A 67,861-nucleotide genomic window follows, 5' to 3' on the forward strand; every position below is an offset into this window, starting at 1 on the left:
TAGAATTAATCATTAGCTTGTTCTCAACAATATTATAACATTAATATACTTGTACTTGACAGTGTTGATGAAATAATAACGATCATTTGCTGTGACCATTACTAGTTTAGACTGCACCGCACTTGGTTGTATGTGTTCCATATTTGGTGTTGTGAGGTTAAATATCTCAGAGTAAATCATCGGTAACTTTTCAACCATATTTGATAGAGACATTGGGTTTAGACTATTGTTTTCTGACATAATGTTCTATTGATTGGGCATATTTGTAAACCTTGAATGAATTAATAATTTTATGTTTTTGGCTACTTTGCCACCAGATGCTTTCCTATATCGTTGGTATAATATAAAATACAAATACCAAATATTGTGTTTTATAAAGTCACTAGCTAGATTGGAAGAATGAGACAAACAAGGTGATTTTTTATTGTGTTGTTTAACTCCTGAAAGTATAGTCTTTGCCACAGTGGGCTATAAAGTCTTTTGGAGGACATTTTGACCAAATTCAGACAAGGGGGCCACAGCCCACGGGAAAAAAGCACTGAAGGCTCTACACTACCGGTCAAAAGTTTTAGAACACCTACTCATTCAAGGGTTTTTCTTTATTTTTACTATTTTCTACATTGAAGAAAAATAGTGAAGACATCAAAACAATGAAATAACACATATGGAATCATGTAGTAACCAAAAAAGTGTTAAACAAAACCAAATATATTTGAGACTCTTCAAAGTAGCCATCCTTTGCCTTGATGACAGCTCTGCACACTCTTGGCATTCTCTCAACCAGCTTCATGAGAAAGTCACCTGGAATGCATTTCAATTAACAGGTGTGCCTTCTTAAAAGTGGAATTTCTTTCCTTTTTAATGCGTTTGACACAATCAATTGTGTTTTGACAAGGTGGGGGGGTATACAGAAGATAGCCCTATTTGATAAAATACCAAGTCCATATTATGGCATGAACAGCTCAAATAAGCAAAGAGAAACAACAGTCCATCATTACTTTATGACATGAAGGTCAGTCAATATGGAATATTTCAAGTGTAGTTGCAAAAACAATCAAGCTCTATGATGAAACTGGCTCTCATGAGGACCACCCCAGCAATGGAAGACCCAGAGTTACCTCTGCTGCAGAGGATAAGTTCATTAGAGTTACCAGCCTCAGATATTGCTGCCCAAATAAATGCTTCACAGAGTTCAAGTAACTGACACATCTCAACATCAACTGTTCAAAGGAGACTGTGTGAATCAGGCCTTTATTGTTGAATTGCTGCAAAGAAACCACTATTAAAGGACACCAATAAGAAGAAGAGACTTTCTTGGGCCATGAAACACAATCAATTTGTCCTTTGGTCTGGAGCCCAAATTTGAGATTTTTGGTTCCAACTGCCATGTCTTTGTGAGATGCGGGGTGGGTGAACAGATGATCTCTGCATGTGTATTTCCTACCATAAAGCATGGAGGAGGAGGAGGTGTTATGGTGTGGGGATGCTTTGCTGTTGACACTGTCTGTGATTTATTTTGAATTCACCCTTAACCAGCATGGCTACAACAGCATTCTGCAGCTATACGTCATCCCATCTGGTTTGGGCTTAGTGGGACTATCATTTGTTTTAATAAATTATTATTAAAAAATAAAAACAATTGTTTGTTACTTTTACACCTTTTTCGTGGTATCCAATTGGTAGTTACAGTCTTGTCTCATCGCTGCAACTCCCGTATGGACTCGGGAGAGGCGAAGGTCGAGAGCCGTGCGTCCTCCAAAACACAACCCAGCCAAGCCGCACTGCTTCTTGACACAATGCCTGCTTAACCCGGAAGCCAGGCGCACCAATGGGTCGGAGGAAGCACCATACACCTGGCAACCCTGTCAGTGTGCATTGCGCCCGGCTCGCCACAGGAGTCGCTAGAGCTCGATGGCACAAGAACATCCCTGCCGGCCAAACCCTCCCCTAACCCGGACGACGCTGGGCCAATTGTGTGCCGCCCCATGGGTCTCCCGGTCGCGGCCGGCTGCGACAGAGCCTGGACTCCAACCAGGATCTCTAACTGCACAGCTTGCCTAATTGCACCACTCAGGAGAATGTATTTGTTTTTCAACAGGACAATGACCCAACACACCTCCAGGCGGTGTAAGGGCTATTTTACCAAGAAGGAGAGTGACGGAGTGCTGCATTAGATAACCTGGCCTCCTCAATCCCCCGACCTCAACCAAATTGAGATGTTTTGAGATGAGTAGGACCGCAGAGTAAAGGAAAAACAGCCAACAAGTGCTCAGCATATGTGTGAACTCCTTCAAGACTGTTGGAAAAGCATTCCAGGTGAAGTTGGTTAAGAGAATGCCAAGAGTGTGCAAAGCTGTCATCAAGGCAAAGGGTGGCTATTTGAAGAATCTGAAATATATGATATGTTTCACACTTTTTTGGTTACTACATGATTCCATTTCAGTTATTTCATAGTTTTGATGTCTTCACTATTATTCAACAATGTAGAAAATAGCATTTTCTTCTTTGACGCACCTTATGTCTAAACTTCTTTACAGTGAAATTATTTTGATTGGTGATCTCAACTGGTGTTGGTTAAAGCCGGTGTCTGATGATTTAAAAATGTTTTGTAATTCTATGAATTTTACCCAGTTGATTAACTCACCCATTCGCCCAAATCTTAAATGCCCAGATAAATCTACCCTGATTGATTTGATATTGTAACGGCAGCCTTCCTCCTCTTCGTCTGAAGAGGAGGTGTAGCAGGGATTGGACCAAGACGCAGCTGTCACGTTCCTGACCTGTTTTCCTTGTTTTTGTATGTGTTTCGTTGGTCAGGGCGTGAGTTGGGGTGGGCATTCTATGTTATGTGTTTCTATGTTGGGTTAAATGTGTTGCCTGATATGGTTCTCAATTAGAGGCAGGTGTTTGACGTTTCCTCTGATTGAGAACCATATTAAGGTATGCTGTTCTCACTGTTTGTTTGTGGGTGATTGTTCCGGTGTCTGTGTCTGTTGCACCACACGGGACTGTTTCGTTTGTTCATTCGTTTGGCTAGTCTTTCCTGTTTGTGCGTTCTTCGTGTCTATATGTAAGTTCTCAAGTTCAGGTCTGTCTACGTCGTTTGTTGTTTTGTATTTTCCAAGTGTTTTTTCGTGTTCGTCTTGTCGTTAATAAATATCCATTATGTCTGCATACAACGCTGCGTTTTGGTCCGACCCTTACTCCTCCTCCTCATCCGAGGAGGAGGCATTAGACAGCCGTTACAGCAGCGTAGCTCGTGTTCAACATGTTTTTAATAAACAAGACGAAACTGTGAACACTTACAAATAACAAAATAACAAACGTGGCAAACCGAAACAGCCCTATCTGGTGCAGAGAAAACACAGAGACAGGAAACAACCACCCACAAACCCCAACACAAAACAAGCCACCTAGCCAGGAGCTGCCAGCCAGGAGCTGCCAGAGCCGCCAGCCAGCCAGGATCTGCCAAAGCCGTCAGCCAGCCAGGATCTGCCAGAGCCGTCAGTCAGCCAGGATCTGCCAGAGCCATCAGTCAGCCAGGAGCTGACAGAGCCGTCAGTCAGCCAGGATCTGCCAGAGTCGTCAGTCAGCCAGGAGCTGCCAGAGCTACCTGTCACGCCGGCGATGCCGGAATTCCCCCTCAGTCTGGAGCTGCCCCTCAGTCCGGAGCTGCCCCTCAGTCCGGAGCTGCCCCTCAGTACGGAGCTGCCCCTCAGTACGGAGCTGCCCCTCAGTCCAGTGGGGTTAATATGGAGGGTCGCCATTAAGAGGAGGCCACGGAAGCGGGGATTAACTATGGTGGGGTGGGGGCCACGTCCAGAGCCAGAGCCGCCACCGTGGACAGATGCCCACCCAGACCCTCCCCTATAGGTTCAGGCTTTGCGGCCGGAGTCCGCACCTTGGGGGGGGGGTACTGTCACGTTCCTGACCTTATTTCCTTTGTTCAGTCTTGTTTAGTTGGTCAGGACGTGAGCTGGGTGGGCATTCTATGTTATGTGTTTCTATGTTGGGTTTATTGTTTGGCCTAATATGGTTCTCAATCAGGGGCAGGTGTTTGTCATTGTCTCTGATTGGGAACCATATTAAGGTTGACTGTTTTCACTGTTTGTGGGTGATTGTTCCTGTTCGTTGCGTTCATTGTCTCTATGTTCCCATGTTCAGGTCTGTAGCGTCGTTAGTTTCATTTTCTGTTTATTGTTTTGTTCGTGTTGTTAAGTATTCCAATAAATATGGAAACGTACCACGCTGCAATTTGGTCCTCCTCTCTTCCACCTAACGACGAGCGTTACAGATATTAAAACAAATGTTCCACATAAATATTCTGCGGTTGGTGTTTTTTGTAATGATTTAAGTGACCATTGTGCTGTTGTTACTGTTAGAAATACTAAGGTTCCTAAGACAAACCCATGTTTTATTCGTAAGAGAAATTTGAAGTGTTTTAATGAGCAGGCTTTCTTTCACGATTTGTTTCATTTTGACTGGAGCAAGATTGAGCTTATCCCTGATGTGGAAACTGCCTGGATATTCTTTCATTATGTTTTTTTCCCAAATAGTAAACAAACATGCCCCATTCCGCAGGTTCAGGGTTAAAGGGCGGGATAATCCATGGTTTTCTTCTGAGCTGTCTTGTATTATTCACGACCGTAATCTAGCCTGGGCTAAAGCAAGGAAATCATGTTCTGATGCTGATTGGCTTAATTTTAGGCAATTACGAAACAAGTGTTCTTTTCTTCTCAAGAAGGTCAAGTCTGAATATTTTATGTCTGTTTCCACTGATAACCTGAATGACCCTAGAACGTTTTGGAAGGCTATTAAGTCTATGTCTGGTAACAGTAATGTTACTGAATTACCGTCATGTGTTTTGAAGGACTCTCTTGCTGTATATGACAAAACTGAAATGCTGAATTGTTTCAATGAGCACTTTGTATCATCTGGTAGGCTGTTTGATTCAGTGTCCTCTGTCTCTGTACAACCCTGTGTGGATGAACCAGTGAGAGCTGGTCAAACTTTTAGCTTTTTGCCATTCTCAGTGCAGGTGGTACATAAAGCCCTGAAATCCTTAGATCAGAGAAAGCCTGCAGGTCCTGATCTTTTGGATCCCTGCTTTTTAAATCTGGCAGCTGATTTCATAGCTGAACCACTTACATATCGGTTCAATCTAACCCTGGAATGTAATGATATTCCGAAAATCTGGAAATCAGCATTTGTCCTACCACTTTTAAAAGTGGGAGATCCAACTCTTTTAAATAATTATAGGCCAATCTCAAAGCTGTCACCCCTGGTGAAAATACTTGAAACCCTTGTGAGTGAACAGCTAAAAGAGTTTTTAATTACTAACTCTATTTTATCAATGTACCAATCGGGCTTCAGGAAGAAGTATAGCACAATTACTGCAGCCATGAAGGTTTTAAATTATATCACTGAAGCCCTTGACAAAAAACAACACTGTGTCTCACTTTTTATTGATCTTTCTAAGGCTTTTGATACAGTTTATCATGCTATAATAAGGCAGAGATTGTCGAGTGTAGGTCTTTCAGAGCATGCAGTTGCATGGTTTGCTAACTATCTGTCTGATATAACTCAGTGCACTCAATTTGATGGGCTTATGTCTGTTAAATTGTCTGTCTTTAATGGTGTGCCCCAAGGCTCTGTACTTGGTCCTCGCTTATTCACTATTTATTTAAATGATTTAGACAAAAATGTCCAAAATGCGCAACTTCATTTTTATGCTGATGATACTGTTATTTACTGTTGTGCCTCGTCTCTTACAAAAGCTTTCCAGAACTTGCAAACGGCTTTTTATACTGTTCAACATACCTTGTGTCAATTGAAGCTTATCCTCAATACTGACAAAACTAAACTAATGGTGTTTTCTAAAGCAAGAAATAGACCTCTGAACCTTTCACCTATTACTACCTGTCAGGGCAAGGAGATTGAGGTTGTAACCTCATATAAATATCTTGGAATTTTAATTGCATATTCAACAACTTACAAAAAAATTGAAGCTGAAATTGGGATTTTATTTTAGGAATAAGGCCTGTTTTTCTTTTGAAGCCAGGAGGCTAGTATCAGCTACATTTATGCCTTTACTAGACTATGGGGATATTTTATATATGAATGCTTCCGCTCAGTGTTTGAGATCAATTGATACCCTTTACCATGGCACTTTGAGATTTATTTTAAACTGCAAAACCCTTACGCACCACTGCACTTTGTATACCAGGGTTGGCTGGCCTTCTCTAGTCACTCGTAGGCTCAGTCACTGGTATACTTTGATTTATTAAGCCATTTTGGGTTTACTACCTTTTTATTTGGGCATTTTTATTGTTCAGAAATGTGGTGGGTACTCTCTTCGTTCGCTGGACTTTATCCTGCTAACTGTTCCAAATGTCCGAACTGAATTTGGTAAAAGGGCTTTTATGTACTCTGCGCCATCGTCTTGGAACGCCTTACAAAATACTTTTAAACTGGAAGAACTTGTCCCGATTGGTATTTTTAAATCACTGATGAATGATCTTGAGACTGATTCCCTGACCTGTCAATGTTTTTAATTTGCTGTTTTTGATTTTTGTTATACTCTTGTGAATTCAATGGTTTCTACTAGATTACTTGTAGTTTTTCATGTTGTTTGTCTGTATTTTTGTAATGACTTGGTGCTGCCTATCTTGGCCAGGACGCTCTTGAAAAGGAGATTTTAAATCTCAATGAGCCCTTCCTGGTTAAATAAAGGTTAAATAAATAGTAAAAATAAAGAAAAACCCTTGAATGAGTAGGTGTTCTAATAGCAATAAGGCACCACTGAGGTTTGTGGTATATAGCCAATATACCACCCCTCCTTGGGCCTTACTGCTTAAATAACCCATATCTCTTTTATAACAAGATATTATCATTGACTATATGAAAGTGCATGTATGAATGAGTCTGATTTACCGTTTTCAATGGCAGGTTCACCTTCTGAAGCCGGATGAGGTTCCCAAAGCGTGCTGCACAACCACCAAGCTCAGTCCCATCTCTGTACTCTTCTACGCTGACAACAACAACGTGATCCTAAAGAAGCATCGCAACATGGTGGTCAAGACCTGTGATGCCTGTGACACCAGTGGTAGCCCATCTATCTATTCTTAATTTTAATCAACTTAATTGCCATTGTTCCAAAAGAAACAAACAGGGTAAAATAACTTGCAACCAGCAGTTGATAGCAATAAACTGTCAATATGCTGATAAATAGTTAAATATCATAAGTATATCAATGCTAAAATTCTGCCCTTTTGATGACTATAATATCTTGTTGAACCATGAATTTGTCATTGTCTCTTTTAGAAGTACTAAACATGGTTTGCAAAAAAATACACGTTTTTCTTCTTCTTTAATCATACTTTTAACCAGTACAAGTTAGTAACAATGGAAAATGGCAACAAACCAAAAAATGTTTGGCCATTTTTGTATGTACAGTGTAACAAATACACAGTGATGTATGTCCTTGTCAACAGATATCTGGAGGACTGTATACTGCTATATTTGTAATAAACTATACTGAACAAAAAAACGCAACATGTAAAAGGTTGGTCCCATGTTTCATGAGCTGAAATTAAAGGTCCCGGGAAATGTTCTGTACGCCAAAAAAAAAAAAGTGAGCATTTCTCCATTACCAAGATAATCTATCCACATTGAAAGGTGCACCATATCAAGAAACTGATTAACTAGCATGATCATTACACAGGTGCACCTTTTGCTGGGGACAAAAGGCCACTAAAATGTGCATATTTGTCACAACACAATGCCACAGACGTCTGAAGTTCTGAGGGATTGTGCAATTGGTATGCGGACTGCAGGAATGTCCACCAGAGCTGCTGCCAGAGAATTGAATGTTCATTTCTCTGCCATAAGTCGCTTCCAACTTCATTTTAGAGAATTTGCCAGTACATCCAACCGACAATTTTCCTGCCTGCTAGCCATTCAAAATGTAACGATTCCTTTTGGGTGTCAGGGAAAATGTATGGAGTAAAAAGTACATTATTTTCCTTAGAAATGTAGTAAAGTAAAAGTTGTCAAAACTATAAATAGTAAAGTACAGATACCCCCCAAAACTACTTAAGTAGTACTTTAAAGTATTTTTACACCACTGTATGTGCTTCAATAGAGTCTGACGTTCAGGGTGGTTGGACATATAAGATGGGGTGCTGGTGAGCTTCTGCCCCCATTTTAGGTCGTCACACAAATATTCCCCCACCCATGTCCATTGAATCATAGTAATTACACCTTGCTTTAAGGAAGCATAGCAAGAATGAAAGGAATCAATTTATCATTGAATGATTTATAAACCTCGCTTATTAAACCATCATTTCCAGGGGACCTATTGTCCTTAAGGCTTTTAATACAGTCTTATCTCAATTTCAGATAACTCATCACAAAAATCCCTGAAATCATTATCTTCTTAGCTACTTCTTTGCTACATTGTCTAAGAAAAGATCCATATTGAAAGTTGGCTGGGCTGATGTATACAGATTCTGATAAAACTGGGAAACATGCTGAGAGATTTCTTTTGGATTTTTATTGGGAGTATTATTAATCATTAATTGACATATGGAAGGAAGTCTTTTCGCCTGCCCTTTTTTCTAAATTAAAGAAATATCTTTAATCGTCTTGCTCTTACAAACGCTCCCCGGGCCTTTTCCTCGTAGAAACAATCTAACTGCATTTGCAATGATGATAGCTCCAGTAATTCCTGATTAGTTAGTTCCCTTTTTTTAGTTTAATCCATTATTCCCTTTATGATGTCATATTCTTTCTCTCTCTTGGCACGAGCAATTTCTTTTCCCATTGAAATAGCCAAAAGCCTTAATCAAATTTCCTTAGCTCCCAGTAACTGTTCCGGAGTTCCAAATTAAGCAGCAGCAGCTGAAAAGATGAGCTCCTACAAATATTGAAATTTAAATGTTTTTTTTTTTAGAGTAAAGTACATCGAAAAAAAATCAAAAGAAAACTGCAAACTGAATAGGAGACCAAACAAGCAGCAAACAAAGAAGAAAGGCTTTTGAAAAAGTAACAATTTTTCATAAAATTATACCGTTTTCTTAGCTAGCTAAGTTGTTTACCTGTTGCTAGGCAGTTGCTAGGGACATTCCTGGAAGAAGCTAGCTAGCTAACAAGGAGTGTCTAGTTGGCAGAAGAGAAGAAGGGACAAAGAAGGGACAAAGTGGGACAAAATAAGGACAGAAGAAAAGGGAAAGGGGACATTAAGGTGAAGCAGTCCTCTAAAGACACAAAAGACAATAATACAAGAAACAACACTTCTATTGCCTCTCCCTCTACAATACGCACTTCCGGGTTGGAGCGAGTAGTTGCATTCCGCTTTGCTCCACAGGTAGTATTACATTTCATTTCATTACAGTACAACAGTTTGATTTGTTTGATCTTAGCTGGCTACATAGCCGTCTTTGTATCCAAGATAATTGTGTAGTCTAGAGTAATTGTCGAGGTTACCTAGCCAGTTAGAGGTTACCTAGCCAGCTACACTTTCAAACAAAGTCAACAACGCAGCCACTGCTAGCTAGCCTATTTCACCAGCCAGCAGTACTATATCATTTTAGTCAATAAGATTTTTTGCAACGTAAGCTTAACTTTCTGAACATTCGAGACGTGTAGTCCACTTGTCATTCCAATCTCCTTTGCATTAGCGTAGCCTCTTCTGTAGCCTGTCAACTATGTGTCTGTCTATCCCTGTTCTCTCCTCTCTGCACAGACCATACAAACGCTTCACACCGCGTGGCCGCTGCTACTCTAACCTGGTGGTCCCAGCGCGCACGACCCACGTGGAGTTCCAGGTCTCAGGCAGCCTCTGGAACTGCCGATCTGCGGCCAACAAGGCAGAGTTCATCTCAGCCTATGCTTCCCTCCAGTCCCTCGACTTCTTGGCACTGACGGAAACATGGATTACCACTGATAACACTGCTACTCCTACTGCTCTCTCCTCGTCTGCCCACGTGTTCTCGCACACCCCGAGAGCTTCTGGTCAGCGGGGTGGTGGCACTGGGATCCTCATCTCTCCCAAGTGGACATTCTCTCTTTCTCCCCTGACCCATCTGTCTATCGCCTCCTTTGAATTCCATGCTGTCACAGTTACCAGCCCTTTCAAGCTTAACATCCTTATCATTTATCGCCCTCCAGGTTCCCTTGGAGAGTTCATCAATGAGCTTGACGCCCTGATAAGTTCCTTTCCTGAGGATGGCTCACCTCTCACAGTTCTGGGTGACTTTAACCTCCCCACGTCTACCTTTGACTCATTCCTCTCTGCCTCCTTCTTTCCACTCCTCTCCTCTTTTGACCTCACCCTCTCACCTTCCCCCCCTACTCACAAGGCAGGCAATACGCTTGACCTCATCTTTACTAGATGCTGTTCTTCCACTAATCTCATTGCAACTCCCCTCCAAGTCTCCGACCACTACCTTGTATCCTTTTCCCTCTCGCTCTCATCCAACACTTCCCACACTGCCCCTACTCGGATGGTATCGCGCCGTCCCAACCTTCGCTCTCTCTCCCCCGCTACTCTCTCCTCTTCCATCCTATCATCTCTTCCCTCTGCTCAAACCTTCTCCAACCTATCTCCTGATTCTGCCTCCTCAACCCTCCTCTCCTCCCTTTCTGCATCCTTTGACTCTCTATGTCCCCTATCCTCCAGGCCGGCTCGGTCCTCCCCTCCTGCTCCGTGGCTCGACGACTCATTGCGAGCTCACAGAACAGGGCTCCGGGCAGCCGAGCGGAAATGGAGGAAAACTCGCCTCCCTGCGGACCTGGCATCCTTTCACTCCCTCCTCTCTACATTCTCCTCTTCTGTCTCTGCTGCTAAAGCCAATTTCTACCACTCTAAATTCCAAGCATCTGCCTCTAACCCTAGGAAGCTCTTTGCCACCTTCTCCTCCCTCCTGAATCCTCCTCCCCCTCCTCCCCCCTCCTCCCTCTCTGCTGATGACTTCGTCAACCATTTTGAAAAGAAGGTCGACGACATCCGATCCTCGTTTGCTAAGTCAAACGACACCGCTGGTTCTGCTCACACTGCCCTACCCTGTGCTTTGACCTCTTTCTCCCCTCTCTCTCCAGATGAAATCTCGCGTCTTGTGACGGCCGGCCGCCCAACAACCTGCCCGCTTGACCCTATCCCCTCCTCTCTTGTCCAGACCATTTCCGGAGACCTTCTCCCTTACCTCACCTCGCTCATCAACTCATCCTTGACCGCTGGCTACGTCCCTTCCATCTTCAAGAGAGCGAGAGTTGCACCCCTTCTGAAAAAACCTACACTCGATCCCTCCGATGTCAACAACTACAGACCAGTATCCCTTCTTTCTTTTCTCTCCAAAACTCTTGAACGTGCCGTCCTTGGCCAGCTCTCCTGCTATCTCTCTCAGAATGACCTTCTTGATCCAAATCAGTCAGGTTTCAAGACTAGTCATTCAACTGAGACTGCTCTTCTCTGTGTCACGGAGGCGCTCCGCACTGCTAAAGCTAACTCTCTCTCCTCTGCTCTCATCCTTCTAGACCTATCGGCTGCCTTTGATACTGTGAACCATCAGATCCTCCTCTCCACCCTCTCCGAGCTGGGCATCTCCGGCGCGGCCCACGCTTGGATTGCGTCCTACCTGACAGGTCGCTCCTACCAGGTGGCGTGGCGAGAATCTGTCTCCGCACCACGTGCTCTCACCACTGGTGTCCCCCAGGGCTCTGTTCTAGGCCCTCTCCTATTCTCGCTATACACCAAGTCACTTGGCTCTGTCATATCCTCACATGGTCTCTCCTATCATTGCTATGCAGACGACACACAATTAATCTTCTCCTTTCCCCCCTCTGATAACCAGGTGGTGAATCGCATCTCTGCATGTCTGGCAGACATATCAGTGTGGATGACGGATCACCACCTCAAGCTGAACCTCGGCAAGACGGAGCTGCTCTTCCTCCCGGGGAAGGACTGCCCGTTCCATGATCTCGCCATCACGGTTGACAACTCCATTGTGTCCTCCTCCCAGAGTGCTAAGAACCTTGGCGTGATCCTGGACAACACCCTGTCGTTCTCAACTAACATCAAGGCGGTGACCCGTTCCTGTAGGTTCATGCTCTACAACATTCGCAGAGTACGACCCTGCCTCACGCAGGAAGCGGCGCAGGTCCTAATCCAGGCACTTGTCATCTCCCGTCTGGATTACTGCAACTCGCTGTTGGCTGGGCTCCCTGCCTGTGCCATTAAACCCCTACAACTCATCCAGAACGCCGCAGCCCGTCTGGTGTTCAACTTTCCCAAGTTCTCTCACGTCACCCCGCTCCTCCGCTCTCTCCACTGGCTTCCAGTTGAAGCTCGCATCCGCTACAAGACCATGGTGCTTGCCTACGGAGCTGTGAGGGGAACGGCACCTCCGTACCTTCAGGCTCTGATCAGGCCCTACACCCAAACAAGGGCACTGCGTTCATCCACCTCTGGCCTGCTCGCCTCCCTACCTCTGAGGAAGTACAGTTCCCGCTCAGCCCAGTCAAAACTGTTCGCTGCTCTGGCACCCCAATGGTGGAACAAACTCCCTCACGACGCCAGGTCAGCGGAGTCAATCACCACCTTCCGGAGACACCTGAAACCCCACCTCTTTAAGGAATACCTAGGATAGGATAAAGTAATCCTTCTAACCCCCCCCCCCCCCCCCTTAAAAGAGTTAGATGCACTATTGTAAAGTGGTTGTTCCACTGGATATCATAAGGTGAATGCACCAATTTGTAAGTCGCTCTGGATAAGAGCGTCTGCTAAATGACTTAAATGTAAATGTAACTTCCAAACATATTCATAACACAGGCACAATTCCTGTATGTATCATTAATTCCTGCTACTTCCTTCTTAAATACTTCATTCTCTAGTAAAGTCTTGTTCATTTTCCAGTAACCTTTAACTTTTTTTGGTTGACAAACCATGCATATTTATCTTTATTGAGATCCCGTTGTGGTCTGTTAAAATCAATGGTTCAATCGAGACTGTATCAACCTTGTCAGCAATATCTTCAGATATCAGCCAGAAATCAATACGGGATTGTATAGATAAATCTTTGGTACTCCATGTAAACATAATCTTATCTGGGTTCTTATGTCTCCAAATATCTAGAACACCTAACCTTAGACATATATTCCTTATCTCACAAACAGAATTGCTATCCATAGGAGGCCATCTATCTAGATTATCATGTAATACTGTATTAAAATCTCCACCCCATATTACTTTGGCCAATTGAAATTTAGACATCATTTTACTTATTTTCCTCTCAATGTCTCTAAATAAAATACAGTTACTTGACTTGTTATTGGAAGCTTAAGTATTTACAACAATGAATTGAACATGGTTAACATCTACCAATAGTATAATCCATCTCCCTGTATTATCTGCTTCATGACTCAATATATGAGCCTTAAAGTTGCCTTTTAAAATAGGGACACCTGCTGACCGATTAGTACCAAATGAAAACCAAATGTCATTCATATCATCACCATTGACACTTCCAAAACGCAGTATCTGTGCAACAGGCATGAGTTTCTTGAATGAAATAAGTCGGCACTCTTACCCTTACAATACAAAAATAAAGATCTCCTTTTCAAAAAATGACAGATTCCCCTGGCATTAATAGAAAAAAACAGAAATGGACATTTACTATCAAAGTGACTATATGAAGAATATTAAACTTGTATACGTTCACATGAATCGGGTTCTCATAAAAAGAAAAGGTCTTACTAGTTGCAAATAAAAACATACCTTTGCACCACGTAAGTGGTTGATCTAAATTATATATATTTATACAATTGTAAATAACATTGTACCATAGATTGGTAAAAACGAATAGCCATCAAGCTAACATTAAGTGTCAGTGCGAATTTCCCTGCCATAAAAATATATATATATATATAAACAAAGTTTGGCTCACACAAACAATGCTCTTTCCTCAATAAATATCTAGTTTTATCAAATTAGCAAATAAAACTCAGTCCTGCACAACTCACTTGACAAGTCCAGCAGTCAACAAACTAGGCGTCAGCGTGAATTACCCTTCCATTAACAAAAGCCTTAGCTCCCGCAAAGTATGCCCTTTTCCCTTCCTTCCTTGCTCTCTCAATTATCGGCCACAGACGATTCAGAGCTTCTTTGTCAAATGGAAGCTGCTTCTTGGTTGGGGTATTCGGGTATGAATCGCATTCACCCCCCTTTTTTACACCGCAAGCATATGAGTGAGTTTCAACAATTTCTCTTTTCTCCTTGGAAGTTTCAACATCCATTATCAGCAACAGTTTGGTCATGTCCTGATTACATGCTACTAGCTATGAAGACGTTAGCAGGCTAATTTAACTACACACGCTGACACTTTTCGATAGCTAGCTTGTTCGTTGGAAATAGTCAAAAATATATGTCAAAGGTTTGATTAATTACAAAATTATTCATTGTATGGTTAGATATCATTTTTTGTGAAAAAAAAACAAATTGCAACTGCAATCTAAAACTATAAACTTTGTGAGAAAACCCCAAAATTGTTCCTCAGCTAGAAATGTTACACCCTCTCATGTCGCAATCTTTATCATATCACTGATTTCATGGAGCTCTCCTGCTCATCATTTACTTCACAAAATCCCGCAAACGTGAAAGCGTCAGAAATAAACATTGCGAGATTGTACATATGTGTGAGTCAGAGATTTGAAAGCAGACGAATTCATCCAAAACGATGTACAGTAATCCGTACATACATTTTACGTTTGGTTGGCCCAGGGAAATTAGAGTTTTTCGAGCTTTTCGAAGCAATTTTTGTATATCTTTCTTTGTAGTACTGTATGTATTCAATCATTTCGAATTGATCACTTCCCACTGGGTACATACATCAATTCAATGTTTATTCCACGTTGGTTCAACGTAATTTAATTGGAATTACATTGATATTGTGTCACAGTGAATTTTATAATCTGCAGTCAATTTAATTATGTTTTCATGTGCCATGATTCTGACATTTTACATATGATCCTCATAGGATTAGGCTACATAATTACAGTGGTGCAGTAAATGTAATCTCAATTCAATACGATGTGCATATACTGTACATATAGCCAATATAGCTATTAAACCCATGTTCAGTGACTAATCTGTGACGCAAGTGGCCTAATATGTTTGTGACGTTCCATGGAAACCACGGTATTGTTTAAAACTCGATTCTGATTGGCTTGCAGGTCATTCTACAGTGTAAATTATAAATGAAAACGTGCTTTTATAGCAGTGTTACAGATTCACAATACCGAGCGTGTCTCAACCCGTACCGCACTTTTATCTACCTAAAGGTATCTTCACGCACGACTGGATAGGCCTTTTGGATACGCTTGTCCAAGGTAAGGATATGCATCAAGCTATAGCTACTTAATGTTTTAGTTCCGAACTTAAATTACTCCAGTCAAGTGATTCATCGTAAAAGTTTGTTGTTTTGACTGAGCAGTCCAATGGCCAATAACATACATAGATTATGCATTAGGCATTGCACAAATCAGTGTTTAGGTCAGAATATAAAGTTGCTACTTCCGTCAACTCAAGTTACTCAATTCAAGTGATTAATCGTAAAATTGAGTTGTTTTGACTGTCAAAACAAATAACTTTCATGGAATATTCAAAATTATAATGGCAATTATGAATCACAAATTGACAACATTACTTGCATTTCAATGATTCATCCAGGCCCAAGACATAAAGTTGCCTGAAAGCTGTGTAACAATCATTCCATTGCTGACCCATAGGATGGTAATCACGTACATGATTGGCTTAATCTAGAATCATGGATACCTTTCATGTGAGTACACACACCATATTTTTTTTTTTTACATATCTCAGAAGGAAGATACCTCAATATCTGGAAGCACTGTCTCATGTACAATTGTTAATGCTATCTCTGAAATGTCTAACAAAATGTTGACTTGATCGTTTCATCAAGACCCTCTCATCACAAGTTGGAACTAGTGGTCAACATTGGGACAATGCAGCCATAAATAACATGGACCAATATTTTAATGGAGGTAAGCACTACACTTCTGATGGGTTTAAAGATTGTATTACATTATCTAAAAGTGAGAAAGTAAACCCCAGCTGTTATTCTTTTCACAGGGAAGGACAATCCCCATTATGCCATGAATGTTTCATTGCTGAACAACCATAGATATGTTTCCTCTAATTTGGCTCCCGTTCCTCCAACAGTGAGCAAGACCTGCCAGCAGAGCTCACTGGAGCAGGGAGACATCCCGTCATCCTTTTGGCGCCTGACAAAGTACACTTTTTTTCTTCTAAATAACACTATAGTAACATCTTCTGCACAAAGTTACATTCCTAATAAGATTGGTGTTAAGTGAGAAAGAATCCTAAAGATGGTCCAATGGGCATGGTCTGAAGCCTCTCGTCATCTCAGTATGTTGAACCACCTGATTTCTTGCAGGCTTGAGATTCAGATCCTGCTGAACGATGTTAAGCATTCGATTAACCACATGCAGGGGACGCTGAACACCATGCAGGGGCAGTGTATTGAGTTGCAGACTGCCATATCTAAGGTAGTGTCAGATGAGTCTCAGATACAGAAGAATAAGTCTATGATGGTATGATGATAATGATTGAGATGGTGATTATAATAATGATGACTAGTGGTACCCCACCCTACGGGCAGTAAATCATTGGATCTGATTAATTCAATTCAATGCAATTCAATCTTTGAGGACTGCAACCATAGAAATACAATTTATTTACACTAATAATAAGCTATTGTCAACTTCCCGTCTATGCTTATCTTGCTCATTGCTCACTGTCAATTGCTCACTGTTACCCTATGTGTGCAACTATTATTGATTTCTCACAGAAAAATCATTTGGTTTCAAATGTACCTGGGGGCATGTAAATAATTGTTAGGCTACTCATTTTGAATCCACTTGTGTGACCATAAAAGTCTGTGTGCGATTGGGCACAGTAAAATTATTTGGTTACTGACCGGCCCTACATTATAGAAGGCCCTTCAAGTCGGAACTAGGAAATTCTGACATTTCTGACTCGCTAACTCGTTATGGAATGATGATTTCAAGTTTCCCACTTGTGAAGTATCAGAATCAACCAGTAGGAAGATCTACACTGATAACTTACATTCATTTTAACTCTGAGGTTCCAAGTTTCCGATGGCATGTGAATGCGTCAATAATTGCCATGGTAATTTTGAATGTTCAGTCAGTGAGCATTATGGGTAATTATCCTACATACTTACATCAAATACTTTATGATAGCATCATCTCCTGTAGTAACAGTGCCATTCCAAACACAATAAATGTGAAAATTAACAAAGATACAAAATATTGCTAAAGTGAAGAAAATCAGCTCAAAAATGTAGGAGGAAATGCCCCTGCAGCAGGGAGGCTTACGGTATTATAATATATTGTAGATAACATTAATATAATTTGTGTATTTACAGTATCGTACACATACAAATGAAAGTATATGCTAGGGATTGATCTACACTGAGTGAACAAAACATTAAGAACACCTTCCTATTGAGTTGCCCTCCCCCTTGGTGGTGGACCATTGTTGATACTCAGGGAAAACTGTTGAGGGGGAAAAACCCAACAGCATGGCAGTTCTTGACACAAACCGGTGCGCCTGGCACCTACTACCATACTCTGTTCAAAGGGACTTAAATCTTTGGTCTTGCTTATTCACCCTCTGAATGACACACATACACAATCCATGTCTCAATTGTCTAAAAATCAATCTTTAACCTGCCTCCTCCCCTTCATCTACACTGAGAAGAAGATTTAACAATTAACATCAATAAGGGATTATAGCTTTCACCTGATTAGTCTATGTCACGGAAAGAGAAGGTGTTCTTAATGTTTAATACACTCAGTGTATGTGTCAATGATGTTATAGATTCCAAGTGGTTGATTTTTTAGGGAATGGCTATATTCTCTATATTATACCTGCAGATCATCACAGCAGCCGAAGTTGCTGTGCAGAGGGAGGAGGTCCCCCGAGCATCAGGCCTCATCCCTGCACAGACGGAGGGTATCCTCCAAACAGCCAGTGTCCCTGCACAGAGGGAGGGGATCCTCCAAACAGCCAGTGTCCCTGTACAGAGGGAGGGGATTCTCTCAGCAGCTAGCATCACTGCACAGAGGGAGGAGATCCTCCGAGCATCAGGTCTCATCCCGTCACAGAGGGAGGGTATCCTCCAAACAGCCAGTGTCCCTGCACAGAGGGAGGGGATCCTCCAAACAGCCAGTGTCCCTGTACAGAGGGAGGGTATCCTCCAAACAGCCAGTGTCCCTGTACAGAGGGAGGGGGTTCTCCCAGCAGCTAGCATCACTGCGCAGAGGGAGGAGATCCACCGAGCATCAGGCCTCATCCCTGCACAGAGGGAGGGGATCCTCCAAACAGCCAGTGTCCCTGTACAGAGGGAGGGGATTCTCTCAGCACCTAGGATCACTGCGCAGAGGGAGGAGATCTTCCGAGCATCAGGCCTCATCCCGTCACAGAGGGAGGGGATTCTTCCAGCATCTTCTATCACTGCGCAGAAGAAGAAGATCCTCAGAGCATCAGGCCTCATCCCTGCACAAAAGGAGTTGATCCTCCTGATGGCCAGTGTCACTGCGCAGAGGAAGGGAATCGTCCCAATGGCCAGCGTCCCTGCGCACAGGGAGGGGATTGTCCCAAAGGCAAGTGTCTCTGCTGAGAGGGAGGGGATCCTCCAAACAGCCAGTGTCCCTGCACAGAGGGAGGGGGTTCTCTCAGCACCTAGCATCACTGCGCAGAGGGAGGAGATCTTCCGAGCATCAGGCCTCATCCTGTCACAGAGGGAAGGGATTCTTCCAGCATCTTCTATCACTGCGCAGAAGAAGAAGATCCTCAGAGCATCAGGCCTCATCCTTGCACAAAAGGAGTTGATCCTCCTGATGGCCAGTGTCACTGCGCAGAGGAAGGGAATCGTCCCAATGGCCAGCGTCCCTGCGCACAGGGAGGGGATTGTCCCAAAGGCAAGTGTCTCTGCTGAGAGGGAGGGGATCCTCCAAACAGCCAGTGTACCTGCACAGAGGGAGGGGGTTCTCTCAGCAGCTAGCATCACTGCGCAGAGGGAGGAGATCCTCCGAGCATCAGGCCTCATCCCTGCACAGAGGGAGAGGATCCTCCAAACATCAAGTGTCCCTGCACAGAGGGAGGGGATTCTCTCAGCACCTAGCATCACTGCGCAGAGGGAGGAGATCCTCCGAGCATCAGGCCTCATCCCTGAAGAGAGGGAGGACATTCTCCTCACAGACAGTGTCCCTGCACAGAGGGAGGGGATTCTTCCAACAGCTACTGTCACTGTGCGAAAGGAGAAGATCCTCAGAGCATCAGGCCTCATCCCTGCACAGAGGGAGTTGATCCTCCTGAAGGCCAGCGTCCCTGCGCACAGGGAGTGGATCGTCCCAAAGGCTAGTGTCCCTGCAGAGAGGGAGGATATCTTCCTCACAACCAGTGTCCCTGTGAAGAATGGACACAATCATCCACAACCACCTCCCATCATCCCCATGGTGGCACCACTGTGGAAATGGGATGGTGGAGCGTGTACTCCACCTGTGGATTTCTATTCCAAGAGAAGAGGTCACTTAAACTTACCTAATTAGTAAAGAAATTACCATTGTGATAGTGTGAGAATTAGCTGTGATAGGTTAAATGTATGGCTCATGTGAGTATATATCTGTAATACTTTCATGCATTTTCTACATAAAACAGGTTTAGCTCCATTTTACTTTGACATTTTAGTCATTTAGCAGACGCTCTTATCCAGAGCGACTTACAGTAGTGAGTGTATACATTTTCATACTCCAGTGAATCTCTCCAGGATTTCGCATGGATTTTTTTGATATTTGCGGATAAATATGCTAGATTTTGCAGCAACAATTATGACATTTTGCATTGCAATATGCAATTGTTTTGTCCAATTTGTTGCAAAAACGCGCTGACAAGGGAAAAAACTGTGTTGACGTGTGGCTTGATTGAACCATATTATGCAGTAAATGTGCGGTGATTGGTTGAAATTGCGAGCCCTCTTTTTGTACTGTGGTAATGGGTCAGTTCTATGCGATAATATTGTGATGATGTGACTATTTTATGCAGAAATAGTTTGGCGATTGGTCAAATTTGTAAGCCCTCGCATAATATGCAGGGAATTGTTGATTTTGCAACCAAAACAATGCGATCGCAGAGTCCTGGAGTAACCTCCCTGCGTGTAGGTTAAGATTGGGTTGTAACAGAGTATCAGAGCCAGACGTTTCTACCTGTCAGCTAGTAATTGTTCTGTATGGTGACATGAGCAGAGTGGCCTGACTTCTCCCACTTATTACAGATGTCCGACTTAGATATGTTGAGCATCCTGCTATGATGTCCATCACCAAGCCGGAACACTCCGAGGCCAACCCTCAGTGCCAGACTGTCAGCCGGCCGGTGGCTGAGGCCGAGAACCCTGCTGTTCACAATTACAGTGGAGGCTGGCTCAGCTGGGTCTTTGGGAGTGGAAGAGTTAATAAGAAGGAGGTTCATCTACCTGAGGACAAAGACAGATCTGTAAGGAACTGGTTCTTAACACTATATTCTATGTAGAGACAATTGAGTGGATAATTTTTTTTATTGTGGCTTGCTTCACATTGCTAACATCTTCTTCCTCAGATTGTCTGGGATCCAACTCTGCACAGATGGGTTAACAAAACTGAGCCCAAGGCTGAGGTACACACTTAAATTCAATGAAATTAAAAACAGTGAACAACCATTGTATTTCAACTGTGATAATATTACTAACAATTTGGAAAATGTGTTGATGTGTTTTACAGAACAAGTGTGTACCACCACCTCCACCGATGGGGACATATGGATATCAGGGGAACACTGGCCCCACAGGAGTGAATCCTTACTCTATGAAAGCAGGTGAATATTGCTTTAGAATTCATGTGGTTTAACCAAGACTGTGTCAGCCGATCATAGATGTCCCTGGTGGTCTCCTGCTAACAGCTTTCCCACTACCAGCAGGTCTATGGGGCAGCAAATACCCTACAATACATTACAATGATGGGACCAACTCAAAGCCTCCAAGCCATGGGCCTGGACTGCTTCCTAGACAGCTCTCTGGCTTGCTCCCTCCTTCACACGTTGACCTCATGGCACCAATGGTTGTGCCACCTGACACTCTACCCTACTGAGGTATGACTCTGGAAAATCCTTCCAAATTGTATCCATTCATCATTAACTGAGATTTTTCTTTAACATAGCAAGTGGCTAAAATAGCAAGGATGTTAACTATTTTTTTATTTTTGTTCAACAGGCCATTTGCCCAGAGTGGATTTGCCATACATAGAATTTTTCAGCATTAAAAATCTTCAGCATAAAAAAGTATTAAAAGATGATCTTTTAATTAAATCTCTCCTTTGTGTCCTCATGTTCACATTAATTTGATGTGTTCTATCATCCTTTACAATGCTTATTGCTTCTGCATTATTTTACAGACAAGTATATATTATACACATAGACATTACAAAAACATATTTTTGTGCATTTTGGATTTCCTACATTTACTTACTGTACAGACAAGTATATTTTATACATATATATTTTTTTTAACTACATTTTTTTATGTATTCCATAGACAGAAAGAAATATATTTAGATGCATTTTGAATTCCTAAATGTCAATATTTTATTTTCTGTGTCACGTGTTTATGCCCATTTATGTACATCCTGTGTATGTTACCCTTCCAATGAGCTTATCATATAAACTACAACGCAAAAAGTATGGTTTACTTCACTTTTAATCATGTTAGCACAGGTAACAGCCGTTTACAGTCTTTCTTTAGTTTTTCATTCTTACTCTTCCCAATTCAATTAAACTATATTTCTTTATTTCCCATGGGCTTCACCAGAGTACCCCCTAGTGGCTGGAATACAACTGTATTAAGCCCCTTACAACACCCCCCTGCAAAAACGAAATGTTGTCCCAGTTGCAGCCTAGTATCTGTCTTGTTTTGCACGCTTTGTACAAAATAATAAAATGCAGTACTACAGGATATTTCTTAACGTAGCTCTTTATTAGCTAGCTATAACTGGCATGTTCACGTATCGCCAACCAGCATCAAACTGACCATGACCTAACCATTTGGGTGGTCTTAACCAATCATAGCACAGTATAATATGGCGGTAAAATGCATCCAATTATAATTCAGTATGTTTACACATATGGATATTACAGTATCCAAACTGATATGCCATTTTTAGTTGTTTTTTTTAAACAGCGGGACACCACCCTCACCTTCGACCAGCTGGTGGACCTGTCCATTCGGCTGGATAACCTGCTGGCTACCCAAAGACGTCCAGACCTCTGCGACCATCTGTGGCCGCAGAGGTCACACTGCCGGTCAGTGCCAGGTTTGTTCCTCTGGGGGTCGAGGCAGCAGGCAGGGCACTCTGGCGTCACCCCAGGTGAGCCGGCACCATTCTCACCCAGAGCCCTCTGTTACACACATGTTTTTGTATGTTACTTTTCCTGAGTTTTCCCCGCATTCCCAGCATAAAGCGCTCGTCGATTCAGGCGCGGCTGGGAATTTTATGGACAGATAATTTGCCCATAGTTTAGGGATCCCCATTGTTCCAGTGGCTATGCCCTTCCCAGTTCACGCCTTAGTCGACCATTATGGTCAGGGTTGATTAGGGAGGCCACCGTTTCCGCTCAGTCTCTTCCTCATTGACTCTCTTGCGTTTCCCGTGGTACTAGATCTACCCTGGTTAGCCTGTCATGACCCCACTGTTTCATGGCAACGGAGGGCTCTCACGGGGTGGTCGCGAGAGTACTCGGGGAGGTGTCTAGGGGTTTCCGTTGGTGCTACTACAGTGGAAACTCCAGACCAGGTCTCCACCGTGCGCATTCCCCCCGAATATTCCGATTTGGCTCAATGACTCAATTACCACCCCATCGTCGTAGGGATTGTGCGATAAATCTCCTGGTAGACGCTGCACTTCCCAGGAGTCACGTGTATCCCCTGTCACAGGCGGAGATGGCGGCTATGGAAACATTTGTCTCCGAATATCTGCATCAGGGGTACATTCGGTCCTCCACTTGACCCGCCTCCTCAAGTTTTTTTTTTTGTGAAGAAGAAGGCGGGAGGTCTGCGCCCGTGTATTGCCTATCGAGCCCTAAACCAGATCACTGTGAAGTACAGTTACCCGCTACCTCTCATAGCCACAGCGATTGAGTCAATGCACGGGGCGCGCTTCTTCACCAAACTAGATCTCAGGAGCGCTTACAACCTGGTGCGTTTCCGGGAGGGAGACGAGTGGAAGACGGCGTTCAGTACTACCTCAGGGCATTATGAGTACCTCGTCATGCCGTACGGGTTGATGAATGCTCCATCAGTCTTCCAAGCCTTTGTAGACAATATTTTCAGGGACCTGCACGGGCAGGTATAGTGGTGTATATTGATGACATTCTGATATACTCCGCTGCACGCGCGGAGCATGTGTCCCTGGTGCGCAGGCTGCTTGGTCGACTGTTGGAGCATGACCTGTACGTCAAGGCTGAGAAATGCCTGTTCTTCCAACAGTCTGTATCCTTCCTAGGGTACCGCATTTCCACCTCAGGGGTGGAGATGGAGAGTGACCACATTTCAGCCGTGCGTAATTGGCAGACTCCGACCACGGTAAAGGAGGTGCAGCGGTTCTTAGGGTTTGCCAATTACTACCGGAGGTTTATCCGGGGTTTTGGTCAGGTGGCGGCTCCCATTACCTCACTGCTGAAGGGGGGGCCGGTGCGTTTGCAGTGGTCGGCAGAGGCGGACAGAGCTTTCCTCCGTTTGAAGGCGCTGTTCACCGATGCTCCGGTGTTGGCACATCTTTGACCCTCTTTGGCGTTCATAGTGGAGGTGGACGCATCCGAGGCTGGGGTTGGAGCCGTGCTCTCACAGCGCTCGGGTACGCCACCGAAGCTCCGCCCCTGTGCTTTTTTTTCGAAGAAGCTCGGGCCGGCGGAGTAAAACTATGATGTGGGGGACAGGGAGCTGTTGGCTGTGGTTAAAGCCCTGAAGGTGTGGAGACACTGGCTCGAGGGGGCTAAGCACCCTTTCCTCATCTGGACTGACCACCGTAACCTGGAGTATATCCGAGCAGCTAGGAGACTGAATCCTCGTCAGGCAAGGTGGGCCATGTTTTTCACCAGATTCAGATTCACGATCTCGTATAGACCAGGTTCCCTTAACACAAAGGCTGACACGCTGTCCCGTCTCTACGACACTGAGGATCGGTCCATCAATCCTATTCCCATCATTCCGGCTGCTAGGCTGGTGGCACCGGTAGTATGGGAGGTGGACGCGGACAACGAGCGGGCACTAAGGGGGGAACTGCGCCTCCACATTGCCCGGAGGGTCGTAGGTACGTGCCGCTTGCTGTCCGTGATCAATTGATTCGGTGGGCTCATAGTCTACCCTCGTCGGGTCACCCGGGGATTCTGAGGACAGTGCGGGGTCTTAAGGGGAAGTACTGGTGGCCCACCTTAGTTAAGGACGTGCGAGTCTGTTTCCTCCTGTTCGGTGTGTGCCCAGAGCAAGGCTCCTAGGCACTTGCCTAGAGGGAAGTTACTACCCCTCCCCGTTCCACAACGGCCGTGGTCTCATCTATCGGTGGATTTCCCCACTGATCTTCCCCCGTCTCAGGGAAACACGGCGATCCTGGTCGTTGTGGATCGGTTCCCTAAGTCCTGCCGTCTTATCTCGTTGCCCGGTCTCCCTACGGCCCTACCGACTGCGGAAGCTCTGTTCACCCACGTCTTCCGGCACTACGGGGTGCCCGAGGACATCGTTTATGATCTTTGTTGTCACTAGCAATAGATTGTATAGCTGTGTCACAGTCCCCTTTAAAACTAAATCCATTTTACAATGGCTGTACTTGAACTCAACATGATTGAGTTGCATAGAAAAGTAGCAGATTCAACATCCTTTTGACTATCTGGAGATATGCCAATACAATCAGTGATTGTTTACAGTTTGGTGATTTACAAAAACAAAAGTGTTTGGGGTTTCTTGTGCTGTGTGACACATTCTTCACCATATTTACCTTTCACTGCATTTCTCCTCCCCCCTCTGTGTTTGGTGTTTTTGTATCAGTTAGTTTAGTCTGACTGTTGCACCGACATACATTTGTGCTGTCATCCTCATCTCCTATTTCATTACATATGGGTGACGGCCCAACGGATTGGTCAACTCAACCTATTCCTCAATCTGATTAACAAAACTGAGGCTAAACTGAGGCTGAGGCTGATTAACAAAACCTCCATTCTTGTCCCACATATTCCTAAGATTTTTGACACTATGTTTAGTGACAATTGGTTTTCCAATTGGCCATTGCAAGGTTTTGTCAACTTCCTCACAAAATTGGAAATCACATTTTTCATTATGCTGCATAATGGAATGTATTGCCCTTGAAATATGATGACAATCCCAAAATGCATTTTTGTCGTCCCCCCCCCACACAACATTTGAGTCTTAACTTTCTGATCGTTCACAACATCCATGCCACCCCCATACAATTAATGCTTCAGATTTGGTGGTTCAAGAGCCTTATTTTAATTTATCATCTGTTGTGTCAAATTATTCTTATCTATGCATTTATCAGTACGGTCAACTCCACAGTTAACGCTTATCACCCCAGACAACAGTGTCACTATCAGTACAGTCAACTCCTACTTTAGCACTAGGTCCACCCTTTACCAGTTCTTCCACCAACACCAGATCTCTGCAACAAATCCCTTCCCTAATTTATTATATTTTATTCCAGTATATTGTTGTTAAATCATTATTATATAGGTTAGATCTATGGATAGTATAGCCTATAATTGTCTGTGAAACAGGTAGGCCTACCTCTTATTTCTTAAATAGGCTCGAACACAAAGCCCTCTTGTTATAAAGTCAAATTAAAATGAATACCCTAGTGAGTAATCCCAACCCCACTTTATTTTAGCATCTAGAATAGTTGTTTCTATTTAAGCCAATATGTAATTTATAGGCCTATAGTGCAGGGCTAGGCAACCATGGGCCTGGAGTGCCGCAGACCCTTCATGTTTTTGATTTACCAACCTGGAACAGCGGGTGTGTTGAATTTAGGCAATCACTGAACTGATCAATTAGCTCAGTTGGTCAGGTGTGGTGCCTAGTTGGAACAAAATCCTGTAGTACCTGCTGCGCTCCAGGAACAGAGTTGCCTATCCCAGCTATAGAGCCCCAAAGTGGCGGTGTCATAATACCCGAACAAGGAAATGGTTCTAATCGTTTTTCCACCATTTATTTTTCCCCTTAAGGAATTTTAGAAACACTTAAGGGCTGTGTTTTGTATAGGCTTACCCTGGCATTACGTTTTGATAACCATTTAAATCACTCTTGGACAAGGTGACTTTCAAAAATATATTCGGGTCTATTTACTCTCAGATTCTAAAATGCTAATTAGCATCAAAGTAGACACGCAAGACTACAAATCCCTGCAAGCTCCTGCACGTCATCTCTAGCTGACCTTTGCAAACAGGTATATTGTGTCAATTTAAAACTTGCACAAAACAGTTCACAGAATTGTCAATTTAAAGAAATGTATTCATTACTACATTTTGCTAACATTAGATATAGTTAATCAAGAGATTCTTTCCTTTGTCTCGATTCGGCAGTCTCATCCAGATCATTCATGGCATTTTTAGGTCTTTATGATAGCCACATTAGCAGCTAATTAGCATTTAATTTTTAGAGGTAAATACAAGCGAATATATTGATAAGTCAGCTTGTCCTGGACCTAGAGAGATTTACACGGTTAGCAAAACGTCACTCAAAAGTAAGCTTACACGAAACACAGACCTTATTTTAAGTGTTTCTATAATCCAGTAAGGGAAAAACGATTGGAACAATTTATTTTATGGGTATGACTCATATTGTGGTACTCTATAGTGTATTGTACTGGGGGCTATGGACTGGGTGGAGTAGAAAGTGTTGCCATAGACCTCAGTCCCCCATAAAATAACACCATATATAGATTCTACAGACCCTAGTGAGTAATCCCAACACCACTTTTACTTTGGCACCTAGAATAGTTTTCTCCCTATAAACCAATATGTATTTCATATACAGTGTATTGCATTGGAGGCATTTATTTGACCTTGGAACATGTGTTGACCCCCAAACTGAATGCAAATATTACTTAAATATGAAGAACTGTGAGTCATGGATGATCTGGAGTCAGAACTGAGGGTGCCTGGAGAAGAACAGGGTGAAAATGAGTCTTCAGATGACGATGAATCAATCAACAGAAAACGAATCAAGAAGCCAAACCTTCCCCTGGCGCCTCCTTTATTTAAAGGTCATTTATAAAATGGAGTGTGTAGAAGAATATGTGAACCCTTGAGTAAGCTAAACCAGCTAGTTAGCTAGTTCAAGCTGCTGTTTACTGACAAGTACTACATACACTATATATACACAAAAGTATGTTGACACCCCTTCAAATTAGTAGATTCGGCTATTTCAGCCACACCTGTTGATGACAAGTGTATAAAATCGAGTACACAGCCATGCAATCTCCATAGACAACCATTGGCAGTAGAATGGCCTTACTGAAGAGCTCAGTGACTTTCAACGTGGCACCACCATAGGATGCCACCTTTCCAACAAGTCAGTTTGTCAAGTTTCTGCCCTGCTAGAGCTGCCAACTGTAAGTGCTGTTATTGTGAAGTGGAAACATTGGAGCAACAACGGCTCAGCTGCGAAGTGGTAGCCCACAAGCTCCCAGACAACTGCCGAGTGCTGAAGCGCATAGCTCGTAGAAAGCATCCTCAGTTGCAACCCTCACTACCGAGTTCCAAACAGCACAAGAACTGTTCGTCGGAAGCTTCATGAAATGGGTTTCCATGGCTGAGCAGCCACACACAAGCCTAAGATCCCCGAGCGCGGTTCCAAGCGTCGGCTGGAGTAGTGTAAAGCTCGCTGTCATTGAACTCTGGAGCAGTGGAAACGCATTCTCGGGAGTGATGAATCACGCTTTAACCATTTAGCAGTCCGACGAACGAATCTGGGTTTGGCGAATGCCAGGAGAACACTACCTGCCCGAATGCATAGTGTCAACTGTAAAGTGGAGGCGGAATAATGGTCTGGGGCTGTTTTTCATGGTTTGGGGTAGGCCCCTTAGTTCCAGTGAAGAGATCTTAGCCTTACAGCATACAATGACGTTCTAGACGATTCTGTGCTTGCAACTTTGTGGCAACAGTTTTGGGGGAAGGCTCTTTCCTGTTTCAGCATGTCAATGCCCCTGTGCACAAAGTCCATACAGAAATGGTTTGTTGAGATCGATGTGGACGAACTTGACTGGCTAGCACAGAGCCCTGACCTCAACCCCATCGGGATGAATTGGACCGCCGACTGCCAGCCAGGCCTAATTGCCCAACATCAGTGCCCGACCTCACGAATGCTCTTGTGGCTGAATGGAAGCAAGTCCCCGCAGCAATGTTTCAACATCAAGTGGAAAGCCTTCCCAGAAAAATGGAGGCTGTTATGTCAGCAAAGGGGGGTACAACTCCTTATTAATGCCCATGATTTTGATGAGATGTTTGACCAGCAGGTGTCCACATACCTTTGGCCATGTAGTGTGTGTTAATGCCCGATTTATTGTTTTCATCTATACATGGGATGCTCTTATTTACCAGTAGCAATGTCTGTTGTTTCATTAGAGACACCCCGTGAGACTGGCTTTCACAAGACCACAAGGAACTGGACTCCTGATCCATCCCTGTAGTACAATTGATAACTATTGCTATAAATGCTAAAAATCCAATCTTACTGAAACTTATATCACTTTTTGGCCTATCCCTCTGTACTGGTATGTCTCTACTACTTTCACCACTCCTCCCCTTAACCCATCTTCCTCTCCTTTCTTCACTGCCTCAACATATGACAACATCTGCACTACCCTGGAAACCTCAACCTACCTCTCCTGCATGGGACAATTCTGATCCCCAGCTCCATGGGCACCCGCACAATTAACACATTCCACTACTTTCCCCAATACTCCACATTCCTTCGTCTCATGCCCTTCTGCACGTCCCACTCAGGTAACATACACATAACACACACATTTATAATATTGTATATGGACATCTCTCAACTTTTTTTTCTCCCTAGCTCTCTCTCGCTCTTCCTCTGTGTCTGTAAATATCTCCCTCTCTGTGTCTGTCTGGTTGGTCTCTGGGGAGGAGGCTTTCAAGTTTGTACGTCTGGACGGCTCTATAAGAAAGAAGAGAAAGGTACCCCAGAATGACCCACCCGTCAGCCTGTTGAACAAGCAGCTTTCATCTGGAGGAAAGCTTGGACTTACGCAACTTTGTGGCAACTTATGCACTACCCTCTGGAGTGCCTTGCGGTCTGAGGACGAGCTGTTGCCTTACAAGGCAGTGATGCAACCAGTCAGGATGCTCTCGATGGTGCAGCTGTCAAAACTTTTCAGGATCTGAGGACCCATGCCAAATCTTTTCAGTCTCCTGAGGGGGGGTAGGTTTTGTCGTGCCCTCTTCGCGACTATCTTGGTGTGCTTGGACCATGTTAGTTTGTTGGTGATGTGGACACCAAGGAGCTTGAAGCTCTCAACCTGCACCACTACAGCCCCGTCGATGAGAATGGGGGTGTGTTCGGTCCTCCTTTTCCTGTAGTCCACATTCATCTCCTTTGTCTTGAGTATTCATCTAATTAAATGTGTATGTGAACATGTTCCGGCTCGCCAGCCAATTATCATATTGATGAAAATCCAGTGTCTGTGTTATGACTAACGTATGATGTTACACTCATTCTGTTTTTTTATGATTTCTAATTCTTAATCTTCTATGATATGCATTTAACTCTGTAACACAACCGTGTCAGTGAATCACAGGAAGATTTTGTCAGAGTTGTCAGATGTTCCAAGGCTGTGACAATTGGCTCAAATCTATTCATGTCTTCAGCAAATTCTTGAACATTTCAATATTTTCCATCTTCTTTTGATCCTTTAGTGCACACAATCTCAGGAGGAGTTCAAGTTGGAAGATCTGAAGAAACTGGAAATCAGTATGTATACTAGGAAGAATATGATATCGTCAACATCTGAATGCTTTATTCATCATTAGTTGAATGTTTTGGCAATGTAATGTGTTAATTGTGCTTTTCTCTCAACAGTTATCAACAGTATTTTGACGTATAACAGAGATTTTGCTTTTGATGTGCAGCCAGTGCCCTTGAGGTAAATGAAGATCGATGAACCATCACAATGCAGGCCACTTATTGTCGTACCCAATGTAAATACAGAGTTTTTTGTTTAAGTACACAATAATCAGAACAAATCAGAGCAAATGATGGAGTAAAGCAAACGGTATTACTAAAAATTCAACAATGGCTTCCCCATCTGAATGACCTAATCTCCTAACATCATGCTGAGCCTGTAAATATTCAACAAGTAATCTAATGAATGAAATCTTACATTCAGGAGAATCCTTGCCCCAGGGGAGGAGGAGAACTTGGAGGTGGAAGAAGAGGAGGATGCTGCTACAGGAGCAGGCTCCCCAGAGTCCTTTCCCAACAGAGTACCAGGTAAGAACTCAACAAATACTGTGTTTTATTTGTAATCTATGGTGTATATAGAGCATTCATAATCATTGGTCTTTATTCTGAATCTGTTGACTGTGTAATTTTGCCATTGTTATTTTTTTGGCTTTGTGGCCCTGTTTTGAGTGCCTTTGTGATTGCTGTCTCCTCTGTTCCCTGTCTCTCTGCATGGCTTCGTCACTCTGTCCTCACTGCCTGCTCCATTCACAGTTTTGCAAGGTATGGTTTGGTTGAGAAGTAAGGGGCTGGCATGGGTTTGAATGGGTCTGTCTTTTTATAGTTTTGTCGTAGCATGAATATGATTGCCTACTAATGGACAGTTTGTTATTATCAAAAACCCTATCCTACTACTACTAGATAGCTTTAGTTGTTGAATCTACTTTACAATGTATTTTTTTTATAAGCATTCACCAAAACGTGTATGTCATCTTAGCCTTATCTGTTAGTCAGTCTACAACTTCTTCTGCTGCCTATTATTATATAAGTAAAATACTGCTGACAGTAATGACTTGAACAAGGATCTGTAAGTATAGACACTGGTTACGTCCCAAATGACACCCGATTCCCTATGCAGTGCAATATGGGCCCTGGTCAAAAGTAGTGCACTATAGTAGTGAACTTGTCCCCCTTGCCCATTTTAAACTTTTATTTTTATTTTTGTTTTGCTTGTAACTGCTTCGGGTAATGCAAGTTCTTGTGCTGTTAGGGGAATAACCTATGTTTAAATGTAACAATCTGCTGCTGTATTTTTTTGTTTTGTGTAGTTTCTTAATCATTGTACATAAACTGTATGTGTAAACATGTATACGCAGGGCCCAGCTGTAAAAGAGACCTTGGTCTCAGTCTGTGTTCCTTGTTGAAATCAAGGTATAAGAATATAGGGAGTAGGGTTCCATTTGGGACGGTACCATTATCTTGATTTCAGCTGCATTAGTTCTGGGAACGTGGGAATGTTTTCTGCAATTATTGTATCTTTAGAAAGTTACAGCTTTCATGTCTCCAACAGGTACATTGTTGCCACGGTTACCCTCAGAGCCCAGGATGTCGCTGCTCACAATAAAGATTGACAAGATTGGGCTGAAAGATGCTGGGCAATGCATTGATCCCTACATGAGGTTAGTGTGAAAGGTACTAAATGTAGGCTACATTGTTTACATTGCTGAGATGAGTTGCTTACCTTCACATCTGAAATGGTAAGGTCTGAAACAGTGATAATCTAGAAAAATGTTTAAATAATTATCTCTGTTGAGTTGACACTTGACAGTACATTTTTATAAATATAATTTATTCCTGCAGAACAGCCCAAGTGAATCTGAACGTTTTGTTTCCCAACAGATTTGAGTGGCATTGATTTGAACCCAGTGCAAGACACACCTGTGGCAACCCGAAAGGAGGACACATACATTCACTTCAGCGTAGACATTGAGATCCAGAGACATATCGAGAGACTACCAAAAGGTAGTCAAACGTTCTATTTCTACTGAATTAGTAGTGGGGCCTCTATTTAGCCAGTATCATGTAATATTAAGCTAATACAGGGTCAGTTTATGTTCAAATCCTTGCAGAGGGATTGGGCAGACAATCGTTAATCCTGAATTTTGTTCATGTTCCGGGGCAGCTATTTTCTTTGAGTTCAAGCACTATAAACCCAAGAAGGGGTTTACCAGCACAAAATGTTTTGCCTTCATGGAAATGGATGAGATCAAACCTGGTCCCATTGTGATCGAGTTGTGAGTGACACATTTTGTGTTTTCCAGATTAACTTTCTTTAAATGTACTCACTATTTTATTTTAAGATGAAAATAAATTAAATTTGATAACTATTTATTTTGAGAATCTCAGATTTTAGCTATTTTTGGGGGGTGGGGGGGGGGTTCTGGTTCAGTCTGCCGTTTGAATATACCGTTTGAATTAATCACTTATTTATGCTATCGGATGTCAGGTACAAGAAGCCTACTGACTTCAAGAGGAAGACGCTCCAGCTCCTGACCAAGAAGCCACTCTATCTCCACCTCCACCAGACGTTGCACAAAGATTAATAACCGAGGTCACAGAGTAGAGCACATCAAGAAAGCAGAAGCGCCACAGAATTCCACTGTAGTCATCAGACATCCAGCAAAGTTTGGTGTACCGCCTCCCTATCCGCCTCCACTCACATCAACAATACTAAACCCAGCAGGCCCAAATGCCACAACCTCAACTCTGTGATAGGACGGCCCTGGATGACACATATTAACTACAGCGGTGACAACACACTACTGTATAATGCTGCTTCGTAACCAAGTGGGAGGTGGGAATTTACCAGTTGTGAAGTTGTAAATACCAGTTGGATGCATTCACATGATTTGAACTTGTTGAGAAAAGATCATTTGGCTAATGGCCAACAAGCTGCCTAAACCATAAACTTAAAGCTACAAAATGCAGTATTTGACCCCTCTGGTGCCAATTAGCGATCACTTTTTTTCTCCTCTCTGCATGACGCTCAATGGAAAAGAAGAGTTGAGTTAGCAATTGGTACTGTATGTCAAACAACCAGCCTCGTCTTTAGTCTTCCTCTGCCTTTCCCTTTGGGGATGAAAGAGGATCAACATGGTCATAGGTGCTCAAGCGGTCTATTGATGATGTCATATCCTGGTGCTGACACTGCCACAGTGAAAATATATAACTGCCCTGTTCATTTACTTACATCCTTATCACTGATCTGGCGTTATTTAATAGGTAAAAGTAATATATTGGGATATTTGCTTTAATCTATCACATTAGATGTGTGATTACTTCAAGGATGGGAGGAAGGATGCATTTTTTTAGCATTCAGAAAGGATTCTGAGATGCTATGATGTCATCCTGTTATAAAGGGAGTTGAAAAGGATGCTGCATGTAACTGAAGTTGTCTTTTACCTTTGTTTTGAATGCTGTTCCCATCAAGGACACACTGGCTAACCACTATTAAAACATTGTCTCCATTTTATTAATATTTTTTTTTGTAATGGCACTAACTGAATACACTTATGGTGCTTTCAAGAGAACCGGGAACTCTGAAAAAAAATTGGGTCAAATCATGACGTCACTGATCATCGGGTTGGAATGTCAGAGCTCTAGAAAGGTGCCAGAGTTCCCGACGTGGAATTCCGAGTTGGATGACTCAAAAGATTTCTCCCAGTCGGAGCTTGTTTTTTTCAGAGGTCCCAGTTGTCTTGAACACACTGAAGTCGGCGATTTCTGAGTTCCCAGATGTTTTGCTCACGGCATTAAGAGACACTAATCAGTGCATATTATTGTGTGTGTTGTACGACAGGGTTGACGATTGTCAATACAGTGTTGTGCTTTTGGTAACAGGTTGTGATAAAATGAACATTTATCATTGGACTGACAATTTACACTGCTTTCATTTTTAATAAACAAAATGCTGTTTGAATAGTGGTCCTTCCTTCTTTACACTTACTAAAGGAGCGAAACCTAACATGTCAAATTTTCACTGGGCTTGTTTGACATTGCAGGTGACTGCTGACTAATATACAAATGACCTTGCATCATAAAATAAACGACTCATTATTTGTAGATCAGTTAGTCATAATGAATCACATATTTGATTCTCACTAACATAGCCACTGCCGCGTAACACTAGTGAAGGCTTTGCAGGAGTGTCCATAGTAATTACCAGAATTACCCACTTAAATCAGGAATAAACAGATGGGTATTACTGTAGCAGTTATTGTTAGCATGTACAAAGAGAGCAAATTCAAGTGTTGGGTGTCGACAGAAAATCCACTTAGTCGTCATGATTAACCTTCAGTAACTCCATTTATGGCGTCACATACTGTAGAAATGTACAATGTCAATTCAGACCTGGAACAATGTGAAAAACGTGATGACAAACCCTGTTCCTTCTACCTGCACTGTTACTGTAGACTAGAGCAGGGTTTCGCAAACTCGGTCGTCCCCCCCCCCCCTCCTGGTGCACATTTTGGTTTTTGCCCTAGCACAACACAGCTGATTCAAATAATCTAAACTTGATGAGTTGATTAATAGAATCAACTGTAGTGCTAGGGCAAAAGGCCTGAGTTTGGGAAATCCTGGACTATAGCATAAGACTCATCAATCCCTTGTATGCCCTTACTTTTCCCTGTGTCATTCACTCAGCACCACTTTCAGTGTACAGTATGTTGGTGACAGGCAGAGCAGAGCCCCACTACACAGTCATTTGACAGCCTCGATAACAGTGTACATCATAACATTACAGATATGCCAATAATCACTCAAGTGTTTTGGTAGCGCTAAATATTGTCGGTGGCTACAAAGAAACGTTCTGGGACCTACAGAGTAAAACATTTCTAACCAAAGCATGCAATGAAATACATTTAATGCAAATAGTCTTTAGTCAAGTGCAACATTTTTTTGTTATTTTCTTTTTATTGAAAATAAATAGATAAATGTGATGCATCCCTGATGTAACATAAGAACAAAAAAAGAAACAAATGTGAAGGTCATATGACAGGTGTTCAGTTAGTGGGTGATTACTGGCTTTTCACATGTAATACAGCTACCCATACAAAACAAAATGCAGTCAGACATTTCCTTTCAAACTAAAATGGATCACAAAAGTTGTCATATGCTTCATATGAACAATAGACAACTGCAGTACCTTTTACCAGTTTTATTAATAAAATATCCTAAGAACAGCAAATACATCTTTGACTTTCAACTTACACAACTTTCCTTTTCAGTTCATTCTGAAGAGAGTTTGGGGAAGAGTTAAGATAATATGGTACTTCTGAAATGATCGATCAAGCAACCCAAAAGCTTGGGGTCCATTTATTTTGAATAATTTCCACAGGAAACCATGATAACATTGTGAAATTAATACAAAATCAACATAATACCCTTTGAAAAACTTAAATCCTCAGTCATACAATAGAAATGTTATTGCACAATAGGACTTGCAGAGTAACAAGCCTCAGTTCTACTCCTCTTCAAGTCATTATTACATTTCAGACACGAAACATAAGACATTGATTTTCTGATGCTTTAATAGGAACACTAACTTTTTAGATACTTCTGTTGTTTGCAAGTATATCATATGATATTTATTTTCAGCCTATTAAAAACAAAAAGGAAAAAATAAAGAGATGAATCGTGGTTGATTAAATGTAGCCAGGTCGTTAACGGTTGGTAGGTGTCTAAGGCTCTGCCATGGCAGAGCTGACTGAGTCCTGGGGGGCAGCTGTTGCCTGCTGGGAGCTGTAGTCTTGCCCCTGGCCCTGGGGGCCAGCGTCGGGCTGGGGGCCCACTGAAGAGTCATGGCCATGTGGGACCTGTGGCTGCACAGGGAAGTCTTTGGGGCCGACATGAAGAGGGAATGGGGCCACCCCAGGGGGCAGGTGTCGGAGTGGGATGAAGTGATCAAGTGGTCCATAGTGCACGTAGGTATGTGGGGGTCCTATGGGTCGGGCCATAGGAGGGTAGAAGGAAAAATGAACATACAAATATAACACTGTAGTACCAACATAACAATAGCATTGCTAACCACAACTGAAATACTAATAGCAAAGACTCAACTTGAGATAAAAGTTGGCGGCCAGAATTCACCACCTACCGAATGGAGGAGGCACCGGTCCATAGTGAGGAGGTGGAGGAAGGTACCGGTTGTGTGGGGAAGAGGGACCGTAAGCACCAGGAGGTGGAGGCCGATGTCCGGGTGGTATCATTGGACCAGGCGGGTGTCCGTTAGGCGGTGGGGGTCCAGGAGGCATCATGCCTGAGTGTCCGTTGTCTGGTCGGTACACGGGAGGCATGAAGGGTGGGGGAGGAGGGATGTGGTGTGGTCCGGGAAGGGGACGGTGGCAGTGTCCGGAGGGATGGCTGATGACTGGTCTGAGGCTTGAGTCGAGGGGGGAGCTGATGGGAGAGACCAGCAGGGAGCCAGGACCCTGAGGTCGAGAGTTCTGGAGGAACACAAAAAAATATTAAAACAAAGAATAGCAATAGGTCCATTGTGCTTGTAGCCCTGCTGCTGGCACCAACAATGAGAGACCCTTTCATCTGATTCAAACAGTTTCGTTAGGTTAGAACAAAACAAACAATTATGCACTGGTGAGAAAGACAACAATATCCCACAATAATAAGTCAAGTTACACAGTCCCACAAGAATCACACGACCAAGTTCCACACACTGATTCAGAATCAGGACCGTTTCCACAAAGCATTAACCTCAAACACACACAGCTTTAAATGACAACACATTTGAGATATCCATCATGTAGTTGTGCTGAAGTTATGGCTTTGTAGAACAGTGTCACCAATTCATTCAGTGGGGGTCAGAGGGAGGGTGTTGTAATATAGGGAAAATATAAAAGGAGCTTACAGACGGACCACGGGAAGCGGCAAAGGTCTTCAGACTTCAATGGGAGTAGGGTGGCAAAACGCAAGCAGTTTCGCAAGTGGCGCCATTCGTGGTACTCACTCCAGTGAGCGGCGGCGCTGGCTCTACGCTCAAGGCTTCAAAATATGCATGGTTGACCAATGAGCAGAGTTCTTCTCGCCAACCAACCAACCAACCAATGTTTTAATCACAACCGCCGAGCTGACAACAACCGGGACCGCTGGCATCTACACACGGTAGGCAGAAATGTTCAGTTTACCGCAGCCCGTCTGTAAGCGCCTTAAAACAAGCAACCACGCATGTCAGAATCCAGCCAGCAATGTTAAGTCTGACAACCCTGTGACGCCACTACCCAGCTGACTGCCACTCCAGCCACTGATCCACGGCTGGGGTAAGCATGCTCACACACACATCCGCATCCCTGCCACCGCTGCCTCGAACATAATACTCACTGCCTCTGGGTTCTCTGTGGAGGCCTGGGCCTCAGCCTGTGACTCTAGTGGAGCGGTCTGTTTAGTGCAAACACACCCACATGATGGAGGAACGGGGGGGAGAGATGCACATTGTCTCAAATTGACTGCAACTTACCGAGATGCCCAGATTGCTTGGTGAGGATGTACGTGGGGCCATGGTGTCTGTGGAGGAACAAAGGGAAGAATGATTAGAGGAGATATAGGATAAGGGCTCGATTAGGGAATAATACCACATCAACCCTCATTGACAAAAAATACAATCCCTACCAGGTCTAGCAGCCACTGGGTGTTTGTGGTACGGAGAGTAACGGCGGCCGTGAGGGTCAGAGTGAGGTCGTGGTCCTGCTGGACAATAAATACACGGTGATACATCAACGTAAAACACTGCAATATTCTCGGATCTTCTAGAATGCTAACCTTGGCTCTCCTGGTTGTCATTAGGCACCTGACTCTAGACCACGTTACTGGTTCATGCTACCATCTATTTATAGCAAAGTCTGGTCTATTTGCAGTCCGAGGAAAATGTTTGGTCATGTCATGGTAGGATATTATTCTTCCAGAACTAGAAGTACCAGTATCAGAATATTTGAGATTCTTCAAAGAAGCCACCCTTTGCCTTGATGACAGCTTTGCACACTTTTGGCATTCTCTCAACCAGCTTCATGAGGTAGTCACCTGGAATGCTTTTCAATTAACAGGTGTGCCTTGTTAAAAGTTAAATTTGTGGAATTTCTTTGCTTCTTAATGCGTTTGAGCCAATCAGTTGTGTTGTGACAAGGTAGGGGTGGTATAAAGAAGATGGTATTTTACCAAATAGGGCTAAGTCCATATTATGGCAAGAACAGCTCAAAGAAGCAAAAAGAAACGACAGTCCATTACTTTAAGACATAAAGATCAGTCAATCTGGAAAATTTCAAGAACTTTTAAAGTTTCTTTAAGTGCAGTCGCAAAAACCATCAAGCTCTATGATAAAACTGGCTCTCATGAGAAACGCCACAGGAAAGACAAAGAGTTACCTCTGCTGCAGAGGACAAGTTCATTAGAGTTACCAGACTAAAATAAATGCTTCAGAGTTCAAGTAACAGACACATCTCAACATCAACTGTTCAGAGGAGACCACGTGAATCAGGCCTTCATGGTTGAATTGCTGCAAAGAAACCACTACTAAAAGGACCCCCATAAGAAGAGACTTGCTTGGGCCAATAAACAAGAGCAATGGAGATGAGACTGACGGAAATCTGTCCTTTGGTCTGATGAGTACAAATTTGAGAGTTTTGGTTCCAACCTTCGTGTCTTTCTGAGACGCAGAGTAGGTGAATGAATGATCTCCATATGTGTGGTTCCCACCGTGGAGCATGGAGGTGGTGTGGTGTGATGGTGCTTTGCTGGTGACACTGTCTGTGATTTATTTAGAATTCAAGGGACACTTAACCAGCATGGCTACCACAGCATTTTGCAGTGATACGCCATCCCATCTGGTTTAGTGGGACTATCATTTGTTTTTCAACAGGACAATGACCCAACACACATCCAGGCTGTGTGAGGGCTATTTGACCAAGGAGAGTGATGAGTGCTGCATCAGATGGCCTGGCCTCCACAATCACCCGACCTCAACCCAATTGAGATGGTTTGGGATGCGTTGGACCCCAGAGTGTAGGAAAAGCAGCAAACAAGAGCACAGCATGTGGGAACTCCTTCAAGACTGTTGGAAAAGTATTTCAGGTGAAGCTGGTTGAGAGAATGCCAAGAGTGTGCAAAACTGTCATCAAGTCAAAGGGAGGCTACTTTAAAGAATCTCAAATATATTTTGATTTGTTTAACACTTTTGGTTATTACATGATTCAATATGTGTTGTTTCATAGTTTTGATGTCTTCACTATGATTCTACAATGTAGAAAATAGTAAAAATAAAGAAAAACCCTAGAATGAGTAGGTGTGTCCAAACTTCTGACTGGTACTGTGTGTATGTGTATATACAGTTGAAGTTGGAAGTTTACATACAGTTAGGTTGGAGTCATTAAAACTCGTTTTTCAACCACTCCACAAATTTATTGTTTACAAACTATAGTTTTGGCAAGTCGGTTAGGATTACGTTCATCTCTAGGAGACAGAACGCGTCTCCTTTCTGAGCAGTATAACGGCTGCGTGGTTCGATTACAGGCTCAAAATGGCCAGAAACAAAGACTTTTCTTCTGAAAGGCCAGCATCCCGGAGTCGCCTCTTCACTGTTGACGTTGAGACTGGTGTTTTGCGGGTACTATTTAATGAAGTTGCCAGTTCCTCAACGTGTGAGGCGTTTCTGTTTCTCAAACTAGACACGAATGTACTTGTCCTCTTGCTCAGTTGTGAACCGGGGCCTCCCACTCCTCTTTCTATTCTGGTTAGAGCCAGTTTGCGCTGTTTTGTGAAGAGAGTAGTACACAGCGTTGTGTGAGATATTCAGTGTCTTGACAATTTCTCACAAGGAATAGCCTTCATTTCTCAGAACAAGAATAGACTGACGAGATTCAGAAGAAAGTGCTTTGTTTCTGGCCATTTTGAGCCTGTAATCAAACCCACAAATGCTGATTCTCCAGATACTCAACTAGTCTAAAAGGAGGCCAATTTTATTGCTTCTTTAAATCAGGACAGTTTTCAACTGTGCTAACATACTTGCAAAAGGGTTTTCTAAAGATCAATTAGCCTTTTAAAATTATACACTTGGATTAGCTAACACAACGTGCCATTGGAACACAGGAGTGATGGTTGCTGATAATGGGCCTCTGTACGCCCATGTAGATATTCCATTTAAAAAATAAAATGTAAAAAATAAAAGCCGTTTCCAGCTACAATAGTAATTTACACATTAATGTATACACTGTATTTCTGATCAATTTGAAAATAAAATGCTTTTCTTTCAAAAACAAGGACATTTCTAAGTGACTCCAAACTTTTGAACGGTAGCGTATATTTTAAATATATATATATACAAATGTATGGAATGCAGTAATAACACAAGGGAAAGCAAAGGCTGAAGCTTTAGTAACCTAACGAGTTGCCACACACATATGATCTCACAACAGCTGAACACAACAAAAACACCACCATAGTACTGAAAGAGCAAGAGGGATGCAAGAGCGGTTATTCCAAATTGTGAAAGCAAACGAAGGCATGGGAACATTCTGGATCGTCTGGACACGCAAACACAGGTGAGAAAGATGGGTATGGCAGTAGAGGGAGAAAAGATGGCAGTGAAAGAGACAGGAAAGAATGTCTTCGAAAATCAGAGAGGACGTAATTAGAAGACAAACATTAGGAAGAGGAAAAGGTCAAATGGGTACCAACTAGGAGCAGGATGAGAGCAGTAGGAAGAAAAATAAAGGATATTATTGAAACACCACAGCGGAGGTAAAGACAGGGAAAAAGGAAAGGTGAAAAAGAAGCGGGGAGTCAGGGCATACAAGGGTGAACAAGGGGGGGATGGTTGATTGGCTGAGGGATGGTACTGCTCGGCCAATCAGGGCCAAGGCTGTCCGGGGCGTGGGTTCAGGAGACTCACGGTAGGGCTTGTTCCTTCGCCCCACAGGGGGAGGGGGGGCACCCGTGAACTTCTCACAGGTGAGGGCCTGTACGAATCACCTGTTTAGCAAAACCATTTAACAACAAAACACTCAGCCAAATACCACTCTCAGTCTCTCCACATTGGACCAGCTACAAGGAATTCAAATCAAAACCCCAGGAAAACATGCATTTCAGAGGGTGGACGTCAAACAGCAGATGAGGTATCAGACAGTCAAAAAGTCCAAGATCTAATTTGAAACGCAGTCACAGATGATATCCAACCGACAAGACAATAGAAATGGTCAGGAACGTTACAGAACGTTCAGATAGAAATATGATTCTCTGTCCTCAAGAATAGAGTCATATCAGCCCTATTCATTTCATTTCTACCTGCAAGTTATGTTCTGACGATTTTGCCTTACTGAATGCACCCCAGACGTGCCAGTACTAAATAACGTGAACTGAGGATTGGTTCTTACCTCGTCGGAGAGGCATGGGAGCCATCCCAGGGGTGGGCTTGAACAGAGGCCTACAGAGCTCCTTCAGCTTGCTGGACATGTCAGTCAGTCTAGGGTGAAAAAGAGAACAGGCATTTAGATTCTCAATACTGTACCTCCAAATCTAGACTAATACAGCTTACTGCATTGCAAAACTGTGACCAAAACACTTGCATTTGTGGCCCTTCGACTTGGCAGTGCAACCTTTGGTTCACAATGTGCCTCTTTTTACTTTACTATTATGACTAATTCAAAAAGTAAATGTGAGATTGACCAAAAATAAACCAAATGAAAGGATCTGCCTGTCTCCATTTTGAGTGAGCAATAGGTGAGCCCTAATTTGGTATAGCCCAATTGAGTCTGTTGTATTAGTGTTGCACTCACAAGTTACGAATGTTAGTTGTTTCCTTCTTCTCGTCGAACAGAGCTCGCTCTGCGGCGCGTGCAATCACCTAGAGAGAAAGAAGAGACATTTAAAATCTCCTGTTTTGGACTAAACTCACCTTACAAATGACTGGCCAAACAGAAGACTTCAAAAAAAAAATCCTGATCCTAATGTATGTGCCATCGATGGGGGTTGAGAAATGAGACATTTGTTGTTTCTTTAACAAATGGACTAATAAAGTTGTATTGTACAAACCCAGTTCTCGTGAGATTTCTGCTCCTGCTCAATGATCTGAGCTTTGTAGAACTTCTCGGTCCATTTCAGCTCGTCCTGGATCTCCTTAACGCGCTGCCTACACACCTTGACCTCCTCCTCTAGGGCCTTGCCATCCATCTCCGTCAGCCGGTCTTCCTTGTTGGGGCGCTCAAACTCCTCCTTGGTCAGCTTCCTGTAAGGCGACACACAAATTAAATCAAACTATTTAAAGACCATTTGAAAACCTCAAACCTCACAGTAAAAGAATACAGTAAAAGACAAGGAAAAATGTTTTTTTTTTTACATGCTGTGGAACCATGGAGAACAAACCCTACTATGGTATTAACACATGAACTGCACTGCTTCTGATTCCACTTACTGCTGCAAAGCGTTCTCCTTCTGCTGGTACATCTCTGTCATGATGTCATTCTTCTGCTGCAGGGTCTTGTACTGGTTCTCCAGGTGGTTCTTGTCACTTTTCACCAACAAGATGTCATGCTCCAGCTTCTGAAATTGCTCTGTGGTGAAAACAAGTTGATAGTGTTGAGAGAGAAAAGGCAGTGATGCATATCAAATTCTAGTTGCTGGGACATACCTTCCAGCTCATTCCTGGACTTCTCTTCGTTCAGCAGCTTGGTCATGAAGCGATCGCGCTCTTCCTCCACAACAGACAGAGTGGTCTGGACCTGTGGAAAGTTCTTCCAACAGTTAGTGGAAGAGTTGACACACTTCTTGGTTCTGAGCACAAGTTTTACCTGCCTTCAGGTACACAGAAATCTGGGTCCGTTCAAGAAAGAACTCAGTCTTACCCGAGAGACATCCATCATTTGCTTATGGCGGTTTTGGATGATGGTCTGCTTGTCTGAAACAAATAATTGTAAACACAGTGACACGTTTCAGGAAAGTAGGCGTATGTCGCGCGTCAATACTTCACAGGAGAGGCATTTGAATGTATAACTATCAAAATGCGTTTTTGGGGGCAAAATGCCTTCTGGTACGTGAACTTCCATGTGCCTTAATAACAAACTTGTATGCCATCCGTAAATCCGAATAAAAATGGTAAACTATGAGCAGAGTTAGTTTAGCCACGGAAAAAGGAAGGAACCTTCCCTCTAGCCATGATTGGCTGAGATAATGGATGAGCTGGACGCGCCATGAAACGAGTTCGGATTGGTCTGCCATGTAGCACGCTTCTGTCTATAACATGAGCTTCTCAGTATGTGTAAGTAACCCTTTCTAACGCAGCTTTTTTGAAAGATGCTCTCCACTTTTAGGAGACCCAAGTTTTGAAATCAGTGGACTGTCCGGTGGAAGCAGAGTATGATAGCTAAGGAGATGGAGAAAATTCTGTGGTTTGATTGCAAATATGCAGAGGCAGTCGAAAATAGAACACATAGAAGGCTGTTGTATAAAACACCTGTCTCCAGAATACATCTTCAAACTAAGGGAAACCATTTTCAGATATAAGTTTCTAATTTTGTCAGAAAGTCATTTTCTCATTGCAAAATAAAGCATATTGTTAGCTAGCTAACAATATGTGTGAACAATGCTGAATGGGTATAGACAAAGAAGAGCTCTCCAGTATGGGTTACAAGTTTATCAACTTTCAAAGCAGAATTACTTTCCCATTGTTCCTCAACTGTAGTGTATGATATACCATTTTGATGCTCCGAGTCTCTACTTTAATCCAATGTAAAAAAACACAATTTCAAATTTTGCTACATAAGACCAAATCACATGACAGTATCCTAATCAGAGAAGGCTGGTGGGAGGAGCTATAGAAGGACTGGCTCACTATAAAGGCATAAATGGAACGGAGTCAAGCACACTGTTTCCATGTATTTGGTTCCATTCCAGCCATTACAAGGAGCCCGTCCTCCTATAGCTCCTCCCACCAGCCTCCTCTGATTAGGACACCGTGTCAGGTGACTTACTGTTAGAGGCTACCCCGTTAGCAACAACTCCACCTTTCAGGTCATCGCAGGCCTCCAGGTCTCCTAGCAGGTCAGATAGAACCTGCCAGAGAGGTTGAGAACCACCAATTGATACATTACACTTTTCCCCTGGAATCAGTCAAGAAGTATTTTTTTGGAACATAATACAGGTGACATGTTTCTTTGTCATCAGGGTGCATTTGAGAACGTGTGAACAGGAATTGATGTGTGTAACAATATCGTAACGTGTAAAAAAAACTCTACGTTGTGGTCCTTCTGAAGGAGGGAATCCTCCAGGTCTTTCTGGGACTTCTGGTAGACTTTGATCTGCTCGCTTGTCTCCCTGTGCTTCTCCTCCCACAACTTGGCAGCATGGTGCAGCTGTAACAAGGAAATTAGGTCATCAGGACGGTGCAATGCAGGCCCTGCATGGCCAATGAGTCCTACACAATGTCATGAGGCTTAAAGTGTGAATCGTTGTTCCATATTGGTACTCACCGAGAGGTTCTCCTCCTTCAGGGTGGCAATATCCTTCTCCAGAACCTGGACCTGGACATTCCGGGCATCTTCGCGGAGTTTGGCTTCATCCATCAGAATGGTAGACTACAGATTCAATGATAAGGATAATTAAAAGGAAATAAACACTTTACATTTGATTGTTGCAATGTTAATATATTTGACATATTTTCATTGGGCATGTTCACTTATATGACCTATACCTTCGACAGTGCATCCTGGGTCTTCTTCTTGCTGCGCTTCAACTTCTCAATGGTTTTGTCCATTTCGGACATCTATGGGCAAAGATAATGATTAGCATAATGACAACCATCTTTCTCTGTCCTCATCAACGAGCCATCCTATTTAGGATAGTAGCTGGCTAATAGTAGCTGCCTATGCTGTCTACATCACGAAAGCAACTGCTCTCTAGGGTATCTCTCTCTCATTTGCAGGCTGTCCCTTTCTCTCTGTCTGCCCGCGCAAGTCCATGCAGCTGTAGGTGCAATGGATTGTGGTCATTTTAGTCAATTACCACATTTTCTGCACTAAACTATGTGGAATATTTATTCTCCTGTTGAAAACTACAACGTCCCGAAGTATGTGCTTGATTTGATTTCTCTCTAGAGAAACGGCACATTGAGCTCACATAATAAACTAACTTAATGGAATTCAAATAATTGAACCGACGTCAGAGAATTGGTTGTTCTGAAACATTTTAATTACAGCTAAATCGCTCAATACTACTCACCATATCTTCATGTTTCGCAGTATTGGCCCGCTCTTTGTCAAAGGATATGGCGTGTAAGTTATTTTCCTCGTCCAGGCGCTCATTTTGTCTCTCCATCTCTTGCACAATATTCTATTGGATAGAAAAAGAAAATGCTTAGTCAATTTAAACACTATGGAGAAGAAAAAAATAATAAAAAAATCTAATAATTGTCAGCATGACAATGACATGTGATCAAGATAATATTTCTTAGAGACTCACCTCCAATTCCTGGATCTTCTCCAGAGATAAAGTGGCAGATTTTTCAGACAGCTTTTGCTTTTCTTTAAGTTCTTCGCCCTGAGGGGAACCCAGTAGAAATATACTGTCAAAACATTATGTACCTTAATTCACATTGAACTCAAAAGTCTGGATCTTAGTCAGTGAAAAGTCTCTGCAACTTACCTGTTGCTGCAGTTCAGCGACCTTTTGGAGTATCTCCTTCTTCTCTTGTTCAAGCTTTTTCATCCTGTCCACCATTTCTTTTTCAGTAGTGAATAAAAACCATGACAAGAGTATGAAATCAGACATGGTTTACACATGACAAGAACACCAGCCTGTAAGCAATATGAATGAGGATTCACTATGCACCCTAAATAGCCAGAGAGAAGAACTTACTTAGATATGACTTGCTTTTGACCTGTGAGAAGGAAAAGAAAAGTGGCAGCAAACAGCCTCCTCAACGGTAGCATACAATACATCATAGAATAACATAAAGCAATCAGATAATGAAATTATGAAAGCAGTAACTGTGCAACAACGACTTACAGATAGAATGCTCCTCCAGAAGAGGAAGCCGATGACCCCGGCACCTGCAGTGATCAGCACGGGTTCACAGGACACGCCGTAGAAGTCTGGACCTGGCTTCCAGTGCTCTGGCAGGCTGGTGACCATCTGGGGAAAGACAGGTCAAATCAGTGTTACTACAGCACATGTCAGGCTTAGCAAATAAGTTGGGTAGTAGCTGGGCTGAGATGACAGAAGAAAATAAGTGATGTTAAAAACATTGAACTAAACCATCAGGCATTCCAGTGTTCTGTTTACAAGCATGGCTAATGGTTATCCCACTGAGCACCCTCTCAGTCAATGCAGAGGCATATCTTCAGATCAAATCAAGGTGGGTTTAGAAATAGATGTAGCCTATAACCTAGTTGTTGATCAAAATCAATAGAGAGAAGATTTGCCTTGACCTTATGCAATTAATGGGGATTGGATTGGACTGGGGCCCTACCACTGTCCAACCATGGTGACCTTTGCACAATACAGAACTTCCATCGCAGTCACTCAGTGAAATTCAGGGATTGGCTAAATGAATCACCACAGAGTGGATCTAACTAACAAGCCTTAGGCCTATGTGGATTTAGAGTGCAAAAGATTGCATCATGTAGCCTTTCACCCTGTAAAATGGCCAATAAACAAAACAGATGATTACATAACATATCACTAGACATGAGCCACATGTAGATTTTAATGGCATGTAACCTCAAGTGATAGTTATGTAAGGGGAAGCTGTCAAAGCAAAATTCAACAACTTGAAGGCACCTCTCGATCTGAGACCCAGATATAGGAAGAACGGATACTGCTAGTCTGGAAAGTGAGCCATTTTTTAAATGAGGAAGAGGACAGGCAAATGAAGTTGCCAACAAGATTCAGTTTCAATGTAGCCTAGCTAGCCAGCCATGTGGCGGCCTAAGACTTGACTAGCCAGCTAGCTACATTGTAGCCAACTACTTACATATCGAAGTACAAGACAGTACAAGACAGACAGTTGATCAGATTCTGTCATCAGGGGCAAAGTGGGTAAAGGGGTTGTTTCTTCCGAATCCATCGCTACTGTACGTTACTTTGACAGTTGAGCTGGCTATCTAGTTAGTTTGGCTTGTGACTTGCAATGCAACTCGTTTGCGTAAACCAACAACATGTCTACTAGCCTCCTTTTAGAGTTCTGAACGTGATTACTTTCTAAGCAAAACGCACAAAGCCTGGTAAAATGAGCGGGGGTATCATTTATATCCCACTCAATAAGCAAAACACCGGCTGTGGACACTTAACTTCAGTCTACACTTCACTAGAACAAGTCAACAAAAAAATGGGAAAGGATCACTGAACCTGGGCTGCATTCAGTACGTTTTTACGTTCTGGAACGTTTAATTTAACGGAAACGGTGCTGTACTCAACTACCAGTTGAAAAAAGGGGAAGGGTTGGGTAACGCTGTCAGCATGGCAAATGCCGCCCCCCAAATAAAAATAATACATGCATTGTCCCAGCAATAATAAAATAAGTATGAATACTTGAGTCCTAAGCACTACATGCAGGCAATTAGTCAATTACAATAGGAAGGAAAGCCCATTCACAAGAGAGAAATACATGAAGTAACTTACCATAACACCATATATTCCAAGATACTCATAAAACAGGGTGACGAGACGACCAGATAAAATTAGCACTGATACGAATGATGAACCACTCTGCTCATCTTCATGGAAATCAGTGACAGGAGGTGACTCCAGAGATCCTGGAAATACAGCACAAGCAAATTAGGTTAATGCATACAGTTTACATCTCACCACAATTTCAAAAGTAGGGAAGTATAATGAACACCTACCTGAGGGAGGGTGATCCATGTCTACGCTAAGTCCCATGTCCAAGGTATTTTCAGACATATTCCCATCTTTTGAAACATTCAGAGAGGTTCAAACAGTGAGTAAATGTTCATGCATTGCAATCTAACTGGCATTGTCAGGAAGTGTATTTGTTCTGTCAACAGATTACTATTTACTTTGTTGTACTTCTTGGGCATTTCTTAAATACAGCTTATTCTGCAAACCAAATCTCCAGGCATTATTATCATGTCATTAGCAATGTATGAGACTTTCCAAATATTTATTTAACAAAAGGTTTTAATCCTCCTATACTCTGACATGAACATAAACTGAAAAAAAGCATTATTACCTGTGTCAGGGTGTAGTTGACTGCCCACTGCCATGGGAGCACTGTTTCTGGCCGTTGAGTACTTCTGACGCAGGGTGAACACCAATTCCTGGAAGTCGTCCAAGATGGAAGCTTCCTCAAGAAACTCACCAGCCTCCTGCTGCAGGTCAGCGTTCTCATGGGCATCCAGCATCCTCTCAATCTCATCCAGGATTGGGGTTTCAGAGGCTTCCAAAATGGCTTCCAGCACCGTTTCAATGTCCTCACTGACGTTTGTCTGGGACCGCCGGGCAGCCTTCAGCTCCAGGTCAAAAAAAAGGAACTCCAACCTAAAGAGGTTCTGAGGACCTAGAATCTTTTGGAGGCGCTCCATATCCTCCTCCTTGCAGCGGTCTCGCAATAGTCTCAGCCTCAACACATTGTTACTGTATTCCGCCTCTTTGTTTGGAAGGGGATCCAGAACTTTATCTTTAAGTGAGGGCGTGTGGCTTTCAGCATCATTTTCAGTCTCATGCACCTCAGGTTCTATGTCAATAGCCTCGTCGTGTTGGACCACATCCAACACATCACTGGATACAACATCGGTTTGTGTATAATTATTGGGTTGCTCTGACCCAAATTCAGATAGACTTTCTGTGTCATTTTCATCAGTGTGCTCAGTTTTGGATGAAGACAATACTGCATTTTCATCCTCTAGTAACTCTTCCTCAATCTCTTCCCCCTCTAGGTGTATTGAATCCTCCTCCTCTATGGGGAGTTCTTGATGGCTCTCTTTCACCATTGTGTTTTTACTTGGATCTGGGACCTTCTGGTATGGTTCTCGAAATAGTCTGAAAAGCTCTGTACCACCCTGTTTAAATGTATTCTCTACTTGTGAGAAATCTATTGACTCCTCTTTTTGTATGGGGAGTTCTTCAACAGCTTGTTTCTGCTCTGATTCGTTCATTTTACTATCAAAGTCTGAGAGCATGTCTGTCTGTGAGAGCTGTTTAGGGACTGGGCTGTCATCTTCTGTGAGATTCTCTGCTAAAGCCTCAGTGTGTTCAAAGGGACTCGCCTCATCAGCAGGAGGTGTTGAAGGTTCGATGTCACCTTCTTCAGATTCATCCTCAAACTTCAACGTCTGAGAATCCTCATCAGGTACTTTGACAGCATCCTCACTGAAATTAGAGTGCCCAGGTTCCTCAAAGATTAGCTCAGAGGAAGTAGAACAGCCAAATGACTCCTTGGGTTCTTCAATTTTGGGAGGCTCCTCTGGTGTAATCTCACCTTCATCATCATCCTCCTCGTCATCTTCCTCTGAACCGGCAACATAAGCTATTCTTTCCCCACCACTGACAATGTTAAAAACGGTATCACCAAATGCAGACCACAGGTTATTGTCCTTGGAGTCCTGTTTCTGTGTATGAGGTACCTTTGATAGACTGTCTTCCTCATCTGTCTGATCAGATTCCGGAATGTTCTCGTGTTCCAAATTAGAACTTTCTTCAGGAAAAGCCAGCAATGGAGTTTCCCTGAGATGATGATCACTTTCCTCATCCTGCTGATATTCAGTCTTGTCACTTTCCTCGTCATATGGAGTCACCTTCCAAGTGTCCTTATCATTGGAAGTGACAGCATCAAAAGTTATTCCTAGTGTGGTGTTTAACTCAGGAATAGGTCTGCCTTCTGAAAAACCATCAGGTGCATTTTCTAACTCAGGATCATCTTTGGATTCAGGTTCTGAGGGGGTTTCTTTGATCTCACTTTCCTCTGGTTCAACAACACTGTACGGCACAGAGTCCTCTGTCCTCTGCTGATCTTTCTGAAGGTAATCTTTGATCCTCTCAGCTGTGGTCTCAAGTACAGTGTTAGATTCCACTCCCTTTGTGTCAAGAGTTTCAGGCTGAGGCAGAGAGGACTCTAAAGCCTCAAAATGTCTCAGATCATCATTATCTGGAACCTCTACAACCTTATCAATGTCCTCAGGTACATCCCTATCAATCTCATCATTTTCTAACAGTGTCACTTCAGGTGGAGGCTCATCCACTTCCACCGTGGTGCTCTCAGCACTTTTGTTTAGGTACAAAGTCTCTGTGGTTACTTGCACAGATTCCTCCTTGTCTGTTAACAATAAAGAGGAACCTAACAGTGAATCAATGTCATAACTGTCAAACTTATCGTGTCCAGTGTCAAAGCAAACAATGTCGGTTTCCTGAAAAGAAAAAGAAAACATTGTTTGAGTCATACTACCTATTTCAGAAAGAAGTTCAGTCATTCCAGACAATGTTTTAAGCGATGATGCATTGGCAGTAGTGAACTAGGCCTACATCTATTTATTGACTTACCTCAGCAGGAATCTCCAATTCTTTTTCAGTGTATATGTGATTGATTACGAGTTGGTCCTTATTGAAGTAACCAAAGCGGTTACCAACCCATTGTAAGAAATGGAAACAAAACAGAGAATGAAACATGTTAACAAAACAGAAAAAGCTTCAACATTCCTTCTAGACTGCAATGTTATCATATACAGTACCAGTAAAAAGTTTGGACACACCTACTCATTCAAGGGTTTTTCTTTATTTTCTACATTGTAGAATAATAGTGAAGACATCAAAACTATGAAATAACACATATGGAATCATGTAGTAAACCCTAAAAAGTGTACAAAAAAATATCTAAATATATTTGATATTCTTCAAAGAAGCCCAAATCAAATCCAATTTTATTGGTCACATACACGTGTTTAGCAGATGTAATAGCGGGTGTAGCAAAATGCTTGTTGTGTTGTTGAAACAGGAATGCTTTTCCAACAGTCTTGAAGGAGTTCCCACATATGTTGAGCTCTTGATGGCTGCTTTTCCTTCACTCTGTGGTCCAATTCATCCCAAACCATCTCAATTGGGTTGAGGTCGGGTGAATGTGGTCAAAAAGCCCTTACACAGCCTGGAGGTGTGTTGGGTCATTGTCCTGCTGAAAAACAAATAATTGTCCCACTAAGCACAAACCACATGGGATGGCATATCACTGCAGAATCCCGGTTAAGTGAGCCTTGAATTCTAAATAAATCACAGACAGTGTCACCAGCAAAGCACCCCCACACCTCTTCCATGCTTCACGGTGGGAACCACCCATGCGGAGATAATTCGTTCACCTACTCTGCATCTCAGAAAGACACGAAGGTTGGAACCAAAACTCTCAAATTTGGACTCATCAGACCAAAGGACAGATTTCCACCAGTCTAATGTCCATTGCTCGTGTGTCTAGGCCCAAGCAAGTCTCAACTTTGTTATTAGGGTCCTTCAGTAGTGGTTTCTTTGCAGCAATTCAACAATGAAGGCCTGATTCACGCAGTCTCCTCTGATCAGTTGATGTTGGGCTATGTCTGTTACTTGAACTCTGAAGCATTTACTTGGGCTTCAATATGAGGTGCAGTTAACTCGCAGCAGAGGTAGCGCTGGGTCTTCCTTTCGTGTGGCAGTCCTCATAAGAGCCAGTTTCATCATAGCGCTTGATGGTTTTTGCGACTGCACTGTTCTTGCCATAATATGGACTTGGTCTTTTACCAAATCTTCTGTATACCACCCCAACCTTGTCACAACACAACTGGCTCAAACGCATTAAGAAGGAAATAAATTCCACAAATAACATTTTAATAAGGCACACCTGTTAATTGAAATGCATTCCAGGTGACTACCTCATGAAGCTGGTTGACAGAATGCCAAGTCTGTGCAAAGCAGTCATCAAGACAATGGGTGGCTAATTTGAAGAATCTAAAATATATTTGATTTGTTTAACACTTTTTTGGTTGCTACATGATTCCATGTGTTTTCCAAAGTTTTGATGTCTTTACTATTTTCTACATTGTAGAATAATAGTGAAGTAAAACCCTTGAATGAGTAGGTGTGTCCAAACTTTTGACAGGTACTGTAATTTAATATTAACTCATACTTACACTCCCTGCACATATATTTGTCCTTTGGCCTGAGAGTTTATAGTAGACATATATAGTCTCTCCTTTTTTAAATGACAGAAACCGACAGTCTGGTCCAGTGAAATCGTTGAAAGCTTTGCCCCGACACAGCAGCACTGTGGAGAGGAATGATTCAAAGATCAGTTGTTTCACGCCTACCAAAGATTCCAGCCCATTACCTCAGCGTCCACCCTATGTGCCCCATGCACAATCAGGGCGTGAATAGAATACAAATCACTAAGGAAAGCCAAGCATTAAGGCTAAATAGAATATTGTTTTTGTCTTGATAAGGTAGATGTAAAAAGAGAAGAACTTGCAAGCAGAGGGGTTAATGACATGCCAGTATTTTTTGTCAACAATAGCTAGCTTTATAGCTAACCAGGCCTATAATCCATCTTGCAATTTGCTTCCTAAACCAACACAGAAGTATGATATATTTATGGTCAATTTAGTAAGTAACTATAGTAGTTGATTACAATTAAGCTCACATCTCTATTATTGTGTGTAGCTAGCTAGCTAGTTAACTAAGAAGACTGTCAGATCAATTGGCAAGTTGTCATGTAGTTAGTTAGTCAACGTTCACAAGTTTGGATTAGCTATGGGCCCTTGTGTGGCTTTGCCTTTGGGTTCAAGAAAATATATAGGCCAAAAGCTTGTTTACATGGTCCAAGCTACTAATGTAGTTACTACAGAAACACAGTTATTATAGTTTCAGAATTTGGCAAATAGTCAGGCAGTAGGCAACACAGGCCGAGACTTCGATTCGGCTACAACTAAGCAAGCTTAGGTTATTATGCATTGGTAGTGTAACGCCCCTGGTTTTATAAGCGCGGAAATCGACTCTGCCGCACGAGCATGCTTTTGCGGCACAGTCGATAGCGCGCCGGACCTTGGGCTAGAAGTTCGAGGGTTCGAGACCTGCTCCCCACTGTTTCATTACATTGGTGTCAGAAGTGATCGGACCTTGCATCCACGATAGTGTGTGTGCTTGGCCGGTGAACGCGTTCCTGTAAGACGTAGAGTCGCAAGCTAGCGCGAGGACGCGCTCTTTGAAAGGAGGGAGTAGTGTAACGACCCTGGGGTTATAAGCGCGGAAATCGACTCTGCTGCACGAGCATGCTTTTGCGGCACAGTCGATAGCGTGCTGGACTTCGGGCTAGAAGGTCGAGGGTTCGAGACCTGCTCCCTAACTGTTTCATTACAGTATTTACAACTAACGTTAACGACAGTTGCGCTAGGTTAGCCGAGTTTATCCCTTTGAAATGACAACGCCGGTCAAGCTAGCTAGCTATGGAAAGATGGAAGCATCCTGAAAGTTCGCTTGAGTTTAGCGCCAAGTACTTACCACTGCATTCCTCGTCTGCACATCTTTTGAAGTCGGAGAAGCTCCTTTCGACTGCGGCTTTGGGTATGAAATGATGAATACATAAAATAAAAATGTATACATAATAAACATTTACAGCCATGTTGGCAATTGGGCTGACTGGTTCTGCTCGACTATGAACAGATGAAGCCTAAACGTCAGCAAATCCAAGGCTGGAACAATTCGCAGGATGTTGATCGTAGAGGCAAATATCAAAATCTGGGCAGACAATGTCAAAAATAAGAGCAAGGACATGAAACCAGAACGCATAATAAAAGCGTCTTATTGCGTCACAATATACGTTCTGATTCGGGTTTATCACGTCTTTGTTGGATAGAACTAAACAGTCCACAAGTTAACTGACAAGTGAGCGCAATATCCCATTCGATTTCTCCATTCAATTGGACTTTCTGACTATCGCAGATTTATTATGATACATTAAAAGCACATGTTCATTGTTTTTCAGGCACTGGGTACCAAAACAAACAGAGAGGATAGATAGGACTCACATTTCCAGGATAGGCTATAAACTACGTTTATATTAACCTGTAAAAGTCAGAATTGATCAAATAAATGTTAATACAAATGCGTAGTTGCTGGACGAAGCTAAGGGTTGGCGATCCAGTTGTTTTTGTTTCACCTGTTATCAAAATAGTAGCCACTCCCACCCGAATAGACTACAATCACCCCATTAAACAGAGGACATCATTTTACTCACATTTGGGAGGACCCTCAATGACGGTAATGATCCAAGTCACATGTCATTGCCAATAAAATGACAAAAAAGCATTGCAACAAATTACAGTCCTATAACAAAGACAATTTATTTAATTACATGTTTTGATTTGACCTTTATCTAGGCAAGTCACTTAAAAATAATTTCTTATATACAATGACGTTCTAAACCCTAAACCCAGACAACGCTGGGACAATTGTGCGCTTCCCTATGGGACTCCCAATCACAGCTGGTTGTGATACAGCCTGGAATCGAACCAGGGTCTGTAGACAGAAGCTGCTTTTCAGTCTCTCGATCTCAAGGCCATCAGACTGCGAAACATCACTAGCACATCAGAGGCGGCTGCCTATAGACAAAGATTTGGAATCACTGCCAATTTTAGAAATGGATCACTAGCCACTTTAATAATGTTTCCATATCTAGCATTACTCATCACAAACCGGCTCGTGGAGATAACAAAAATATATTTCAGTTATTCCTTAACTGAAGTAAACTAAATACAAGTGTTTGTGTGCATCAATGTGATAATGAGGGGTGTTGAAAGGTGCCAAAGCAACCAAACGGCCACAAAAATGCCACAACCAAAAATCTATAAATGTGTCTGCATGGAGAGTCTCCCCAATGAATGGGGAATTGGTGCATTTATCCGGGAACACACCCTGGCCCAGGTGTGTCCCATGTCGCTGACGACCCTCCCAGCCCTTCCCGCCAACATCCTAATAAGGAAAACAAGAGCAAAGCGAAATAATACGGCAGACAGAGCAGGAGGGTCGTCACAATATGTATAAACTGCACTCCACACTATTCTACGGTATCGTAGTCACTTTAATTGTGTTTACATACTGCATCACCCATCTCATATGTATATACTGTATTCTATACTATGCCACTGTATCTTCGTCCAATGCCGCTCTGACATACACTGCCGTTCAAAAGTTTGGGGTCACTTAGTAATGTCCTTGTTTTTGAAAGTAAAGCACATTTTTTGTCCATCAAAATAACATCAAATTGACCAGAAATACAGTGTAGAAATTGTTAATGTTGTAAATGACCATTGTAGCTGGAAACGGCAGATTTTTTATGGAATATCTACATAGGCGTACAGAGGCCCATTATCTGCAACCATCACTCCTGTGTTCCAATGGCACGTTGTTAGCTAATCCAAGTTTATCATTTTAAAAGGCTAATTGATCATTAGAAAACCCTTTTGCAATTATGTTAGCACAGCTGAAAACTGTTGTTCTGATTAAAGAAGCAATAAAACGGGCCGCCTTTAGACTAGTTGAGTATCTGGAGCATCAGCATTTGTGGGTTCGATTACAGGTTCAAAATGGCCAGAAACAAAGAACTTTCTTCTGAAACTCGGCAGTCTATTCTTGTTCTGAGAAATGAAGGCTATTCCATGCGAGAAATTGCCAAGAAACTGAAGATCTCGTACAACGCTGTGTACTACTCCCTTCACAGAACAGCGCAAACTGTCTCTAACCAGAATAGAAAGAGGAGTGGGAGGCCCCGGTGCACAACTGAGCAAGAGGACAAGTACATTAGAATCCATAGGCCTAATGGACACATGCTCAAACTCGCACACATTTGATAGAATAAAAAATTAAAAAAAAGGGGTAGGTGCTACATCCATTTTTGGACACACATTGTTTTAACCATGTTATGAGGCTATACAGTGTTTGTTTACATTTACAATGTTTACAAACACTGGAGGAAAACAAGTTCACACACACACTACCGTTCAAAAGTTTGGGGTCACTTAGAAATGTTCTTGTATTTGAAAGAAAAGCACATTTTTTTGTCCATTAAAATAACATCAAATTGATCAGAAATACAGTGTAGACATTGTTAATGTTGTAAATGACTATTGTATTTGGAAATGGCTGATTTGGAATGGAATATCTACGTAGGCGTACAGAGGTCCATTATCAGCATCCATCAGCGCAAACTGGCTCTAACCAGAATAGAAAGTGTGGGAGGCCCCGGTGCACAACTGAGCAAGAGCTCAAGTATATTGAAGTGTCTAGTTTGAGAAACAGACGCCTCACAAATCCTCAACTGGCAGCTTCATTAAATAGTACCCGCAAAACACCAGTCTCAACGTTACCAGCGAAGAGGCGACTCCGGGATGCTGGCCTTCTAGGCAGAGTTGCTAAGAAAAATCCATATCTCAGACTGGCCAGTAAAAATAAAAGATTAATATGGGCAAAAGAAGACAGACACTGAACAGGGGAAGATTGGAAAAAAGTGTTATGGACAGCCTAATCTAAGTTTGAGGTGTTCGGATCCCAAAGAAGAACATCCGTGAGACGCAGAAAAAATGAAAAGATGCTGGAGGAGTGCTTGACGCCATCTGTCAAGCATGGTGGAGGCAATGTGATGGTCTGGGGGTGCTTTGGTGGTGGTAAAGTGGTAGATTTGTACAGGGTAAAAGATCTTGAAGAAGGAAGGCTATCGCTCAATTTTGCAACGCTATGCCTACAACAGGACAATGAGCCAAAGCACAGCTCCAAACTATGCAAGAACTATTTAGAGAAGAAGCAGTCAGCTGGTATTCTGTCTATAATGGTGTGGCCAGCACAGTCACCGGATCTCAACCCTATTGAGCTATGGGAGCAGCTTGACCGTATGGTACCTAAGAACGGCCCATCAAGCCAATCCAACGTGTGGGAGGTGTTTCAGGAAGCACGGGGTGAAATCTCTTCAGATTACGACTTCAACTAGAATGCCAAAGGTGTGCAAGGCTGTAATTGCTGCAAATGGAGGATTCTTTGACGAAAGCAATAATTTCAGTTAAAAATCATTATTTATAACCTTGTCAACATCTTGACTATATTTCCTGTTAATTTTGCAACTAATTTCATGTATGTTTTCATAGAAAACAAGGACATTTCTAAGTGACCCCAAACTTTTGAACGGTAGTGTGTGTGTATACAGTTGAAGTCGGAAGTTTACATACACTTAGGTTGGAGTCGTTAAAACTCGTTTTTCAACCACTCCACAAATTTCTTGTTAACAAACTATAATTTTGGCAAGTCGGTTAGGACATCTACTTTGTGCATGACACAAGTCAATTTTTCAACAATTGTTTACAGACAGATTATTTCACTTATAATTCACTGTATCACAATTCCAGTGGGTCAGAAGTTTACATACACTAAGTTGACTGTGCCTTTAAACAGCTTGGAAAATTCCAGAAAATGATGTCATGGCTTTAGAAGCTTCTGATAGGCTTCTAATTTACACACAATACCCCATAATGAAAAAGCAAAAACAGGTTTTTAGACATTTTAGCAAATGTATATTTAAAAAAAAAACTATAATATCACATTTACATAAGTATTCAGACCCTGTACTCCTCCATGCTTCACGGTGGAAACCACACATGTGGAGATCATCCGTTCACCTACTCTGCGTCTTACAAAGACACTGCGGTTGGAACCAAAAATCTCGAATTTGGACTCATCAGACCAAAGCACAGATTTCCACTGGTCTAATGTCCATTGCTTGTGTTTCTTGGCCCAAACAAGTCTCTTCTTCTTATTGATGTCCTTTAGTAGTGGATTTTTTGCAGCACTTCGACCATTAAGGCCTGATTCAGACAGTCTCCTCTGAACAGTTGATGTTGAGATGTCTGTTACTTGAACTCTGTGAAGCATTTATTTGGGCTGGAATTTCTGAGGCTGGTAACTCTAATGAATTTATCCTCTGCAGCAGAGGTAACTCTGGGACATTCCTGTGGCGGTCCTCATGAGAGCTAGTTTCATAGCGCTTGATAGTTTTTGCGGCTGCACTTGAAGAAACTTTCAAAGTTCTTGAAATTTTCCGCATTGACTGAACTTCATGTCTGAAAGTAATGATGGACTGTCGTTTCTCATTGCTTATTTGAGGTGTTCTTGCCATAATATGGACTTGGTCTTTTACCAAATAGTGCTGTCTTCTGTATACCACCCCTACCTTGTCACAACACATTAAGAAGGAAAGAAATTGCACAAATTAACTTTTAACAAGGCACACCTGTTAATTGAAATGCATTCCAGGTGACAACCTCATGAAGCTGGTTGAGAGAATGCCAATGGTGTGCGAAGCTGTCATCAAGGCAAAGGATGGCTACTTTGAAGAGTCTCAAATATAAAATATATTTTTTGGTTAGCTGATTCCATATTGGTTATTTCATAGTTTTGATATCTTCACTATTATTCTACAATGTAGAAAATGTTAAAAATAAAGAAAAACCCTTGAATGAGTAGGTGTGTCCAAACTCTTGACTTGTACTGTATATACATACATTTTTTTATTAAAAAAGACAAAAGCATCCACTGAAAGTGACTTTTAGTCCAAGATCTGTGTCAGGGAAAAGGCTATATGCATCACAACATTGTGTCTCTTTGGGTCTCTGACAGATTAATCTGATAGCGCCGCCGCGCTACGTCATGACCACCACCACACTGGAGCGCACAGAGGGTCTCTCTGTCCTCAACCAGGCCATGGCTGCCATCAAAGAGAAGATTGAGGAGAAGCGAGGAGTGTTTAACATCCAGATGGAGGTCAGTACAATAACCTTATTGTCACAATTTACATAAAATCATATGTTTGCTGTATTTTAATACACTAGGAAGAGGGGGACAATGGAAAGTCCAAGGTGGGGTGGTAGAAGTTTCATGTAAAACAGAAAATTGTAACTCCTGCCATATGTAATACATGCTTTGGAAGTCTTACTCGCCAGAGATCTCACATTAAAACAGTATTAAAAGCAGCAACAATGTTCAGGACATTGCGCTTTCAATGTCCATGTGTTAATGTCTTATATGTTTTCCTCCCCTCCAGGCGAAGGTTGTGACCGACATAGATGAGACAGAGCTGGCCCGCCAGCTGGAGCAACTGGAGAGAGAGAACGCTGAGGTGGACGGAGATGACGAGGATGGAGAGATGGAGGCCAAGGCAGAGGACTAAACTAGATGAAGAACTGAGGGATTGGATACGACGACGAGACCAATTATACATATGCAGTCCAGAGCATGTATTCATAAAGCATCTCAGAGTAGGAGTGCTGGTCTAGGATCAGCCCACCCCCCCATATGTAATCTTATGCATAATGATCTAAAAGGCTAAACTTATCCTAGATCAGAACTCCTATTTTGAGATATTTCATGAATACAGGCCTTGTCTGATGAGATGACGAACTTCATATCAAATCAAGCATTCTAGAACGTCTCTCCAACTGAACCCTTTGGATCAGTAGCAGGGACCCTCTCAGGGAGACTGATAGAGAGATGGCTACAGGCACTGACTGTCATACTGCCAAACAGGGCTGGGAAAGGCCTCTGTGATTATACAAATGGACACAATAACAACTGAATATGATCACTGAACCCTAGCTGTTTGAATTGCATAAGAACGGGTGGGTTGGGGTAGGATTAGCCTTTTTGTGCAGTAGCCAACTCCTCTCTGTGTGGAAGAGTTGGCTACAGCACATATAATACAAAATGGGACAAGGCTTGGGTTGGTGGGGTGGTAGCCTGGTCCCGTGCTGAATGTTCTTTAACCAACTCTTTGTGACACATGCAGTATAGGACCAGGCTAGAGTGAGTAGGGGTTTAGATAGATTCTGAGAATATAATAAGACAAGTGTTTTATATATAGCAAGGACATATTTTAGGAATGAGTACTTTTGAAAGTGGTTTTGACTATCTCCCCAACTCCATGAAAGGACAATAGCGTTCTTGTTGTTTTCCTGCTCAATATGGTTCAAGTGAAATGTCGGGCGGAAGAGAATAATGCTCACCTAACCAACTCACACAGATCTTTATAACTTAGGGTGCATTCTGGATATATTTCTATTTTGTCAGGACTACATTCTTAACATTACATTAAACAAATAGAAAAGTAAATATGTGTTATCAGGTTAGAAGTGATTGAAAGTGAAACATGCACTTAAATTAAATGTGGGATGCAGTTATAGCAGAAGCTGTTGGAGAAAGGTCCATGTGGGTACTCTAGCCTTTATCAAAGATTTTAAATAAGATGTTTAATTGTTGTCACGTGCACAGGATATGTACAGTGAAATGTGGTGCTTTATAGGGTCTGCCATGGCAGTACAGCACACCTGGAGCAAATTAAGGTTAAGTGCCTTGCTCAAGGGCAAATCAACCTTGTCGGCTGGGTTACTAGTCCAACACTAACAGCTAGGTGACCTTCTTCCACCCATTCACAAAATAAGCAAATTAACCATATTCGGCAGGACAAGCACGAGATAGTGAGATCCTATTGGGGCGTTTTTGAATACATTTGCGTTTTTCCGTTATGGAACACTTACTCTGAAATGCGCATCTAAACAACGCACTTTTACCAACGTTTCTAAAAAGGTAAAGTCTACATAACTTAATCTACTCTGTTCGTAACATATTCTATTTTTGGGAGCAGAAAACTGTATTGAGATTACATTTTTAATCGATGAGTAAATTACCACTGCCGGTCCCTGAGCTTCCTGTAGAAACTGAATCTGGCTCATTATTCTATTTTTGCTATTATCTCTGGTTGTAGTTTGTCTGCACTACAAATCCCAGAATTCCGTGTTAGCAGTCGGTAGCTAGTAACAACCCTGAAGGCTTACTAGTCAATCATCTAGTGTCGCAAAATATATATACGACTCTGCAAAATTGCTAGCTCTGTAGGGCGACAAACTATGTGTAATATTTGTGTTGTGGAGAAATGACCAGGCAGGAGACGGGAGTACAGTTAGTTTTCGTTTAGTCAAAACCTCTCGTGCTCTATGGTTCCCGGGCACACTAGTGCGCATGTGCATTTCCTATTAGGTGTAGTAACGTAACACTGTCGTACTACATCACTGCTTAGTAACAGCATAGTATACTACACTATGAAGATGAATCGACCTTCAATCAAGGTAAATATCGTGCTAGCTACGTAGTTAGCTTGCATAGCGGTTTGATTTTTGCTTGCTTAACGTTAGTTTGGGACACAACATCGCGAGTCTGTGTAGCAGGGTTTATGTTAGGAAAATGCGGCCAAATCTTACCAAATTCTGATGTGCACTTTGAACATGTTAGAATAACTGTCGACATTTACTTTTCCTCAGCCAACAAAATGAGTAAGTTAATGAACAGCAAAATCACTATCCTATGTGAATCTACTATAGTAGAAAAGTTTAGGCTACCTATTATATTGGTCAGCTTGTCGAGAAAGATCGTCTATTCCAGAGTCTGGACATTTGTGGGAAGATCGATCCCAAATTCAACCAGTAGGCCAGAAGGCCTAGGCTACATAAAACAAAGACGTTAAAAAGCAATGAGTCTGATGCAACAGATCAGAACATTTAGCTTAGCTTTGATAAACTATTATTTCTTAAGATTATAAGCGCAGTAATGCACACAGGGCAGTAAGTAGGCTACGCAGGAATGTTCGTTCCATAATGCAATTGGCGGGAAAACACCATTGTCGAGAGGGCACTGCACAGTCAAGCGGTTTCATGTGACAGATGAAAATATCCGTTAGAAATGTAGAAAGAGGAGATCTAATAGGCTAATCTGAAGCAAGGTAAAACATGCCTCGTAAAATGTATTAAAACGTTCTGGTTTTAAACAGTTAAGTATGTTTTCAAAATACATGATACATGTTCAAAATAAATGTTTTTAAAAATGAGCCTCCAGCTCGTTGCAAAGTGATGTTTGACGCGTTGATGAAGCCTGCCTGGGAAAAAATGTTTTGAACGTCATCCAACTGGGGCCTGTAGAGCACTGACTTTACGACCTGAAATGACCTCATATTTTTCTGAGTTCCCAGTTGTCTTGAAAGCACAGCAAGATGCTGCAGCAGTAGCTCTTGCAGAGTCTGACATATTTTCCACTCAATGGCTCTGTATGTGTGTGATAAAAAAAAGATACATAAGGAATATAGTGTACACATGCACCAATTTAATTCCACAAAATTATGCAAATTAAGCATGATCAGTCAAATGTATGTACGTAGACTGGTGAATCCATCAATGAATCGGCTAAAAAGCTAATAGGCAAATTTAGAAATTAGATTTTTTCTTCTCCTGGACAATTGTACGGTGCCACTTTTATTTATTGGCTTTTTTTTTTTTAAATTATCGGACGAACGCCTGTTATTACTGGCTAAAGGAAGCCCTCTGTGTAGGTACAGACTCCCAATGTGTCCTAAACCTAGATTTTGGCATGTGAAAACACATTTAGTTCTGTAGCTAACTAATAATGAATGACACAAATGACATTTCCTAATCTTTTGTGTAGGTGACCCAGATTATTGTCATCATTTTGTTAGTCAGGGTCCAGTTTGGAACCACCATATCAGGTAAGCTGATCAAATTGTGTCAAAGAAAGTAGCTAGTTTTAAATGGACACTCCAAAATAAAAGTTTGTCAGATGTCCTCAGCCCTCAAAATAAGGGGAGGGGATAAGTCCATGTTTTACCAGGCATGGTGTGTGCTTAGTATTTATTTGGACAGTGAGGCCAAAATGTTTAATTTTGCTCTATAGTATACTCCGGCATTTTGGATTCGGGATCATATGAAGAGACAGTAAATAATGTCACCTTTAAAAAAAAAAAAAAAAATGTCATACATATGTTTACCCTTTAGAAATGAAAGCACTTTATGTATTTGGTCCCCTAGGGATGTGCTCCGATACAATACAGCAATGAAAGGTTTATTTGAAACACTTTGGTTTGATTAGAGAACGAATTGATGCGATACGTTGCACAACATTTGTTGCATAAACACATACATTTTCCATGAGCTGGGCCGTTCTGTGGGCAAAAACAGCTCGTTGAAGAGGTCAAAGGAGAATGGCAAGAATCGTGCAAGCTAACAGGCGGGCCACAAACCGGCAAATAATGGCAAAGTATAACAGTGGTGTGCAGACAACATCCCGGAACACACAATTCGTCTGTTCTTGTCACGGATGGGGTATTGTAGCAGACTACCACACCGGGTTCTACTCCTATCTACTAAAAACCAGAAGAAGCTGCTCCAGTGGGCACACAATCACCAACACTGGACAATTGAGGAGTGGAAAAACATTGACTGGTTTGACGAATCCCGGTTCCTGAACTCTTTGACTTGAATGCAAATCGCTACGTCTGGAGAAAACGAGACACAGCTCATCACCTGTCTAACATCATCCCTACCGTGAAGCATAGTGGTGGCATCATCCTGCTATGGGGATTAGGGTTTCACATTTTGGGGAATATTCAGAGGTGAAAACTTTCTGTGGGAATATATGGGAATTAATGCAAATATATGCAAATTAATATTACTACTATTTAATGTTTTTTGCATTGGATATATTTACCAAATCATATGAAGACAAACATTAATCTTTTACCTTATCATAAGTAGACATAATTGCAAATTATTAAATCAATAGTTAGTTGAACTTTAATTAAATGAGTTGACTCTTCGCATGGGATGATTTCACTGAACAACAAAATAAAGGGAATATTGAATAATCCCAATGATCCATCGCATCTCCCAAAAACGTTTTCAACATACGTAAAAGGATAGTCTAGAAACTAAATCTTTGATTGTCTTCCTCTCAGCTGTCCATGTCTTCTCCCTGGACCTCCTTAATGTCCACCTCTTGAACATCAGACTCTGAGGCCTCATCTTCACTGTCACTTTCCAACCTTGTTGAGGATGGCTCGTTGTCAGGCTCAAAAAGCCGCAAATTTGCCCGGATGGCCACCAATTTTTCAACCCTTGTATTGGCCAGCCTGTTGCGTGCTTTGGTGTGTGTGTTCCCAAACAAGGACCAGTTGTGCTCTGAGGTGGCTGATGTTGGTGGGATTTGGAGGATGATGGAGGCAACAGGGGAAAGAACCTCAGATCCACAAAGTCCCTTCCACCAGGTGGCTGATGAGATATGTTGGCACGACTGCCATATTGCATCTCCATCCCAAAGCCCCTGCTTGGAAGTGTACTTCGCCAGACTGCCTAGAACCTTGCCCTCATCCAGGCCAAGGTGGCGAGACACGGCAGTGATGACACCATAGGCCTTGTTGATCTCTGCACCAGACAGGATACTATTGCCAGCATACTTGGGGTTCAACAAGTACACTGCGGCATGTATGGAATTCAGGCAGAAGTCTTCACGCTTTTTAATGTATTTCAGAACTGCAGTTTCCTCTGCTTGGAGCAACAGTGAAGTGGGCAGGGCAGTATGGATTTATTATCTTACATCTGCAAGCAGAGTCTGAACATCAGACAGGATGGCACTGTCTCCCCCAATACGTGCAATGGCTACTGCAATAGGTTTCAGGAGTTTCAGGCTGCTTACCACTCTCTCCCAAAATACATCATCCAGGAGGATCCTCTTGATGGGGCTGTCCATATCGGCAGACTGATATGGCCATTTCTTGGATAGACTCCTTCCCCTCCAGGAGACTGGCAAACATGATGACAACACCACCCCAACGGGTGTTGCTGGGCAGCTTCAATGTGGTGCTCTTATTCTTCTCACTTTGCTTGGCGAGGTAGATTGCTGCTATAACTTGATGACCCTTCACATACCTAACCATTTCCTTGGCTCTCTTGTAGAGTGTATCCATTGTTTTCAGTGCCATGATGTCCTTGAGGAGCAAATTCAATGCATGAGCAGCACAGCCAATGGGTGTGATGTGAGGGTAGGACTTCTCCATTTTAGACCAAGCAGCCTTCATGTTCGCAGCATTGTCTGTCAGCAGTGCAAATACCTTCTGTGGTCCAAGGTCATTGATGACTGCCTTCAGCTCATCTGCAATGTCTGTTGTCCCTTGTGTCTGTTCTTGTAGAAAACTGGTTGAGAGGTGGAGATTATGTCATTAATTATTCCTTGCCCACGAACATTCAACCACCCATCAGAGATGATTGCAATACAGTCTGCTTTCTCTATGATTTGCTTGACCTTCACTTGAACTCTGTTGAACTCTGTATCCAGCAAATGAGTAAAGCATGTCTGGCTGGAGGGGTGTATGCTGGGCAAAGAACATTCAGAAATCTCTTTCAATACACATTGCCAGTGAGCATCAGAGGTGAACCAGTTGCATACACAGCTCAGCTACGTTCCTCCATTGAGTCAAACAAACTTCTGCTTCCAGGAGGACCATGAGCTGTTACTATTGATAAGGTGTCTGTCTGATACATCATTTAAATGGCGAATCGAAGTAGAGGGACTTTTGTCAGAGGTTGCTTGTTTTGAGCGCTGGGGTAACTTTATGCACTTGGCCAGATGATTCTGCATCTTTGTTACATTCTTTGTTACATTCAAATCAAGCAGGCAGTCCTTTCGAACTTCTGGCTGTAAGTTCTTCACATATGATTTGGCACAGTATTTGCAAATGTACACAGCTTTTCCTTCTACATTAGCTCCAGTGAAATGTCTTCACACATTAGTGTGAAGGAAAAGCAGCCAACAAGTGCTCAGCATATGTGGGAACTCCTTCAAGGCTGTTGGAAAAGCATTCCAGGTGAAGCTGGTTGAGAGAATGCCAAGAGTGTGCAAAGCTGTAATCAAGTCAAAGTGTGGCTATTTGAAGAATCTCAAATATATAATATATATTGATTTGTTTAACACTCTTTTGGTTACTACATGATTCCATGTGTTATTTCATAGTTTTGATGTCTTCACTATTATTGTACAATGTAAAAAATGAGTAGGTGTTCTAAAACTTTTGACCGGTAGTGTAAGTCAATAACTGTCAAATGTGTGTGTGTGTGTGTGTGAGTGTATGTGTGTGAGTGTATGGGTGGGTATGTGTCTGTGCATATGAAGGGGAGAGGGAGGGAGGATGAATATGTGTAGGAGGGCAGGAGAGAATGGGTGTGCGGGGGCATGGAGTATATGTGTGTGTGAATGAAAGAGAATGGATGTGTAGAGGGGTGTGGGTGTGTTTGAGAAAAGGGGACAGGGGAGGTGGAGGTTGGGATAAATTTGGCCTGGCTGGGTAAGGGAAGGAGGGTAGGTGGTGATAAGCTTGGCTTGGGGGGTTAAGGATGGGAGGGGGAACAAGTTTGGCTTGGGAGGGTAAGGTTGGGAGGTGGGGATAAGCTTGACTTGGGTAGGGTTAAATGGGGGAGAGCAGGGAGGGGGTGGTGCAGAGAGATGGATTTGGTTTGGGATGGGGTTTTTTCTTCATTTTATTATGACTTGTAAATCCATTGTAAAATTAATAAGAGATCTGGACAGATAGGAAAGGAAGTCAAAGTTGTATTATTCCTCGTTTGTCATTTTAACTGCAATTTAATGGTGGATATTGGTGATAATGGAGAGGGACTATATCCAGGGGATTGGGATGGGGTGATTGGGAGGGCATCAGACACTTCTCTGAGGTGTGCTTGGGTCTTCCACTCATCCCATTTCAGTCTCTTGGAGGACCCACTCACCCCAAGTAGACCCTCACCTGCCAATATACTTACATTTACCTTGTAAGGTAATACAAACCAACCACAGTACTTATGTGGTAGTCCTTCTTAAAATGTACAGTATGTACAATGTACGTACAGTGCATTCGGAAAGTATTCAGAACCCTTGACTTTTTCAACATTTTGTTACGTTACAGCCTTGTTCTAAAATTGATTAAATGTTTTTTCCCCCTCGTTAATCTACACACAATACCCCATAATGACAAAGCAAAAACAGGTATCGCATATAAACAACCTCAAGTATCACAGTTACATAAGTATTCAGCCTGACAGAGCTTGAGAGGCTCTGCAGAGACGAAACTCCCCAAATACAGGTGTGCCAAGCTTGTAGCATCATACCCAAGAAGACTCAAGGCTGTAATCGCTGCCAATGGTGCTTCAACAAAGTACTGAGTAAAGGGTCTGAATACTTATGGAAATGTTATATTAGAATTTTTTTATTTGCGATACCTGTTTTTGCTTTGTCATTATGGGTATTGTGTGTAGATTGATGAGGGGGGAGAGATGGATTTGGTTTGGGATGGGGTTTTTTCTTCATTTTATTATGACTTGTAGGGGGGGGAAACTATTTTATCCATTTTAGAATAAGGCTGTAGCTTAATAAAATGTGAAGTGGTCTGAATACTTTCCGAATGCACTGTAAAGATAACTTTATTCCATTACTTAACAATATGAAAGCAGATTTAATTAAATAGAATAATCTAACCATAAATCTTACAGGTAGAATAAACCTCTTCAGAATGGCATGGCTCCCAACGTTTTTGTATTTATTTTCAAGTAATACCGATTTGTTCTTAACTAAGACAAAATAATTCAGAATTTACTTTTTCTGCACAACATACAGTACTCGTCAAAAGTTTGGACACACCTACTCATTCCAGGGTTTTTCATTATTTTTACTATTTTATTTTTACATTGTAGAAAACTATGAAATAACACACATGGAATCATGTAGTAACCAAAAAAGTGTAAAACAAATATATATTTGAGATTCTTCAAAGTAGCCAATGTCCTTTGCTCACTCTGACAGCTCGC

The 67,861-nt window shown here is 42.4% G+C and overlaps 2 protein-coding genes and 2 long non-coding RNA genes across 5 annotated transcripts; 3 read left to right on the top strand and 1 right to left on the bottom strand.

The window, feature by feature from the left end:
- Nucleotides 1-19,629: 19,629 nt before the first annotated feature.
- LOC120043477 lies at nucleotides 19,630-20,937 on the top strand. 2 transcript variants are annotated; one of them, XR_005476455.1, is made up of 3 exons: nucleotides 19,630-19,651; nucleotides 20,717-20,773; nucleotides 20,878-20,937. It is a non-coding gene; the product is annotated as an uncharacterized LOC120043477 (long non-coding RNA). The 2 variants fall into 2 exon arrangements; XR_005476454.1 differs by lacking the exon at nucleotides 19,630-19,651 and adding an exon at nucleotides 20,534-20,614.
- A 9,625-nt stretch (nucleotides 20,938-30,562) lies between these two features.
- On the top strand, nucleotides 30,563-31,715 carry LOC120043476. Its single transcript, XR_005476453.1, has 3 exons — nucleotides 30,563-30,662; nucleotides 30,888-30,896; nucleotides 31,684-31,715. It is a non-coding gene; the product is annotated as an uncharacterized LOC120043476 (long non-coding RNA).
- A 3,348-nt stretch (nucleotides 31,716-35,063) lies between these two features.
- On the bottom strand, nucleotides 35,064-52,683 carry LOC120043475 (transport and Golgi organization protein 1 homolog). The gene is made up of 25 exons (XM_038988068.1): nucleotides 52,668-52,683; nucleotides 52,271-52,404; nucleotides 50,664-50,720; nucleotides 48,358-50,530; nucleotides 48,011-48,076; nucleotides 47,787-47,920; nucleotides 46,173-46,298; nucleotides 46,023-46,044; nucleotides 45,810-45,886; nucleotides 45,627-45,704; nucleotides 45,387-45,497; nucleotides 44,860-44,931; nucleotides 44,639-44,743; nucleotides 44,405-44,521; nucleotides 44,141-44,222; nucleotides 43,016-43,068; nucleotides 42,802-42,892; nucleotides 42,586-42,724; nucleotides 42,207-42,399; nucleotides 41,951-42,018; nucleotides 41,549-41,637; nucleotides 37,797-37,871; nucleotides 37,645-37,691; nucleotides 36,271-36,619; nucleotides 35,064-36,114 (listed from the first exon to the last, which is right to left on the bottom strand). The coding sequence occupies exons 1-25, from the start codon at nucleotides 52,681-52,683 to the stop codon at nucleotides 35,855-35,857; spliced, it is 4,734 nt and encodes a 1,577-aa protein (XP_038843996.1). The 3' UTR covers nucleotides 35,064-35,854.
- Nucleotides 52,684-58,798: 6,115 nt separating this feature from the next.
- Nucleotides 58,799-59,720, top strand: LOC120043481 (eukaryotic translation initiation factor 2 subunit 1-like). Its single transcript, XM_038988070.1, has 2 exons — nucleotides 58,799-58,937; nucleotides 59,218-59,720. Exons 1-2 carry the CDS (start codon nucleotides 58,824-58,826, stop codon nucleotides 59,341-59,343), a joined length of 240 nt encoding a protein of 79 aa, XP_038843998.1. The 5' UTR covers nucleotides 58,799-58,823; the 3' UTR covers nucleotides 59,344-59,720.
- The last annotated feature ends 8,141 nt before the right edge of the window (nucleotides 59,721-67,861 follow it).

Source organism: Salvelinus namaycush, unplaced genomic scaffold (genome assembly GCF_016432855.1).
Source record: "Salvelinus namaycush isolate Seneca unplaced genomic scaffold, SaNama_1.0 Scaffold939, whole genome shotgun sequence".
NCBI classification, from domain to species: Eukaryota; Metazoa; Chordata; class Actinopteri; order Salmoniformes; family Salmonidae; genus Salvelinus; species Salvelinus namaycush.

What these genes read in the sequence shown, in the direction of transcription:
- LOC120043481 (XM_038988070.1), top strand. Translation starts at nt 58,824, where the DNA reads ATGACCACCACCACACTGGAGCGCACAGAGGGTCTCTCTGTCCTCAAC. An exon ending in TGTTTAACATCCAGATGGAG is followed by an intron (nt 58,938 to 59,217) that starts GTCAGTACAATA and finishes CCTCCCCTCCAG; the next exon opens with GCGAAGGTTGTGACCGACAT.
- LOC120043475 (XM_038988068.1), bottom strand. An exon ending in CCCAGGATGCACTGTCGAAG is followed by an intron (nt 44,744 to 44,859) that starts GTATAGGTCATA and finishes TTGAATCTGTAG; the next exon opens with TCTACCATTCTGATGGATGA. An exon ending in CCCAGTGGCTGCTAGACCTG is followed by an intron (nt 37,692 to 37,796) that starts GTAGGGATTGTA and finishes GTTCCTCCACAG; the next exon opens with ACACCATGGCCCCACGTACA.